General features: G+C 44.6%; 2 protein-coding genes across 5 annotated transcripts in view; one reads left to right on the forward strand and one right to left on the reverse strand.

Annotated features, from left to right (window-relative positions):
* Positions 1-12,143, reverse strand: part of CNDP2 (carnosine dipeptidase 2) — a 13,034-nt gene extending 891 nt beyond the window's left edge. The window contains exons 1-10 of the mRNA XM_063326425.1: positions 12,058-12,143; positions 10,956-11,099; positions 8,267-8,429; positions 6,579-6,667; positions 5,180-5,380; positions 4,554-4,638; positions 3,820-3,980; positions 1,682-1,846; positions 1,024-1,165; positions 237-384 (exon numbers count right to left, since the gene is read on the reverse strand). Of these exons, the coding sequence (XP_063182495.1) occupies positions 237-384; positions 1,024-1,165; positions 1,682-1,846; positions 3,820-3,980; positions 4,554-4,638; positions 5,180-5,380; positions 6,579-6,667; positions 8,267-8,429; positions 10,956-11,099; positions 12,058-12,117 (1,358 nt within the window). The 5' untranslated portion in view covers positions 12,118-12,143. The remainder of the gene's footprint in view (positions 1-236; positions 385-1,023; positions 1,166-1,681; positions 1,847-3,819; positions 3,981-4,553; positions 4,639-5,179; positions 5,381-6,578; positions 6,668-8,266; positions 8,430-10,955; positions 11,100-12,057) is intronic.
* A 20,136-nt stretch (positions 12,144-32,279) lies between these two features.
* On the forward strand, positions 32,280-57,102 carry DIPK1C (divergent protein kinase domain 1C). Of its 4 annotated transcripts, none has more exons than XM_063326426.1 (5): positions 32,280-32,586; positions 37,868-38,596; positions 42,413-42,577; positions 43,284-43,902; positions 44,557-57,102. In XM_063326426.1, exons 1-4 carry the CDS (start codon positions 32,404-32,406, stop codon positions 43,497-43,499), a joined length of 1,293 nt encoding a protein of 430 aa, XP_063182496.1. In that variant the 5' UTR covers positions 32,280-32,403; the 3' UTR covers positions 43,500-43,902; positions 44,557-57,102. The 4 variants fall into 4 exon arrangements, with proteins under 4 accessions (XP_063182496.1, XP_063182498.1, XP_063182499.1 ...); XM_063326428.1 differs by having other exon boundaries at positions 37,919-38,596; XM_063326429.1 differs by having other exon boundaries at positions 32,280-32,499; positions 37,919-38,596.
* Positions 57,103-70,770: the final 13,668 nt, after the last annotated feature.

The raw sequence follows: 70,770 nt of genomic DNA on the forward strand, positions 1-70,770 counted from the left end.
CTTGGCTATAAGAAGTATAAAAACTGCTTCTGGTTTCAAGTGTACAAAACCAGCAGCAGTAATGAGATCAAGATCCAGCTACAGACTAGTTACCCAACCAGTCAATTCTCTGCTAGGGAGAAGTGGCACTTTGCCTTCTAGAGAAAAGAGAGACCTGAATTCTTCTTGGTCCTTTTCATAATACATGCCAAGACCCACAGTATAGCTCAGCCTGGCACAGGGGTAAATATTCTTACCTATTTAGCTTCTCATTTTGAGAGTGGGCGCCATCATCTGCAGCTCCAACAGGAAGCAGCATGACATTCTTGCCTGTTGCTTCTTGAAAAGTAAGGGTAACAGGAATGCTTCCTCCCTCCCTCGTCAGGTCTGGTTCAACTCCAAAAACTAGAACAAGGTGATACTCTGGTCAGTTTGGGACTGCATTTGTTTTCTTTCCAACACAGATCCCTACTGCTGCTTAAGCAATCAAGTACCAACTACTTCTGTACCCTGTGCTGACCAAGCCTTGCTCTGTTTTAATCAGGCTGCCTGCAGAGGTTGTAGAATTGTGGCATTTGCCCCCCAGACAGAGTACCGGAGTACCATCACTTTCAGAGTTCAGTTACACAAATAACACTTCTTCTGAAAGCCTGTACTCCAGCACAGAAGTTCAATTTGCCATAGTTGCCCTGTGCAATCTAGTTGCCCTAGCATAACTGATTAAGTATGCTAGGATGACTAAGCCTTAAGGGCTTTGGCTAAGCAAGTTATTTGAACCAACAGTCTCATCCTTGTGCAAAAGCAACACCATACCAACGAACTTGTTCCAATATAATAGGAATTGAGCTTGACATCAACATTTTCCCTCCTGTACCGCAGACTCAAGTTTAAGGACTACACTCGACATGCTTCATTACTTAGGCAAATTTATTACATCAGTGCAGAACATTAAATACTCTGCACACTTGACCTCCTCATTATTTCTTGAGGTGCTGGAACAAGAGCTCTTTAGTCCTCCCAAAGCCAAGTGGAAAACTCACTGACCTGTCTTCATGGCCCTCCTACCAGCCAGGTAGTGGGGATGGTTGAAGTCTGACACCCAGGGTTTCCCACCATGGCCTAAGTATACTCTGAATTTGTTGGGGCTCTGCAGCTCTGCAAACTTTTTGCTCACATAGTCTTCAACCTATAAGAAAGATTAAAGAGTCTTATCTACTGTTAGCAATTGTATGAACAGTGATAAAGACAGTGTACTAAAAGCATCTTAAGGATTTGCAGGTCACTGCTACTGTGCAGCAACTTTTCTTATTACTATTATTTCATATTATTTCTATGTAACTCTGCTCCAAAGTCAGAATATCTCCTCTAAGCAAGTTACTTGCTTAGAGTTAGAACTGTTAGCCAATATATCAAACACTTATGCTTTTGAATATGCACTTCTAGTAATCCAAGTGCCCTACAACTAAATTAGCATTTAGAGTTAATTAAGAGAAATTGAATAACCAGGACACAACAGTCCAGTGTGGAACCATACAGCAATTCCCTAAGTTATCTGAGTTGAGGTGCAGAACAGGGAAGATGGTAGTAAAGTAAATAAACAGAACTGCTTTAGAAACCAGATATACTCTTCCCCCAGGCACAGAGAAAAGGAGAAGCTTAGAGACACTGGTTGGTTTAAGACTACCAATCCATCTCAACATACATGCTTTGTGACTTCTTCAGGAATCATGTTTGGCACAAGCCTGATTGAGAACTTGCCAATCACTTTCCTAGGAATCACAGTCTTGGCTCCAGAGGCTGAGAAGGCTCCTTCAATTCCATGGAGAGACAGGGAAGGATATCTCCACCTATGCATAAGGATATCTCTCTGGAGAAGCAAAGGGAAAGATGCAAGATTACATAAAGTTTGACAGAGTTCCCTCAAAGTAATAATTTATTCAATTTAATAAAGAGTTTGCAAGAAACAGTGCTTTCTCCCATGGACAAACGCAGCTCATTCAAGACCATTCAGTTACAAACAGAAGCTTTACTCCCATTAAGCACACGTTTTGATAGAAAAGCTAGGTTTTCAGCACCTTAAGAGATTCAGTAGCTCTAGTTTGGGTTTCTCCTAGTCCTAGGGAACTTACAGGACACAAGTCTGCTTCTGACAAGGACACAAATACCACTTATAAGATACTCAAGCACAGTTTGTAGGGAGCGTATTGGAAGCTGTAGTCCCCACTGCCTCAAGTCAGGCAGATGCCTCCATCACTGAGTCACATACTTATGAAGCTCCCAAGTTTTCTAAAAGCCTCACCGCTGTGCAGACCCAGGCACACAGTGTGCTCCTGCCATTTATATCAGTCACATTAAACTGGCTGAACGTTGGGTTCATTAAAGTGAGTCCTATTGCTTACCATTACTAGGGCATTTCAGATACACTTCTACATTTCCTCCTTGCTGCCTTGGACGCAGCTGTTTGCTACACTGGATACTGTGAATTCAACATATTTGTGCCCTGCATAGACAGCTACAGTACCTCAAACCTGAACTTCACCACACAGGTTCAGGAGGCTTAGAAATGTTGTGGGCTTTAGTGTTAAGTTTGTTTTGCTCCAGGTACAACCAATCTTCTCTCAAAGAGTTTAACTGTCCCTGTTCAAAGCTTTCAAGCACATTGTTTCTCACCTGGAGATTACAGCCTTCTTTCCCATATCTCTTTAGTCCTAAGATCCTTCTTGCATACATGCAGCTTAGTTAGAACTCCCTTGGTGAGTTAAGCTAGAATTTCAGTCTATTTCAGTCTATTTCTAGACTGGAAGCTGAGTGAACAGCTTTAGTTCAGTATCATACAAAGAGCATCCTGCCAGCTCCTTCTTGTAAATAAAGTATATTTCATCTATTACTTTACAGGACAAGGCCGAACAAGGAAGCCTGCGTGCCCTCAGTTGATATAAACCTGAGCATGTAAAGACAAGGTTGATGACAAAATTGTTACTTATGCCTATTTTAGTTGAGTCTGACGCCTTCTTCTGACAGTACTAGGACAGAAGACAGACCTACACATGTAGACTTGTCTTTTACAACACTTGTTTCTGCTTTTTATGATAGATGTATTTACATCTAGGGTGTAATGCTTTAAAATTAGTAGTACCTCTACCTTGTAAGACTCATTGCTGTTAAAAAGCATTTATTTGGAGAGCTCCCAGGATTAAGATCTGAGAAGTTCAGACATGAGTTTATTCAACTTGAGCCTGTTCAAAGATCTGGACTGCTGCCTAGTGCATGGCTACAAAACAGTCCTTGCTTGTCAGGTCTAGGAAGATGTTCAGTATGCCAACATTAAGTTCATCACAGCTAGATCTCAAACTGTTTTCACACCTTAGGAGAAGTGACCTCTGAGTAACTACTTTATTTCTGATAACCCACTGAACTTCCCACAGATGTAGGAGATCTGATGCTTTGTGTAGATGTGGTATCTGACCTCTGGAAAAGTCCTAGCAGTTCTTATCTAGCATTAAGAGAACAGCACTAGAGAAAGTTCTGTACAAGTTTAAAATGCTACTTATAGACTTAGGACCAAATCTGAAGTTGCCTAGACTGCTTGCCTTAAACATAGGATAACCTAGATTAAGCATCTAATGCTTTGCAGAGGAACTGCTAGTGTTAAGTATAAAGTCAATGGTACAGTAGGTGAAATTAGCTTCAAGGCCTTCTCCACGTTTTAAAGATGTCAAATGAATGCCTACTAAATTACTTGGTAACTACACAAGTATGCACAGAAGCTTCTTTCTGTCTTCTACTAATATAGACAGCTTTAACACAGCTAAGCAGGGTAGAGAGAGGAGTATAGCATACCTTTGTATCATGCAATAGTTTTGTTGCTCCTACATCTTTTGCATATTCTTGCAGGTCAAAATCGATCTTCTCATACAGTGCCAGCTCCTCATCAGTAACAGGTGCCACTGCTTCATTAACACCTGGTATGAGGATTTTCCCTTTCTTGTCTACAAGAGAACCTGTAAACAAACACCTAATATCAGAATTCAACCAGAACAAACAAGATGTCATTGCTGAGAGCACTTTCCACCAGAAAGAGAAGTCTTTGCCTTCTGAAAACTCTGTAAAGGTAATGAAATTCCAACCTCCCGGAGGCCATTTCACTAGGCATGGAAGGCACTTATGGAATTTGCAGTAATCTAAAATGCACTTCTTTGCAACTGTATTTAATTCTATTGCTACATGTTTAGCTGGCTGTTTGAAGTCAGGATTCCTAAGGAGTTCAATAGGGCATCCATAGAAGAGATTGCAGAAAAAAGCTGATTTAATTAACATACAAGTTTGCAGCAGGATTTTAAGGGAAGCTTAAGTAGATAGAAAACTTCTTGGCAAGACCTTCATCATGTTTCTGTATCTAGTGCATCAGCCTGTTTTATGCATACCTGGCAAGCACCATTTCACTGGTCATTGCTTTGCTCAGTGTAAGCAGCCCTTAGGAACACCACCACCCCACCGCCCCCAGCAAACTCACTCGTGCTTTGATGGCTCTTACTCCCATTTAGATGCATTCAGTGAAACCTGCTTTTTCTTACCCATTAGAGTAATGAGATCTGTCATGGCCTCATGTACTGAACCACCATAAACTCCAGAGTGAAGGTCTTTGTCACTACATTCCACCTGGTTTGAAGTGAATTAAGATTCAGGTTAATTTTTAGCATGACCATACCGTCAAATGCACAGACTTTTACCCTAGCTTTCTGCTGCATGTATGTTAAGAATGCATCATTTTTGAAACCAGGCCCCTCAATTGTAGCACATGAAAGCAGATATGCTTTTTATTGCTCTTTTATTGCTATGGCATACAAGCCCCCCCAGTACTGACTGTCCCAGCCTTGGGGACTTCAGTAGTGACGTCTCTTCCTGCACTCAAGGAAATATCTGGATGAAGGTATCTGTGCCATAACATAATCCTCCACTGAAGGTGCTGGCTTATTTTGCTTCGTACAGCTGAGAGCTATCCCTCCCACCCAAGTACCATACAGCATAGTAAAAGGAAGGTATTTACACAATTAGTAGAGACTGTTCCACTTAAGTAGTCACTTCCACCTTTTCTGAATAGAAGGTACTGGCATGAAAGACTTTGAGCTACCACTCTTCTCCAGCAGAAAATTCATGTTAATACTGGTTTTGCAATGTTACCTCTTAGCATAGCACTTACCTCTATGAAGTAGTAGCAGATACCCCTCAAGCCATAGGTGATACAAGGCTTCTTCTTGCCTAGCCAGTAGTTGTCAGAAATGCAAACATAATCCACATCTTTGAAGAAGGTGTTTTGCTGAGCAAAAATCAGTTCATCAAGGCCTTCAGATCCTGATTCTTCCATACCCTCTAGACAGAACTTAACATTTACTGGAAACTCCTTCGAAAGCAGAGAACAAGAACCGATTAAGTATGTGAAAACATTGGACTCCTTCAGCAATCAGTAATTTTCATCTGTCATATGCAAAGCAGAAAAATGGAGATGGGTAAACTAGTTCCGTGACAGCGGAATTTGTTAATTATACACACAGTATTCGAAAGTTTGGACTGCACTTACATTGAGGGCACTTACACCACCCTTCATTTGATGGAATTCAAATTTTTAACTAAGCTCTAGAACAACTTGTTCCCAATCCTCTTAACTGTGGGAAGGCAGCAGAAATTTGTTGCCAATGGTAAGTCACAGGGCTAGGAAAACTAACATTAACCACAGAAATTGCATGCCACAGTACAAGAGTCAGAGCTACCCTGTCTATCCAGTCTACCATACTCTATGCCTAGACAGCACTTGAGAAGTATTAATTCTTCTCACAAGTAATAGCAACTTGTCTTGCAATGTAAAGTGACAATGTTAGTGATAGGACGAGAGGAAACAGGTTCCAGTTACATCAGGGGAGGTTTAGATTGGATATTAGGAAACATTTTTTCATTGAAAGGGTTATTAAACATTGGAATAGGCTGCCCAGGGAGGTGGTGGATTCACCATCCCTGGAGGTGTTTAAAAAAAGGGTAGATTGGGCACTTAGGGACATGGTTTAAAAGTGGCTTTTGTCAGGGTAGGTTAAAGGTTGGACTTGATGATCTTAAAGGTCCCTTCCAACCTCAGCAATTCCATGATTCTATGATTCTAAAGCAGACATTCTGAGCTATTTCTGATTGGACTTCTTCTTGAAGAAACACTGCAGAGCTCCAAGTTTGGTGTTACTAAGGTAATCTCTTCTTGAGCTCAGTGGCAGTGAGACACTAAGCTTTGTTAAAGGCCAAACCAATTTGACATCCTGACATGAAAGTGATCATACTTGATTATTCCTGCTGCTCGAGATGCCTGTATATGCATTTTCCTTCCTACATATCACATTAAAGCAAAAATGTCTAGGGTGCTATCTAAACATCTACAAGACTAACTTGTCAGCAAGTCAACTCAACCCTACTGGGACAACAGGGAACTTGCAGGACTACTGCATAGTTCCTCCAGTCAGCTGAATAAGCAGGCTTGCCTCAAAGGTTTGTGGCTTGGATAACATTTATTGCTATACTCAGCTGTATGTAAAAAAGAAGGATAGATTTTGGGCACATACCTGGTTAGTTTGTTGATAAGCTTCCAAGGCATTCAGCCAGGCAAGGACTGGACCTTTGTCATCTGTTGATCCTCGCCCATACAGCTTTCCTGTAGAAACAAGATACAAATTAATCACTGTGGAGAAAAATAAGGATGAAGCTTCAGTCATCTCTTGCCTTCAGGAGAAAACATCCTTTTGGATGAGCTTTTTAGCCCTGCTTATATTAACTTTCATATCTGATTCTTCTGAAGTAGCAGTTTTACATCCCACTTCATACACCCATGCAAGTGGGATAGGTACAGGACTGCAATAGTTCTCCCACTTAGAGCTAAGCCACCTCTTCCCTCACCTGCTCCCTGGACAGGAGTTGAACACAAGCCTGGAAAAGACGTAACTGCCTTGGGCTAAGTTGTTCCTATTCTTTCACAATGACATCACTTTCTACAAACACAGCAGAAGAGGTATAGGAACAAGCTACTTCCTTTTAACAGAAACCTATCCAATATTAGCTTCAATTCAATAATTCTTTGTTTGAAGAGTAAGACTTTAGCAGCTAATGAGCAATCACTTCTCTGGATTCTCCAGATAAATGTGAACGTCCCCAGTAAGGCCTTTAGTCAAAGGCAAGTTTTATAGGCTACAAGGAAGTCCCAGGAAAGGTAGCACATGGGATCACAGTAGAGGCAGATATTGCTGCAACTCAGAGCAGTGGCTACCACCCCATAGCATTAGGTGTAACCACAGTGACAGAACAAAACAGACAGCTTGCAAGGTAAGGAGCCATTGATAAATATGCTTTTTACACTGCCAGGCTGCAAAGAGATAAGACAGAGTCTAAGGCAAGTCTAGCTCTTGCTATCAGGTGAGATAATCCAACTTAGTAACATGGACTCTGATGCCTATGACCAAATGTCCAAGTCGAAATACTAGTTACCACAGATACTTCTTTTCTTGGCAATGATTAACAGTTATGCAACAAGAATGGTTAATGTCCTTCTATTTGTATGACCTTTGACACTAAACACTGAGCAAATGAAACAAGGAAGAGGCTGTTGGTAGCACCAGCTTTAAATAGAAAAGAAAGTTTTAGTCTCCCCTTGGCTACCGGGAATGTGTTGTTTCAACAGGAGTTACTGCACAATTTCTTCATCCCCATTTATAGGAGAAGGATATTTGTCTGGGCACTAGCTCTGTAAAACACAATTTCTGCAGTACTCATTGTAGCATTGTATGCAAAACCACAGCAGCAATTCAGGGAGGCTACTGCACCACTCCTGTCTCCAGGCATAAAGAGGCTGTGTTGTGTTTGTCCCTTACAGTGGTTCAGAATCCCTGCAGTCTGACACGACCTTACAGGCTGCAAGTTGTGAACAGCACAAGAAACTAGTTTTAGAAAGCTTTCTGGCAACAAACTGCTACCATGGAAGGCAGCAGTTAAGACTTTGCTGTAGCTACACGGAAGATAACATGCAAATACAGTCTAGACTATCAGACAAGGAAACAAATCCTGACAGCAGCTGAAATTTTGCAGCTCTACTTGTTTACCATTTCCCCTCCTGCATCTTTTATGTCAACAGTATTAAATAAACACCCATGTCCATTCTTACTGTCCTTCCCCTGTTCAATCAAGGGTACAACTGCAGAGCAGTTGAGAAATATGACACTTAAGGAAGTACTCATCAGTTTGCGAAGTCCACAGCTCTTACCTTCTCTTTCTACCAGCGTGAAGGGCTCGCTATCCCAGCCATCCTCTAGTGCTGCTGGCTGAACATCCAGGTGACCATATACACACACCGTCTTTTTCTGTGGATCTGAGCCAAGTGTTCCCAACACAATTGGCGGTAGAGGAATCTCTGATCCATCAGACAGCTAGAAATAGGAGGCAAGAAGTTTTATTCAAATGTAGAACGTCAGAGTGGGCATTCTTATCAGATGAATTAATTACTTTAACATTACAGAGGTTCTGCAGTTAGGGGCATAGACAGCTAACAAAACTAAGCTACTTAAACTGATTACCAGAAGCAATGTGCCAATGAAGGCATGACAGCACCATGCCAATAAGTTCCCTGACAAGTCCCAGTAACAGTCAAAATGTTCCAAGCCACTCAGAACTATTAGCTTTAAACTGGCAATCCTACATCAGATTTTAGCAGAGCAAGCTGTCTGCATGCCAAACTGCCATATCCAATGCTGACCTAAGCAGAAGTGATAAACTCCATTCAATATTGCATTCTGCATTGCTTGTCACTGCACTTTCATCCTGTCCATAGTATAGTGCTCTAGTCAAGAGTTTCCTGACAGTGGTATCACTGAATATAACACGTGCCTACACCCAAATAAGATCAGCATAACAGCTGTATTTCTCTGTACCAGCCTATGCTGTAAAGCAAAGGGCAGGGTAGTGCTGATGAACCTAGTTCAAGAGTTGAACTTTTCTTAGTCCTTTGGAATACCCCATAAGCAATTATCACACAGTATTCTCTGTCAGCATGTATTTCCCTTCCAGTGAATACATACTCCTAGACACTGATCAGCAGATCAAGATCAGCTTTGATTTTTGCTCATATGGGCTCCAAGCTCCAATTTCTTATCAACAGGTTACATGATCCTTGGCCAGCTGCAGCTCTAAGCTATTAAAGCATTATTGCAACAATTTACACTTACAGTAATCAGTACACAGTACAAACTGCTGTGCAGCAGTAAACTAAGATCAGACAAGTTTGCCAGTTGCTTTACATTATCTTTCACTGATATAGCAGCAATGTACATAATACAGACTACTTTTGTCTATACTTAATATAAAACTCAATACTAAAATTAATTTCAATCCAGTGCAAGAGTTTCCTAAATAGAAATGTTACTTGTAATAAACTCTGTAAAATGTGCCCTTGCCCCCCAAATGTTACACTGATGAAAGAAAAATTTTGTCTCTGAATTAACTGAAACACTTCTGATGGAATTTTAGGCTGTAGGTAGTAGCACAACTAGAATTATCCTACAGGTTCCCTCCCAAGAGGGCACACGAAGTCAGCTGCTTCCCTACTGGGACCTCTAGCACTACAAACAAGTGTATTCCAGTTGCCAGAAGCAAGAACAGCTCAGAGGGTCCCAATACACACAGATTTCACTCTGCAATCATTAGCACAAATTACAATGACAATCTTCTAAAGCCAGCAAACAGTCCAGTACAACAGAATTTCAAATCCCACTATCCAAATGCTAGTCTAACAATTTTGGTATGGGTCTTATTCTGTGACATGTGGTGACTAGGCACTTCAAAGGAGAAGCATATCAAGTGGATGCTTCCCTAGGATAGGGTTATTGGCATAAGGACACTCATTTCTCAGGTGAGGAAAAGCAGTCCAGACAGCTGAAAATAAGGAGGGGACTCATCCTATAAAGGATCCTTCTGTATCCGGTAAGGGAGCAGTGCAATCTTGTGACAAATGTAGCACTTCTGGAAGAGCCTAACAGTCTTTTGGAACACTTATTGAAACTTCAGTAAGTATCTTAACAGTCCATGGGGTCTAAGATCCAACACCAACCTGCTGTTAGAAGTGTCTAACATTTTTATTTGCAGGTGCTCTGTTCATGTTCAGTTAGAAGAGTATTTAAAATACATGTAATACACAGTCCAAAGTGTAATGCAACATGCTTAAAAGATCTGGACCCCAAGGTTTGCTATAAACAAAAGTTTTAACAGGAAGTTCAGACTGTGTGACAGGAAAGACATTATCCTACACCCCAACCGGCTACTGCCTTTCTAAACCACTACCCACAAGACCCTTGTGTGGTGATCCTGACCAGAAGACCATCAGACATCAAGGAATTAGTGGTCCACATAGTTAGCCTGAGTACACCCAAGCCCGTGCTGTGCTATGCTGTGCACACAGCTTTGCCTTCCTGCCTGTACTGTGCTGTACAAATCCTTGGGCTGCAGCATAAACTTAGCCAGTTGACTGTAGCTTGCAGGCAGCTCCCACTTGGTACTGATGATTACACCACCTGCACGTCCTTGTCTTTATCTAAAAAAGTGCAGCAAGAAGTTCTCATGTAAATATTCCTTTTGTTTGGCAGCAGAATTGAACAGCTTGAATAAATGAAATGGAATAACATTTCCACGAGTAGGATCTGCACAGCATGCTGCACACTGATTGGATGCCCACTAGATGCCACATAGCTTGGGGTTCCAGCATCTGAAGGGACATAAGATTATCTATACTATCCTCTTCCTTTATAGTGGTAGCTCCAATAAGCAGCATTTTAAAATTATACTTTATGGAATCTAAGTGCCTTTCTTACTAGGATCATAAGAAGCCAACACCTCCTAGTGCAAAACACCTTGTCTTCTAAAGAGACTTTTTCTACTAAGCTGACACAGAGATGCTCACATACCTTTTGTTTCCCAATATCCATAAGTTGGGTTGTGCCTCCCAGTCGCTCAATATCCTTCGCAGCAACCTCCATCATGCGTCTGATTTCAGCCCTCTTCTCTGGCCACGCTGACACACTCTGGATTGCCACCCATTCAGCCAGCCGCTACAGAAAGACAGAAGTGTTGGAGGTTTTTCTACAAATTAATTATGGCATGGGAGGCCCTATACAAATACAATACCTTGCATTTCAACTAATACCATTTTAGTCAAGCTTAAACTCAAGGCAAATCAGCTCTGTCCTCTGTTCAAAGGTGTACTCTAACCATTAATGTTACACTCAAAAGCTCTCTAAAACCTCACTTTCCTACAGGTGCCCCTGCAGTGTAGCACAAAGTCTAGAGATGCATAAGGTAAGCTCAAGAGTACAACAGCTTGTGCATATTGTGCCTTTCTGATTGCTGTTCTTTAAGTATCCAGAACCAGCTAATGTCCTTCAGGCTTCTCAGAAAGGCCGCCTTAGCTTTTTCCCCCGCATGAGAGATCAGTGAGAGCAACTGGCAGAAGTCAAGCTGAACACTTGGCATAGTTCTTCCCTAGGAGTTTACGGTGCTATACCACCGATTCCTTCACAGGTGAAAGGGACTGGAATACAAGGTGCAATTAAATAGCAGGTTAAACAGCAAAGTATAGAGGTAACTCTCCCTCTGTATCCCAACACGAATAGTTTCATATGAGAAAGCTTTATTCCAGTATTGTTCATACCTTTCTTTTCCAATCTCAGAAGGGGAAAGACAGTATAAACCTAGTCTGGCATTCAGGAAACAGTGTCAAACTTCTTGTGCCTCTAAATAAGGCACTGCTTGCACTATACGGTAATAGAGCTTTTGCTAATAAATCTACCATGAAGATTTACCTCTTTGCCTAAACTTAAGAAACAAAGTTTTCTGACTTGACTCAAAGCTGTCATACCTGATGCCTGCTCCCCTCTCTCCCCAGTTACTTGGCATTACTCTGTTACTGGGCCTGTTATATAGGTGTAACAAGCAGCTTGAAGGTGACCACCTAACTTTTCATATCCCATAACTGTCTGTGCTGCAGGACAAAACTCAATGAAAACTTACCTGAATATAGAGCTCCTGGTGTTCATCAATGTACTTAAAGAGGGTTTCGAGAGCCGACATTTTCTGACCAGAATGGTGTTGCTGAAGATTCTGTGACAGAAAAATAATTTAGTCCTCACAGGTTTAAGGAGCAATGGTCAGTTGTAGTGTGCTATAGGCCTGAATGATATTAGCTAGGTCCAAGCAAGCAGCACACTTTTGAGTTCTACAAAGCAGGCAGCTTAGAAACCTGTGTTTTCTTCAGCTTTAAGGTCCTAACCTGCCACTCAGCCTTCCCAAAGAAGGTTGGAGTGAAGCCACAGGAACAGACACCAGCCCCAGCAGGCCATGAGCAAGTGGTCAGTGACTAGTTCAGTGCTAACACTTCCTTTTTTTCAGTTTCAACCAAAATTCACATGAGAAAATCTAAGACCTCTCTTCTCCTCAGTTTTCTGTCTTCCTTACCAGTCCAAAGTCCATATTTAAAAGACATACTGTCCATTCAATCAACAATCCCAACAAGTTTAAACCTAGTTCTCAAGTTAGAACTAAAGAAACAGCACCTCCTCTAAGCCACGAAAATAATGAGCTCTCCAAATATACCTCTGAAATCCAACTGCCTGGACCACGAGGAAAAACTCCAGTGTCTGTGTAATAGACTGAACAAGCATGTTCAGCAGCTGCTGTGATTCAGTATTTTGTTCAGTCAGCGTTATGCCAGATCCTTTAAGCCTTTCTTCCCCTTCTATGCAGAAGTCACAAGACAAGTATGATAGTTGTTAAAACATTTGACTATTTGTCTTGGGATTTCTTGAGCAGCTGGCTACTCCACAGAGCTGAAATTAATACTTCAAAGCTGCAGGTTGTCCCACACAACATACTGCAATATAGGGACATCCTGCCACCCTAAATCTACAAGAGACTTACAGAACGCATTTTCTTTCAAGCACAGTTGTACTTACACAGATCACTGAAGTTTGACTTTCACTCACTGGAGATGGCTTGTATTTAATTTACAGCATCCATCATTTGGATAATGAGTTTTAAGCACCAATTAGAACAACAGGAAATTACCAGACAGTTCAAGTATTCTCCAATAGTCATGAATGGTGAAAAGTTAACATCTTCAAAAGGACTACACAGACATAACCAAGTTAAAGCAATGCTTCTCACTGAAGCCTGGTTTTCCTAGAGAAGCCACCATCCTCACATGCAGTTAGCGCTTAGGCATGATTCATCTGGAGCTTCTCAGAGAAGCCAGCACACAGGGCATCTGACCCTTCCCTTCACTCAACCAGTTCCTACAGCAACATCAGGGCTTTAGCTTCACATCACAGGCACAAAATACAACATATTACATGGAGGATAATATTCTGTCCAACACAAACAAGATCTGAACTACTTGCTAAGTCAGGGACTACTTTAAGTATTGCCTTAAACATAGTTAAATATTCTTAAAAATTAGAGAGGCATTGAATCACTCAAGTCTCACCATGGAGCTGCAAAAAAAGTGTGCTCCAGAGAGCATCAAACTTGGAAAAGCAAGTGTTGCTTACTGCATAGGGCTGGATAATACTGCCCCTTCCCCCTTAAAAACCAGAGCTACAACTCCCTGCAGGTACTTCATACTGGAGAACTGAATCGTTCCTAGCCGTGTGGAAAAGGCTCCACGGTTCTAGCTTTTCCCAGCCCTAGAGCAGCTGCACTATGAAATAAAATAACAACCCAGGGAGCAAAGTACTTTGTGCACTATGACCACTCTGCCCCCCTTACCGGCAGGGAGGACACGCGCCCCCGAGGACAACATTTCAGCAGGCCAGGAGAGGTCTGCAGCCACCACAGAGCGCTCACCGCCCCCCCGCAAGCCCCTACACGCGGCACCACCCAGCCCCCTGCCCGCAGCGCAGGCCCTGCCCTTCGGGCTGAGGCGGACTCAAAGGCCAGATTCGGGACTTTAGAAGGTTTTGCAGCAGAAGGGAACGTTCACCGCGGCTCCCCGGCCCTCAGGCCGGGAGGAGGCTGACAGGCAGAGGCGTGGGTCAGGGGACGGGGGTGGGGAGCAGCGGCAGGTTCCCTCCGAGGAGGGGCCATGGCGGGAAGAGCCGGCCGGGCCGCCACACGAGCCGCTTCCTACGGCGGGACACCGGGCAAGGCCCGGCACCCTCCGGCGCCTTCCCGCAAGGCCGCGCCGCGGAGGCAGCCGCCGGCGGGGGCCAGGGCGGGCCAAGCGCGGCCCTGCGCGACGGGCCACGGCGCCACATCGCGAAGGAGACCCGGCTCGGCGCCCCCCCAACCCCTCCGCGCCGGCGCCGCCACTCACCCACACGCAGCCTACACGTCCCGGGCTCCCAGGCACAGGCAGTGGGGACCGCCGCCGCTGCGCCTTAAATAGCACCGCGCCGGCCCCGCCCCCTCTGCGCCGCGGTGGCCAATCAGCGGGCAAGGAGAGGGCGGGCCGGCGCGTAGGGGCGTGGCTTACCGCGAGGAGGGGCGGGGCCGTCCTGCCCCGGGGCGGGGCGCGGGGGTGAGCGGGGGTCCGTCGTGCGTGGGGCGTCAGCGCGGGGTGGCCGGGGGGGTCACGGCCTTCCCGCTCTGCAGTGAGACGTGGGGAGTGAGGGGCGTTACACCGTGTGAGAGAAATATGATAAATAGCAATGATAATGGGGGGAATGTAATAGGGGAGAATATGATATGAGAGAAATTCGGGAGATCTTGGACAGAGCCTGTCTGGGCAACTGGTTAGAATCATAGAATCGTCTAGGTTGGAAAAGACCTTTAAGGTCATCGAGTCCAGCCATCAACCTGACACTGCCAAAACCACCACTCAACCACGTCCTTCGGCACCACATCTACCTGTCTTTTAAATACCTCCGGGGATGGTGACTCAACCACTTCCCTGGGCAGCCTCTTCCAATGCTTGATAAGCCTTCTGGTGAAGAAATTTTTCATAATATCCAATCTAAACCGCCCCTGGTGCAACTTCAGGCCGTTTCCTCTTGGCCTATCACTTGTTACTTGGGAGAAGAGACCAACACCCACCTCTCTACACCCTCCTTTCAGGTAGCTGTAGAGAGCGACAAGGTCTCCCCTCAGCCCCCTTTTCTCCAGGCTGAACAACCCCAGCTCCCTCAGCCGCTCCTCATAAGACTTGTTCTCCAGACCCCTCACCAGCTTCGTTGCCCTTCTCTGGACCCGCTCCAGCACCTCTATGTCCTTCTTGTAGTGAGGGGCCCAAAACTGGACACAGTACTCGAGGTGGGGCCTCACCAGGGCTGAGTACAGAGGCACAATCACTTCCCTAGTCCTGCTGGCCACACTATTCCTGATACAAGCCAGGATGCTGGGATGCTGTCGGCCTCCTTGGCCACCTGGGCACACTGCTGGCTCGTATTCAGCCAGAATTCAATCAACACCCCCAGGTCCTTTTCTGCCAGGCAGCTCTCCAGCCACTCTTCCCCAATCCTGTAACACTGCATGGGGTTGTTGTGACCCAAGTGCAGGACCCGGCACTTGGCCTTGTTGAACCTCACACCATTGGCCTCAACCCATTGATCCGGCCTGTCCAGGTCCCTCGTTAGAGACAAACCAAATTATTCCAACCAAAGATGGGAGTATCCTTTCAACCTTCCTACATTTGTGGTTTAGATAGATTAAATAGATTTGGGTAGATTTTAGATGTGGTTTAGATAGATTAGAAAAGGAAAGTGTAGTATGAGCAGTAAGATGCAAAAGTGAAGAGTTTTGTCAGCTCCTAATAATGGCAGAAAGGCATCAGGTCATTCCACATGCAGAAACATAAAAGTGCAGTTGAGGCTTGCTATTACCCTGAGCCTGACCTAAGTGAAACAAGGCCTTATAAGATGGAAACTGCTGATGCTGCCCCTGATCATGAGTAACTGAATAGCTACGTATAGCTGTTAGCCATGTATGGATATAATAATTTGGAAATTCACATCGTTTCATAGACATTCTTAAAAGAACTGTAGAAATGATGGTTGGCACCCGGCTGTAGTAAAAGTATTTGTTAGCTGAGTTACTGAGGGAGTAACCACTCAGTCACACCTGTTGGGCAGTGTGGTCCTCACTGCCACAAATATTAGGAAATGTGCCAATAAAATTTGCTGAAGGCATAAAGCCGGGATGTGGAGTCAGGGCAGAGGAGAAAAATGATGACCCTGAGGATTGCAGAAATTTAGTAGCTGGGAACTCCTGATTTGGAAATGAGAGAGAAGGAGCAGGACATACTAACTGGTCACAGGAGGTCCATCAGCTAGCAGGAGTTGCCATGGGAAAGAACAACATAATTTGGGAGTTCAGAGGGTGGTGGCTGGGCGTGAGGTATGTGCTAGGACCTTGAACAGGGCTGTGGTGAGTATTGTCCCACGTGGGCTGCTGGGTACAGCTCCAGCCACCCATGGACGATGAGCTGGAACCACAACAGAAGGTCTCTGGGGGGCTGCTCGGGTGGTCAGAGAAACAAAGAGTCTCTGAGCTTGTGGAACGACGTGGTTGCAAGCGCTCTTTATGCTGGGGTTAATGCACAAGAAGGAGGAAATTAGTTACCGATAGTGGCTGTAAGGGCCTGAGGATGTCTGTTCCCCCTGCAGGTCTGGCTGCCTGGGTCAGGGGCCAGACGGGGATGGGGCAGCGAGGGCTGCCCCGTCCAACTGGTGTTGGTGGGGAGTGGCTCCAAGGGCTGCCCCCAGCTCCCACCCGATCATCACAGCCCTGCCTGGCCTGGCTGTGGGCCATGTTGAGCTGGGGATTCACGGGCTGACCCAGCCTTAGCCCATCCCCAGGGAGGTGTCCCATGCCCAAGGCTGGAGCTGCTCCGGTGCCCCCCAGCTGCCCTGCTCCTGGCTGGGGTGGTGGGATGGGCCTGACAGACCCCCATGGGGACCCACCACCACTCCTGGGCCTGGCACCAGGACACCCGGCACTGCCCTGTATTGGTGGAAGAGCAGATGGCAATATCAACTGCACATGGACAAATGTAGCTTAGAAACACGAATAAAGTTTCTATCCCCACTTACATTAGGGAAAACCCTGTGCAGGAGCAATAGGAAAGAAAAAGATAAAAAAAGAAGAAGAAACTGCTTCTAAAAAGTAGTTTGTTGCACTTATGAAAGGTATTAGCAACATGACAAGCGATTATTCCTGGTGAGCTCTTTCCATTCCCATGTTCCTACATGGAAGTAATTTTTGGTACTTTTTTCCCACACCCAAAATAAACACCACAAACCGAAAATACAAATCAAGGACACAAGCTAAAAACAAAACCAAAAAAACCCCAACAAAACACATTAGGGAAACATACAGTGAAAATATTGTGTACTGTATTATCAGAGTTTTCTACAAGACTGTATTAATCTAAAATCCACAAAGGATCATGTGAAGAACAAACACGAAAACCACACAGCGGCTTACCAAAGTGAAAACAACAAAAACTTTTTTGAAGGATAACAGGCGCAATTGTCAGCTTTGAGGGCCTTGTAAATGGTCTTTAAATTTTGTTTCACAAGGCTGGTAATTTGGAGGTGAAAAGAATATGAGCATACATAAAAGTCGTCTGAGAACTGAGGAGAAAAGAAGGGTAGGAAAAGACATATTTATCAGGAATGATTTAAAGACAGAAGGTGACAAAGCAAGATACTTTATAAAGAAAATATAAGGATTCTTGGCCTTTCCTGGTCTAGGCGAAGCTATCTAAGATGCTCTATTTCTTTTTTTAAATATGTTCTCTATGAAGTAGTTTTGTTTAAAGAAACCATTCGTAGATTGCTTTTGAATGATGGGGGTGTAGCATGTACGAGGCAGCAGAAGCAACAGCAGCTGAGTAGGTGAGGAACCTGAAACCGGAGCAGTGGTCTGAGGAGAGGACAACTGTGTGAATCCTTTTTGTGGGATGGCAGCGGACTGAGAGCCACAGGCTGTGAGAGGCCGACAGAGATACCATTGCCTTAGTACCTATGTCCATCCTTGATGAAAAATTGCATGTGAAATGATGGAACGGACCAGAAAGCTTCTATAGGTGCCACAGTAAACGTGTGAAACGTCACTGTCATTTCTTTTTTCAAGTGGTGGTCGTGTCCCTATATGCAGGTGTATGGCATCTAAAAATCTCACATTGCTCAACTTCTTTGTCCTTTTTTCTAAGTCAGATGAATATGCAACAGTTACTTTACTGCACTTTTGAGGGGAAAAAAATAAAAAACACGAAAAGCTGTAAATTAGTTGTCTTCAGCCTCTTTAATTTATCTTGCTGTTTCCTGCTCTGTCTTCCCCTTTTCCTCTTTATTTGTATGGTTCTGCTTAGGTGAGTCACAAGCCCAACTTTCTAAACATCAGGCGCTCACACTACGTTAGACTGAAAGGAAAGATCATGTATATGGACTTGCAGAGCAATGCAGCTTTGTTGGGTTTATTCGCTTCCCTGCACACAGCAGTTTTTGGACTAGTGGCAGTAAATTTAAATAGGCAGGTCGCAACCGATGTTTAAGGAGTTCCTCACTGATTGCTTTAACCCCTTCTAAACTTAAGCGTGTCCTATTTATATCACCCCCATGTACATCCACCTATACGGACTTTTGACTCCATTAACATTGCTTATCTTAAATACACTGACATGGGTAATGACTTGAAAACTTCAAGATAGCAATTTTTGCAGGGTCTTCCTTCCTTTCATACTTTCAAATGCACAAGAATTCTTCTTGTGGGCCTTCTCTTAGGCCCATGATCCTTGGGAATACCACATTACCGCTGTGTTAAAAAACGTGCTTCCACTCTTCTGGAGTCTGAAAGTCATTAAGATGCCACCAGATGTTCTTACTGAAAGGACATAACTAGCTTGATGTATCTATAAGATTTATGTATGTCAACATCTTATATCAGCCCTTCTTGGGTTTTGTACCCTCTCTGCAGATGTGCCTATTAACATAGAGACTCTCTGGGATGAAGTCCATATCCCTCTGAGACACATCAGATTTTCTTCCAAACCAATTTCTGCTCTCCTCCTGATACAAGAAAGAGATTAGAGATACTGACAAACTGGAACAAATTAGATATGGACAAACTGGATTGACTGGTAGCAGCAGGCCGCCAAGGTCATTAACTGGGCTGGAGAACATGATATATGGAAATGACTAAGAGAGCTGGGGTTGTTCAACCTGAAGATGGGAAGGCCAAGTGGTATCAAATGGCTCTCTACTGCTAACTAAAGGAAGAGCGTAGAGAAGGAGAGAAATCACGCTCAGAGGTACACAGCAAAATGGCAAGAAGCAACAGTCACAAGTTGCAGCAAAAGAAATGCTGAGTAGATATAAGGAAAAAAAAATTGTCAGGGTGGAAGTGGCTGAGCCCTGGAACAAGTTGTCCAAGGGGCTGTGGAGTTTCCAGCCATGGAGACATTTGCCAGGGAGCAGCAAGGCCTGGCCAAGGTGACCCAGCGAGGGTGACCAAGCACAGGGGAGCAGTCCCACAGCATCTGATCACAGCAGGCGGAGCCAGGGGCTGATGACAGGGTCCATCGATAGCCCTGGACATGGCAAGCGATGAGCCAGGTCCAGGGTCCAGCCAGAGAGTCCCATTAGGAGCAAAAGGAGATGGGGCTGGAGATCAGGCTGGAGGCAAGGGTGCAACATGTGTCCCAAGCCCACCCAGGGGACAGGGACAGGACTGGAAACAAACAACAGCTCCCTGAAGCACTGCCAGCCCTGCCTGTCCCTGCCCAGCCCCAGGGGTCCCCTGCCACCCATGGACAGGACCCCATCTCAGACCCCCAGAGCCATCGGCTGCTGCCCCAGCAGGACTGGTCTTCAGATCCCCAAAGCCCTGCCCTTCCCAGCCATGGGTACCCCAAGCCCAGACCACCCCTGGGGCAGAGGGATGGTGGGACAGGCCTTGACTGGAGAGGACATGCCCTGCCAGACCACCTGGGGAGTCGTCACTGCTACTGGCCCCAGGCCCACAGGGAGCCCCTGTCCCACCCTGTGCCCTGGCAGTGGGGTCACCAAGAGACAACCTATCTACAAACAAAAGTCTAGGGTCCGCCCAGGAAGCAGGGCCAGAGCTTTGGGCAGGGTGCTGGACGGGGTGATCTCCAAAAATTCCTTCCAACCAAAACTAATCTGTTATTCCAGGACTCTAGAGTCTGACCAGACTTGAACAGAGTCTTAGAAGTCTTAGAAGAGATATCAGTCAACATTTGTTTCTTCAGCTTGGGTAAAGGTAGAATCCCATGTTAAAGCATGAGACTAAATTAATTTATTTTTTTTTAATTTAAAGGTAATTCATTTGAAATGTTTAAAGAGCTGTTACAGCAAAAAAAAAGAGATCCCCAAACTCCTGGCCCAGTCGTTGATGCATTGAACCTTTCTGCAATTCTGGTAGCCCCTATATCAATAAGGTTGTGATTTTCCTGTTAAAAAAACCACACTTAAAAGCTTGTTGCAACTTCACATCCTCCAGAGTCTTCTCAAAATACCAAAACTTGATTACTCTAAGCCTTCAGTAGTCACTAGCTGCTTAACTAAGCCAATTCAGGACACCATAGACCTTGAAATCTCTCATCTCAGGCACTAGATTTACCTGCAAACCACGAGAGCATAAGTAGAATACAAGGGTCTTGCTGTGCACTCCTGGATAACTCTTCACTCCTGTTTTCCTGGATTTATACGAGGTGGCTTTGCCCATCCCTGTAAGTGCTATTTTGCTGAGTCTGTACACTATATTGCAATCTGTGTTTTCCGTGTACTATTGTCAGGATGCAGCAGTGACCCGTTGGAAATGTCACTGTTAAGAACCCAGATTAAACCTGAAGACTGGCTAACCTGTCTGGAGGGCTGGAGAGAGTGTCTCAAATTAGAGAGAGTGGCAGAGAGCCAGACAAAAAGAAACTCTTCTAAATTTAATGTGCAGATTGCCCAAATATTAATGCGCTTTTGGCAGCATGCTCCACGTTGCACTGCCCCAACGTTGCCCAGGAACAGGCACTCTTTCTGTTTTGGGGAACTTAGGCTCAGAGAGGGCAGGTGCTGCTCCCTCTTCTGATTTTGAGGCACAGATGAAAGAACAGTGGCAGAGGCTGTTAGTAAATTGTTCTTCCGCAGCACCTTGGAGGACTGGCTCTGCATATCTTGGAAAGTCATTGAATAGGCCAGATTCCTTTGCTGAAGTGTCAGGCCAGCTGTGCCACTGCTCTAAAAAGAGTGAGAAAAGCACCTACGTCCCTTTGCACAATGTCTGTTCTGCTGCCTAAGCGTCACCAATGCCCTCTGTGCTTCTGCCTGCTTGTCCTGATACTCTGCATTAATATCACAGAATCACAGAATGGTCGGGGTTGGAGGGGACCTCTGGAGATCATCTAGTCCAACCCCCCTGCCAGAGCAGGGTCACCTAGAGCAGGTTGCACAGGAACACATCCAGGCGGGTTTTGAATGTCTCCAGAGATGGAGACTCCACCACCTCTCTGGGCAGCCTCAAAGTAAAGAAGTTCCTCCTCATGTTGAGATGGAACTTCCTATGTTTAAGTTTGTGCCCATTACCTCTTCTCCTGTCACTGGGCACCACTGAAAGGAGCCTGGCCCCATCCTCCTGACACCCACCCTTTAAGTATTTGTAAGTGTTGATAAGGTACCCCCCTGGTCTTCTTTTTTCTGGACTAAGAAGACCCAAGTCCCTCAGCCTTTCTTCATAAGAGAGACGCTCTAGTCCCCTGATCATCTTGGTAGCTCTCTGCTGCACCCTCTCCAGCAGTTCCCTGTCCCTCCCTGTCCTTCTCGAACCGGGGAGCCCAGAACTGGACACAGTACTCCAGAATATAACAAGTCAGTTGCTCAAATGGGGACGGTGGGACTCATGTCACGCAACAAGCAAGTGTAAGGAACAGGCAAGCAAAGGGTCAATAGCTCGGCTAGGTGCGGCCTGACTGCAAATGAGAACCACAGCCCTTGGAGACTGCTTCAGTCCAGCACTCCTCTTTGGAATGACCACAGAGCCCGAATGCCAAAACATTTACCCTTTTGCAACTTAATCTCCACTACCCTGTATTTCATCCAAACTTTTCATCCCAACACCATGCCCACTGTATCCATGCTGAAAGCGCACGGAATGTGCCATGTGTGAGAGCAGATGTCATTTTCAATTTCTCTTTGAATGTATTTTGGAGTGTTGGGAGCCTTTATTTCAGTCTTTTATAAGTTGTTGATTTGCCAAAGTGAAAGAGAAATATTAGAGAGACTTGGCCAGCACCACGCTCTCCTCAAGGAAATGGAGCTTAAGTGCTTCCCCAGCTGGAATTTTCCTCCCGGGTTGCAGCTTTGCAGGACTGCTCTTCAGTGTCTGCTGCGGTCTCACCGTGGTTCCTTTCCCCATCCTTTGGTGGATCTCCCCTCTTCCCAGGCTGAGGATCACATCCAGAATAATGCAATCCCTCTTCATCGTTTTGAGAGACTTGCAACGCGTTCTTTTGGTAAGAACACGTGTGTGTGCATCTGTGCAGCATGGCTGAGAGCGCAGTTTACTTACAGTTAGGAAACAGGGAGTCGCGAAAACAAGGCATGTTAAATATTGTCGGGTAATGGGCATCTCTGTGTATTCCTCCTTTTATGTACCTTAGCATAAATCCAAAGTAATTCCACTGATACTGGGTCAGAATTAAGGCCTCTTTTTTTTTTTTTTTCAGAAGAAGCCTCTTGCTAAAGATGTGGAAGAGGGGCTTCCTTCTACAACACACAAAGTCCTCTGAGGAGAGAGATGATGGACAAGTGCTGCTGGTGGTAGATAACTAAAGGGCTAAGAAGGATAGAAAGAGTAAGTCATTGAAAAATAAGAAGAACCGAAAGAATGTAAGTAGAGGAGCAAATGGGATTGTGCTGAAGAAAAATGTCAGAAAACAGAAGACAGGAAAAGGACGACAGCACATCACTGCAGAAAAAAATAAGAAAAGTAATGCCAATTTAATTATAAGAAGTTCTGGAGCAAAAGCTTCATTACAGGAGGGCATTTTCCAAGCTTTTATGAAGTTCTGCTTTTAAGAAAAAGGACAAAACTTTGATAATCCATTGCACAAGTGTAGATAGGGGCAACTGGGTGGCTAACTTAAGCAGAGATTTCTGCAATCACACATCCTAAAAGCTGAAAGATACTTGTACTGCCCAAGCCAACTGAAAACCGTGGGATGACGCCTGCTAACTGCCGTGGCCTTTGGCTCCAACCCATAACAAATTAAGTTTGTTCAAAAGGTACCTTATTGCCTTATAAAGTATTTCTCAGTCAATTTAATTTCTCATCAAAAGACAGCTTGTGGCTTGGTAGGAAGAGCTGACTCAATGCCAGATTTTAAAACATCACAGAAAGCGACGGAGAGGAATGTTGCATCTCCTGAAAGACCCATCTAACGAGTAAACCATACACACCAACTTGGCTTTGATGAGAAACAAATTCACCTCTCTTTCTCTGTTCTTTTTTTGTGTGAGGAGGCGCATTGCAAATAGGGTACAAAGATTGTGCCTGCGGAAGAAGCTATGGAAATTCACTTCTGAGGCTTCTCAGGCACAGACAGCTCTGCTCGAAGTAGGAGGCAGCACCGTGGCACTCTGTTAGGGTTTGAAGAACTCACGACAATTTATTGTCGTTTAGACAATTCTTGTATCACCTGATGACCCCTCCCCACCCAGGAAGGGGAATCGGGAAAAAACAAGAAAGCCTGAGGGTTGAAATATAAATAGATTTATTAGAATAATACTAAATAACTAACATTAATAGTATTAAAGAAACAATATTGATCCCGATAGCAATATAAAATATACAGGATTATACTCAGCCAAAGCTATCAGCAGGAAGCTGTGCACTCCCAGCAGGGACGGCAAATGTCGGACACTGAGCACTACGGCTTCGGGAGGAAGGGAAGGGATCAGGGGTCTGTCACTGGAGCAAGGAGTTCTCAGGATGGCTGCCATCACAGAAGAGAGAGACTCCTCAGCAAACTTTCTAATTTATATTGAATGTGATGTTCGTGGTATGAAATAATTCTGCTGGCCAGCTTGCGTCAAGTGCCCGGGTCTCGCTCCTCCTCATCCCTGCACCTGGCAAGGCTGGAAAACAGCGAGACTTTGAAACCCTCATACCACAGCTGGCTATAAAGTAAATATTTTCACAAATTCAGACACTTGAGTCTTCTAAAAATGCAATTTTCACAAGCATTAGAACAGACCTCACTGAAAAGTAAAATTACTGAAAGAGAAATTGATCCTGTGTCGCTCAAACCAGGACACGCTCCTTGTTTATTATACAGGGTATTGATGACTTTGTACCAATGACCCCTCCGCCCCCAGAAATAAGCCTGGCCACCAGAACCACTCAGGTTCCTGGAGGATGCTTCTGTGTAACAGGAGGAACATCATACAGCAGAGGCACCGCCGCGGCTCAGGCAGCTGGACGGGGTCCCGCACGCAGATTTCTTGCTCAGGAGTAACACGGGGGAGTCACTCGCGCTAATGGTATTTAACCTTGGTGTAATTATGAGCGATCTGTTGTAAGCAGTACAGCAACTAAATCGTCTACTCTTCCCTAAACAAATGTCATACCACACTGGATGCGCGCAAACTAACAATACATTACCTAAAGAAAACCTCATTACTTGCAAAGACTGATAGAAAATTGAATTTCCCTAATGGATCATTTTGCAGTTTGCTCCGTGCCCGGCCATCCATCGTTCACAAAGAAACTGCAAAGTACAGCTTCAAGGAAGCAGTTGAAAGCAATTTTTTGCAGAACCGATACTGAAAGTCTCCCATGATCTTGCTAAATCTTCATTATTTTTTTTCTATTTCAGATTTGGATTTTTAGAAGAGAAATCAAGAAATCAAGAATACCCACTTGTAAATGAGCTATGATCTATCATACATGATAGCTACATTTAATTTGACTTTTAAACGTAGAATACTATAGTACACAGCCCTTGAGCCAAAGAAAAAAGCAAAACAATAAGAAAAATGCTATAAATTCTGATTTGCTTACGTGAATGGAGAAAAGCAACAGAGTTTCTCTCTGGAAGATCTGTTTAGAGTTTACAAAACCTTTCATGTGCAATATCGAAAGTATCCACTTGGTGGTCACTTGTGCCTGCAATGAAGATGCTTTTTTCCCATCTCCAGGAATCGGTTATTTGCTTTCCATTTCTCTTCTAGCAACAGGGAGCGTGCAGGCCTCTGGAAACAGCTGGGCTGCATTTTAAAATCCCCGGCGTAACAAGATGCAAGTGTGTGGGCCTTGGCTATCCTAGATCGCTCTTGACAATGAAACAAATTTAAAATCAGCCTGGTGCAAATTCCTAACTTTAACACACTTCAGAGTCTGCAGCCATAAAGCTGGGCTAATCTTATTCTGTATGACAACATGGTAACTTTTCGGACTCTATCAGCTGTAGAAACGTCATCTTAATCAATACACTGCAATGTATAATCTAGTCATTGGACTAAAAAAGATGACACTGAACCCTCTTATTCTTTCGAGCTTCCACATGTCTAAATGATCACAGCCTTGTGAATGCCATACATATATTGTGTAAAATAATCTGCCTGTTTAAATGACTTCAGATCAGTCACGTAAATAACTGCACAATGCAAGAAGCCGCAGGGAATTAGCTTGTTAGATGGTGGGGTTTTTTCCTTTCTACGTAACCCTAGTGCGACTTCAAAATATTTCTGGAATTGCTTCAGGCTTCTCATAAAGGGAAGCTACAAGGAGCCAGATCCAGTATTGGTATAATGAGATCACGTGGCCTGAACTTGGTGCAAAGAATAGGAACTGCGTATAGAAAGACTGGAAAAGGATTGCAGCATTTTGCCGTCTTTGTTTCACACGCTATGGGCAGACATTTCTCCCTTTCACACCCTGTGGACGGGCATACAACGCGCCACACAGTAGCAGATTCCATTGGGGAGCATCCTCTTAGGCTAGAAAAACTGCTCTCAAGGCACTGACTCCAATCCCAGGCAAAGACAATTCCACTTGTAATTCCACTTACAAACTGATTAAGCTTCATCTTACAGCTAATTAAGCTGTTTTTCCTGATGGTGACTGGTAGCACGAACAGACAAAGAACGTAGCAGGGAAGCAATAGGTGATGCTGTGTTTGGCATCATTGTTGATACGTGGACAAAAATTCCTGAATATTTTTACATCTTCATTGTTCCATCTAATCTGAAGAATTACAAGTAAACAAACTGCAGTCTGCCACAGCCACTGCCAAGGCATCTCACTGGCTTCTCCAGATGATGCTGTTTCCAAATGAGAGGGAAAAGTTGACATGCAGTTAATAAAGAGATTAATTGGAAGGGAATATATGAGAAGTGCAGGCCAATTAAAATTTGCGGTGTAGAATCCAGAAAGTGGTAAAAGGGAAGAAGAAAATAAATATCTTTGGCTTTTGTGGGCAACTCTGCCTAAGGAATATCTGATGGAAGTACAAAGCAAACAAAACATAGAACAAAATACATTATTACAAATTCTTTATTCTGTATACACACGGGAAAGCTTTTCCTGTCTAAACACTTCCCCTTGTTTAAGTCGGTGAATTAGTCTAGACTTTTGCCTTGTCCACAAAGCTACGCTCTGTATTTTATATTGTGCCATTTTTCTACTTCTGGTGTGCAATGTGACCCAATAAACTCGCCGCACGCTGATGCAGTAAAACTTCTGCGAGTAGTTTGCAACGTATTCTTTTTGATTAATGGCATAAATGCGAAAATACGTTTGGATTCCTCTGGTAGACTCCGTACTCTGCAGGGGAATTTCGCTGCCTAAAGGACGTGTTCAAACGTATGTCAAACCTTGTGATGTTTTTCAGTAACTCAGCTTCGCCACGGGAAATCAGAAAGAAATATTTATACGTTAAAATATATTTTCAAGGTAGATTTGAGCAGCCCTTGAAAGTTTCCTGAGCTTGCAGTGGGAGAATGGGAGATTCATTTGTGCCCTGAAAAAGATTAACAGAAACACCCTGTTCCCATAGACAGCCTAGTGCTAACGACAGAGGGTGATGAAATCAATCAAACAGAACAATGATTCCTAATGAGCCAGTTTTACATTTCATTAACTTGAGTGCCAAGGTAGTCCTTAAAGTCTGATTTTTTTTTTTCTTTTAAACTCTCATAAAGAATTAAGTAATTGGGAAAACAAGGACTAACAGCCTAATGCAGCTTGAGCCTGCGCAACCCAGTTTGTTTCTGAAGGCCATGAGGAACGTGTGGGCTCCGCAGCTCCGCGGGCTGAGGACACCTCACATCCCAATTTTGGGATGTGCCCAACACAGCGATGAAGAGGAGACCAACTTGATGTCGGCATCGTGCTCTAAGAAGTAATTCAAACGCTTCAGCAATTTAATTAGGTAGGATTATAGTACAGTTAGTCCAGGATTATTTTTACCCCTCTTGACGTCGCTTGCTGTAATTGAACTCCTACTAATTAATTTCCATCAAGCTTAATTCTCAGTTAAAATGAGGACAGGGATATAGCTTCCTTTAGGAATACAGGAATGCGACGTGAAACAGTTGCATTTTAATACATACAGGAAGCAAAGTTTCTCTGAAGCAAAGGGTTTTTTTCAAGGGAAAATTGCTATGGGACAGAGAGACACTTAGATACGTATTTCACAGAGGATGGACTAGAATTAACTTTGTTAGTCTGAAGAACCTTGAAGTTTAGGGAAATCTAAAACTAGCTTTGAATTTTGCAGCTAGCAAAAGATTGTTATTAAAGGCTAAGTCCCCTGATCCTAAAGCATCCAGGCTTTTGTCTTTTACTGAATCCAGGCTTTCTGGGTCAATTCTTGATCTGTTCTGAAGATGTCTATGTATATGTATGTATGTGTACAGGTGTACGTGTACACACAGGGTATGTGTACACACACACATATTTTTACCAGAATTGTCCAACTTTTCACTCTCACTAAAGTCAGTGTGATATTTGAAAGTTCAGAGACTGAATAACTCGATACAAACCCTTTCCCCTGTCTGAATGCTGGATCAAAACCTTTTGGGAAGACCGGGCTTTATTCCCTGCAAATGCCTCCTGTGGGATTTGCCATAAAATGAAACCTGTGAACAGTCTAGTGCGAGGGCCATGGAACTTGCATTTGCTGCACCAGATTCCTTTCACCTTGTACTCTTATTTTTTATTAAAACTATAAAAAACTTCATTAAAGCGATATTAAAAACTTTCTCAGTCTAGTCCTTCTTATTCCGTAATTTCAAAGCAGCACACACCTGTATGTTAAAGATAGAATTGCACTTGGTATGTGTTAACAGCTCTTCCTAACCCAAAGATAAGGATGCGGGCTCCTTACCTGCCCCAAAATCCAGGGAATTTTAGCTGGTATCTTGGCAGGAAATGCAAAGCACACTCAGAAACCTACAGGTGCTGCCCGCTGGGCTAACTACCCTCATCCAGCTGCCAAGGAAGCAGTGGAAGCATATGGCTGTGGTGAAAATGGGGACAGGACTGGCCTGTTCAACAACCATTTCCCTTTAGACCCCCTTATCCGTGATACCACATTGCATCCGTAAGATGCAGCCATGTGATACAGCTGAGCCAGCAGGGCAGTTCTGCATCCAGCATCCCAGAGCGCCTGGCCCTGGGATGCACCTTCCTGCAACAGCTCTACCACTGCGTGCCTGGTGGCATCCTCAGGACTTTCATAATCACAGAATCATTTTGGTTGGAAAAGACCTTTAAGATCATCAAGTGCAACTGTTAACCTAGTACTGCCAAGTTACCACTAAACCATGTCCCTCAGCACTGTATCTACACATCTTTTAAATACCTCCAGGGATGGTGACTCAACCGCTTCCCTGGGCGGCCCCTTCCAATGCTTGATAACCTTTTTGGTGAAGAAATTTTTCCTAATTTCCAACATAAACCTTCGCTGGTGCAACCTGAGGCCATTTCCTCTTGTCCTATCACTTGTTACTTGGGAGAAAAGAACGACCCCCACCTCACTACACCCTCCTTTCAGGTAGCTGTAGAGAGCGACAAGGTCTCCCCTCAGCCTCCTTTTCTCCAGGCTGAACAACCCCAGCTCCCTCAGCCGCTCCTCATAAGACTTGTTCTCCAGACCCCTCACCAGCTTCGTTGCCCTTCTCTGGGCCCGCTCCAGCACCTCCATGTCCTTCTTGTAGTGAGGGGCCCAAAACTGGACACAGTACTCGAGGTGGGGCCTCACCAGTGCCCAGTACAGGGGGATGATCACCTCCCTAGTCCTGCTGGCCACACTATTGCTGATACAGGCCAGGATGCTGTTGGCCTCCTTGGCCACCTGGGCACACTGCTGGCTCATGTTCAGCCAGAATTCAATCAACACCCCCAGGCCCTTTTCTGCCAGGCAGCTCTCCAGCCACTCCTCCCCAAGCCTGTAGTGCTGCATGAGGTTGTTGTGACCCAAGTGTGGGACCCGGCACTTGGCCTTGTTGTTTCTAACCTGTCTGAAAATAATCTCAGCAAAGAACATCTTTTCAGTGTTCTGCTCTGTTAGTGAGTTGAGTAAACTCACCAGGCAGCGAGACATGTCTTTCACTGCAGGAAGGGATGGGACCAGGCAGGCAAGACCAAGAGGAAAACTGGGAGGTGATAGTGGAGGAGGAGGAGAGAACATCCTTGTTTCTTTCAGTAGCAATTAGAGCAGCTCAGTCATGCCACCTAACCAGATCTGAAGTCTCCATACTTTGTTCCTAGCTCAAAGTCAGGAGTAATTAAGATTTTTTTTTCAGAACTATTGTTAAAACACAGATGATACACAGGCAAAATTTCACAGACATGAAATAATAATGCATAATATCCTTTGGGGAATGCTGACACGTAGAGAAGTCAAGATCCACACTTTAAAAAATAAAGTGTAAAGTATATATAGTTTTGGTAGCATCTAAACTATTACACAAGGAGGGAGATATTCTGATGCCTGAGTTTCCCCTACCATCTGTGTCCCTCTTCCATGTGGGACACATCTCCTGCCATCTTGAGATTGTACCAGGCATTGCTATGGCAGATGGGCATTTTTTCCTCCTCGGTGGCCGCGGCAGCTGGTGATGGTTGGCTGTGTTCAAGCCGAGCTGGTTCTCCCTACAGAGGAATGGCTAAGTAGCTCTCCCTCTTGTCCTTCCTCTCTTATTGTCCTTTGAATTTCAAGAAGAACACCCAAAACTGATCAGAGACAACTTGTGAGAGACTGTATCAGACTGAGAAATGGGATTAAAAGTTTTCAGTTCCCAGTTGCCCGGACAGTCTTTGCGGCTCGCTACATTCCCAAGAAACAGACTGTATCACCAGTGCCTCCAAAGGAAGGTTCCTCTCGGTAAAAGGATCAGGGGGAATAAAAGCAAATATAAAAAGGCTGGCCATAGACAGTCTCTGCAGGTGAAGAAATGAGATAGTGGAGAGAGAGAGAGCAGAACACTGTAACGACAGAAGATGTGGCTAGCGATAACGATTCTGCCTCCGAGACTCTTTGGAGATGAAATTGGTTTTGCTCTTCTGTCAACCCCCTCCCCACTGCCGGTCTCTAGAAAGCTGTAGTATTTTCAGCAATGTTTTTATTTTCCCTTTTTCCTTTCTGCCATACTCTGCCATCTACTCAGAAACTGTATTTCAAGCCCTGCTCCGCCACGTAGGGCAGAATTGTCCTGGCCATGCAAAAGGTGTGAATAGCAGCAAGTGTGCTGCACCTGTGCTCACCCCCTCGCTCTTCTGAGAGGTAGAATTCCATCATGTCAATAGGCACATCTTCCTTTTTAACAACTTGGACAGGGAGATATTTTTCATTAAGCTGGACGTGATGGTACAGAACACATATCCCTGCACCCAGCTCTCCAACAGTGAACTCTCCCCTTATCACATTAAATTAATTTACTAACAAAGTGCACGCCAAAACAACTTACACAAGAGGCACATTAAAATATGTCTATTGAATTTTTCATCAGTTCTCCATTCGTGGGCCAGATTCTGCTATTCTTACTCATTTGGGTAAATAATTTACCCTCTGAGTGGTTTCATTAACTGCAATTCATCTTCCTGCTATGAGATTGCAAGTAGCCTGAGGTAACCATCCACATAAGGGAAAGAAAATGAATCTGGTCCTTTTTCATCATATCTGACAGTAAAGTTGAATCAGATACCCTTATTATATTGGGCTGTACTTTAGAATATGAATTTTCCCTTTGAAAACTGTGATGGCGAGATGCTATCCAGTGGGAGCCAAGGGACAAAAAAGTGAATGTGGTGGTCTAAACAGAGACAGGGAACATGTGCACCTGGACTGAGGAAAGGATGCCAGGATCTTGTTTGCCTCATTGGAACAAACATCTGGGTCTTTGACCCTTTGGAAATGTTAACAAAAATATATGAGAGACTCGCATGGAGCTGACCCCTCCTCAAAGAGGGATGTAGCCGCTGATATTCTCCCTGACGGAGGGCAGGGAGACAATTTATTGTCTCCAACACCCTCAGATCCAGTAGACCCTGGTTTGACAGCATGTTCAGTGGGGCTGCTCCGCTGGCTTTCTCCCCCGGCGGCCGAGGGATCCCGGCCATGGGGTGCCGGGCAGGAGCCAGCCCCCATCCCCGCGGCCGGCTGGGGCGAGCAGGGGATGCTGTGGAAGCTGCTGGAGAGTCAAGGGGTGACCCACCATGAGGGGACCTGGGGGGTGTGTTAGTGAATGGGCACCTGAGTTGGTTCTCTCTTCCTCCTTTAGCCCAGGGTGGATAGAACCGGAGAAATTACTCCAGAATAAAAAAAAAATATTTTTTTTTTTAATATTTTTTTCCCCCTCATTTGACAGTAGGTGAAGTTTTCACCAGAAGGAACCGTCCGTCTCCAGGCTGCCTGGATGGGGAAGGGCTGGTTCCCAGGGCAGCCTCCATCACCCTTCAAAACCCCTTTTATTCTCGGGTGAGAAACTCAGAGGGGGAAGGACGCGGCGGGGGCGGGGGGGGGGGGGGGGGGGGGGGGCGCGGGCAGGAGCCGCTTGGCACCGGGGAGAGCAGACAAAAGCCGGCGGAACTACGTGGCTTAAATTCAAAAAGGGGCGCTCCGGGCTCCGTAAGGGCAGAACCGGCCCGGGGAGGCGCGGGGGGAGCCCTCCGCCAGGGGGAGAGTCCCCACGCCCCGGGGCCCGGAGCGGCGGGGAGGGGGATGAGGGGGGCGGGGGGGGACACGACAGGACGGCAGCAGCGGGGCGGGGGAAATTGGGCGATGGGCTCCGGCGGGGAGCGGGACAAGCCTGCGAGGGGGGAAACGCGGCGTCCCCGGCCGCCGCCGCCGCTCGCTCGGGGCCGCAGCGGCTGAAGCGTCCGCCCGAACCCGGGCCGGGCGCCACGATGAGGGGCATCCCGGGCTTGAAGCGGCTGCGGCTCAAAATCTGGCGGCGATGCACCCTGGTGCTCCTCCTCCTCTGGGCTGCCTGCTGGATGCTGGTGAGCGCCTTGCTCTTCCTCCTCCACAGGAGCGTCTTCTCCGAGCGCTGCACGGACGAGAAAAGCCGCCGCATCCTGGCGAGGCTGGTACGTGCCCCGGCGGGACAAGGGGCATCCCCCGGCAGGGGGACAGGGGGGAGTGTGTGGGGGGGTGTGCATCCCCGACAGGGTAAAGCGCCGGGAGTCCGATGCGATGAGCCGAGCACCCGCTTTCGGCCGCCCCGCCGGGGCGCTCCTGCCCGGCTCCGTCCCGCCGGAGGTGCCGCATCACCGGCGGGGACACGGGGCCACCGGGCGGCGGGGGCGGGGGGGCGGCTGCTTCCCTCCTTCCTTCCTCCCTCCCTTCCCGGGGCAGGTGCAGGCAGCGGGCCGGGGTGCGGGTGCGCTTCCCGGGCGCTTTGGGGAGGGCAGCTCGGCATCCCGCACGCTGCGGAGCGGGACGAAACCTCCGTCCGGGTTTTTGTTTTGTTTTGTTCTGGTTTGTTTGTTTGTTTCGTTTTTGTTGTTGTTGGGGGGGGGGGTTTTGTTGGTTTTTTTTTGTTTTTGTTTTTGTTTTTGTTTTTGTTTTTTAAGTAGCCGAAAAGGTGTTTGTGCAAAAGTCGTTTTTCAGAAGCCCCACACAGCTCGTAACGCCTCCTTTACGCCTGGCAGGGGCTGGCATTTAAGATGTAGTTACTCGACATTCAAGAAAGGATTTGCGAGTATTCATTAAAATCTCCCTTAAAAAAAAAAAAAAAAAAAGCTGGTTTAGAATTGTGTAGAAAACACTTAGAAAAGAGGAGCAGCGTGGGTTAATGACTTCAGTTCAATTTTGTTTCTTAATTAAGGTATTTGTAGTGCCAAGGGAGGAATCCTAATGGAAATTAGATAATCTGTTACTGCAGCAAGCAAAACCTGATCATAGTTTTTCTGAATTCTGTGTAATGAAGGAAGAGGAACTATAGGCATTGGTCCTGACAGCGTGTTTTTAGTGGCAGTGGGATTCAGTTTCTTTACCCCAGCAGTCAGCTTGAAGTACAGCTGAGCTCGGGATTGCAGCTGAAGGGATGAATCCTGCCCTCTCCTTACGTGGCTGGGAAGAGCAGGGAGGCGAGGAGCTGCAAGGGGCCGCCGAGCTCAGGGAGGTCCAGGCCTTTGCCATCACACTTGCCCGTGAACTGATGGACACAGACTTGTTGCTGTTCTTCAGTTTGGAGAGCGTTAGGCATGTCTTCAAAAGCCCAGGCAGGGATAAGAATTCAGGTGCAAGCTTGGGAAGTTTTCTCCATCGCCGTGTGATAGCTCAGTTTTGGACCCTCCTTCCAGAGGAAGAGCAGCTGAGATTGCTGTGCTCATCTGTTTCCACAGGTGCGTCTTCAGTAGTATCATTCAGCTGTGTAAGCAACAGTTTTCCCAGATGACGTTAGAAAGGAATTGTCCTTCTAAGTGGAACAATTAGAACATGAGCTCATCTTCCTCAGTCCTGAAACAAGTCTTTATACATCTTCTGAAGATGACATGAGTTTTGCAAGAACAGAAAATGCAACTGATCTATGAAACAAATAATCTGATAGCTTGAGTCTCACGCCTTTTATTAAGCAAAATTCGTCTTCCAAGAAAAACTATTTTACTAGTCACCTGTCGTATTTCCAGTAGGAGATAAGATGAGCTATTTTAAGCAAGTGGGTGAAAATTGCATGGTCATATACCCTTGCAAGTGGTATTTCTGAAGGTTTATTTCCTTCTGTTGAGTAAAATGTACATCTGTGCAGCTGTGCACTGCACTGGGAAGGCTGAAGGAGCATTGGGGATTTTGCAGATACCAACTCTAACTCTCCAAAAACCCACTTACTCTTTCCTAACACGGGTCTCATCTTCATTTACACTGAACGCACTAAATCACAGTGATCAATTTCTGTTTTCTCTGGAGAAATTAAATAGGTTTGATGCCTTCCAAAACCTTGCTCAGTATTGCATTTACACGGGAGAAGTACTTGATATAAAGGCAGGACTCAGTCTCAGGCCAGACCTACACAAAAGTGATGGTGGTACTGTAAGTTATGTAAATTTATATAAATCCTGAGTGGGGTTTACATTAATTTAAACCTTTACATTAATTTAAACACAGCTTTTTTAATTTCTCTTGAGAAGTGTACGAAGGATATTAAAAATTATGTAGCCAATTTTAAGCAGAAACAGATGAGCGAGTCCAAACCATGCTTGTGTTTGCATTTTTGTGTAGTAGAGCTGCTTTTCTATAAGGCTTTTGGCTTAGTATCACTTTCATATTTTAGTTTGAAAAATCTGGCACTTGGTGGCATTCAAAGGGCACTCATTAGGTAAATTTAAAACTGTCTCATCAACAGATCTCAAAATGCAGTCATTAGGACAGGGATGGCAGCGTGGAGGACCACTTCTGGAAGATTTCTTTGGGGAATCAATTATTCTCTTTATCAGCAGTCATCATGATGATATAAAATATTGCATGGTAACGTTTGCAAATAGTGCAAAAGTTCCTGGGTTGGTAAATAAGAAAGAGGCCATCTTTTCGTTGCAGGGTAATCCGAATCGCCTGGTCAAATGTTTCCACTTCCCCAAAATGTGTTTTAATACAGTAAAATGCAAGCTAGTGCACCGGGGAGCACAAGAGTACGAGCTATGCCTATAGGATGGAAGACTGTGTTGTAAAACCATATGACTTTGGAAAGGACACAGGGGTCAAATAATTGCTTCAACTTGAACTACCAGTGCAGTCTGTGCCTAAATGGCTGATATGATCGCCAAATGTCCCCAGAAAAGGAGCACTGGGGAAGGGCTGTTGGCTGTCTTTGTGGCACTGGACAACAGCATTCAGTTCTGTCTGTGCTGCTAAGGTCGGTGGAGGGAAAAACAGAGAGAGGAAACAGGGAGGGAATAAAAAGCACAAAAGTCATCTGAGGGCTGAAAAAATAACCATTGTAGTGCTGGGGAGCTAAGCTTGCTCAGTGTATTGTGTTTATGGAAAAACATAAAACACCAGAAGTTGTAATAACATGAGTTATGGAGGACGTGAAGGGTGCAGCCAGTCTTTGCTGGCCTTTTGGGTTGTAATGACAGGAAACCGAGGAGATTTTTAAAGCCCTTAAGCAACTCACAACTCCCTACATTCTGTGAGTAGAGCTCTCCCTGCTCCAGTCGTCTTTCACAGATCCTAGTTTGCAACACACTGTGCAAGTTCAGCGTAAGAACAATCCAACTCAGAGAGTGTCAGATACCACGTTAATAGACAAAGATTTATGGCTTCAAATGGAACAGCGGACAAGTCCTAAACAGCAGCCAGGTTCAAAAATGACTCATCTCCTATGTCTGGGAAATGTAAGTGAGACTATTTTTTCCACAACTACTTTTTCTCATTAATGCCATTAAGAATGACGTGATGGCAACACGAGAAAATAAGCTGCACGTTCACATGTTTGACTGCAGGTCTTCTGGGCATGTGTTCTTCTAGAAGCAAGGGCTCCACGTGTATGGACAGGACCCTCTAAGAGTGAACTTGAGGGACCACAGTAAAATTGTCCACAGGGGCAAGTATTCACCCATGTGGACCCAATTACAGGACTAGGTCCTGTATTCTCTCACTGTAGCAGAAGAAGAGTTAGGTTGTGGTCTTCTCAATAGGAGGGCAGTGATTTTAAATGTGATTATACTTATGCTCCAAACAAAACCCCCCAAATTCCTTCTGTTTGTAATCTTTCTAAAATTGCTCAGAGTTCCAGATGGAAAGAACTGCTAAACCACTTCCGTTGAGAAAAATTACATTTCCTACTTAAAAGGAGAAAATAAATTCGTCTTACATTCATAGGAGCGGATTTGCAAAAGCAAGGAGGTTGGCCTGCGTGCTCTGAAGGCTGTGGACAGCCCAGGGAGTCTGCCTGACCATCCCCTGCTGTGGCTGTGGAGGCAGATGTGTGTGTTTCACACGTGCACACCACCCTGGACTCGGGGGCAGGACATTCATGCCAGAGGTTGCCTACCTGGCTCTCCTTGCTGGCACTGCATGTTCTCATTTGGAGTGTGAGAACATCAGGGTATACATAAATTTTATGCCTGTCTGAACTGCCCTCGGTGAGCTGTTTAGTCAATTTATCACCATCCCTGGATTTTGGACTTAATCCTCCACCCATTCCCCAGTGTGTTGTTTAAGGTTGGACTCTGAACGTTGCCTGGCATCCAGAACGTATTCCTCTGGTGCACACCTCAGAGACTGTCCGAAGAGAATACATCACTTGAATTTTATGATCGTATTTTCTGTGTGTGTAACAGCAAGTCATAAATGAGGTGGGGGTCAGGCTGCCGTTGCAAGTACTCCACATGCAGGGGGAGCTGCCAACTGGTTTGAATGAAGGTTCAAATGCCAGAAAGCAATGAAGAAGGCTGACGCTGTCAAGCCGCCTCCCAGGTGTTTGGCTTTCTACACCACCACAGTCTATTCCCCTTTCACCAGGGACCTCTGATCATCCCCTCTACTGATTCACCCAAAGCAGTCCCTGCAGCTGCACTTTTGAATGCCCGTAGGAATATATCGACTGCCTACACTTTTGGAAACGATGGTATGGAAACAATTATGGGTTGAAGGAAGGGCTGGTGAGGGAATCCTTGCAGTTCTTGTACGAATTTGCAGTGACCACGTGACTATCAAACAGCAGTTCCCATGTTTCCATGGGCTGATTTTTTTCCAGTTAAGAAAAAACAAAGTATTTAAGCAATTCATATTAAGTATGTCACTTCTGATAATTACATATGAAAACTGGAAAAGTAATCTTGTCCTACAGCATTTACATATTTAAAAATTCCAAAAAGTTCTTGTCCCACGAGGGATTGGGTGCAACCTCTGTGTTTCCTGGTAGTGCAGAAGGAGGTTCTTGCAGCTTCATTCAGGGCATGTTGAGTGCAAGTTTGAAACACTGTGGGCTGTGGAAGGTCCCAGCAATCCAGCTACCTATGGATTTTCCTGTAAGTTAAGTGGCGATGTCTCAGTTACGCTGCGCTGAACCTTCCAGAGAAGTCCTGAATTACACTGGAAGTTATCTCTTGTGCCTTAAAAGTGTTGCAGCCCAGAATGTCACATAGCACAGCCAAGTGTGTTCAAAGCTAGTCTCACTGAATTCATATGTGGCAAGAACTTTAGAGTAACAGGTCATCTAGTCCATTTCCTTGCCCCAAAAAAGCCTGTCCTTTACCACCTCAAGAATCCCTGTTTTGAAGCAAGATTCCCCCTGGTAAAAGGTCTCCAGAGACTTCTGAAAAACCATTGAATCACGTGATGGCTGTAGGAGGTGTGTACTTGCGGTACAACCACTGCTGCAAGACTCTTGAGCTTAGGACTATTGCTGATTCTTTTTCTTCTAAGTGGTCCACAGGTGTATGGTCCTGCTATGAATATTCTGCTCTTTCACTCCAGTGTCTTGACTACAGCAGCGGAGCCCTGACTGGTGACCTCTGTGAAGACCTGTGTGTGGCACAGAAGCTGGTATACAAACACTGCCTTTACTATGACAGAGGTAAGAAGGTTATCCAGGCTGACTGGAGAGGCCAGCCCATCATCCTGAAATCCAAAAAGGAAATCTTCTCCAGCTACCAGCATCTCAGTATGCTAGAGGAGGTGGAAACACAGGATATTCCTGAAACGGAGCTTCTGCTGATGGTAGCCTTGGAGGTCAAAAATGTCCTGGGGCTAGAACTGTCTAACAATACCATGGGGCCCCTGTGGACAAGGAAAAAGGGACCACGTTGGAAAGCACAGGTGGCCAGCATGTGGTCCTTGCTCCAGCAGGAAGAATATATCTACTTCAGTTTGCTGCAGGACTTCAGCAAACACGTACTACGAATTATTGGCTCTTGTGGACACTTTTATGCTGTGGAGTATCTCACAGCTGGACATGCCTGGCACAAAACTCTTTTTCCCTTGGAAAACGTGGTCGGTCCCTCCCTTGCTGGCCACAGCAGCAGGGTGAGAGCCATCATTGACATTGCACTCAGCTTTCTGGACATGGTGCAGCATTTTGATAATGATTTCTCTCACCGACTTCACCTGTGTGACATCAAACCAGAAAACTTCGCTATCAGGCACGATCTCACGGTAAGCTGGGTCTTAGGGGTGGGGTGGCGTTGCGGCAATTTGAGGTCAAATTCTAGTGTGAAGGTCGCTGTGTAAAATTGACGCTTCCCTCCTTGTACAACTTTTGGCCACGTTTTTGCAAAACAAATGCATTTACGAGTGACAGGGGAGCTTCTCTACTGCTTTTCCTCTTTGTAATATGTGCAGCCACTTTTCACAGCACTAAGTCCATCTACTTGTTTTGAGAATTGCTTTCTCAGTTCTGGTTTGTTTCACCTCCAAAAAGGCACCACCACCGAGAGAGTCCCTCGGATGTTCTGAGGGATGCCTCATGAAAGCAAGGAGATCTCAAAAGATGTAAATGAAGCTGTAATTTGAGTCACTGTAACTATTTCTGGTAGCGATGCTGAAAGGAAAAACTGAATTTGAAAGCTAAGGCTGAATTCTGTAGCCTGACACAAGGGGAACTCCCCCCATCCAAACACATCTTTGTGCTTTAGTCTTCAGCTTATCTGGTCTGGAAGTGATCCAAGGACAGTGACACGAAACTCCCCGGTACTTTTACTGTTTGACTTTTCTTTGTACAGCTGTAACTCAGACCTGAATAGCTGTGTGTGTTTCCTAAGTAGTGATGTAGCTCAGCACCAACTTGCCCAATGTATCTCCCATTCATTCTGCCAGCAGAAATCCCGCTGGATTCGGTGGGAATTGTGTGTAGGGACTGGAGGCACTGCGCCGTAAGTAAGTGTTTGAAGCAGGCTCACAATTTGCAGAGGCATCGGTGGAGTTTCTGCACTGAGTGAACATAAAGCATTTTCAGAGGCTTGAATCAGTGCTCGCTGAGTGCTAATGTAACCCTCACATCTTCAGAGTGCTAGACAAACATTGCCTAAACATATAGCCATTAAGAGCAATTAGTGTGCTTCCCCTTCACCCTTCCTTTCCCTCCCACTGTTTATTCAGGTGCAATAGAGCAGCTGAACTGGGAACGGGTGAGGAGCTACAGCGAGATGCTGGAAAGCATACCAGTATTTAGGCGGTGAGGTAGGGCAGGGATTCCTCAAGGCAGGCTTTGCCTGCCTTTTTCAGTCACACTGGCTGTGACTGCCGGTGGCTGGGCACACACCAGAGCATCTGTTTTACAGCCTACTTACAGGAAAAGAGATTTTATTTAGGAAAAGAGAAAGAATATTTCTTGACTCTTTCCTTACGAGTCCTTTTGATGAGGCTTGCTTGTCTAGGACCCTCTCATGACTTCTGGGGTCCAAAGAGACAGCAATCACCTTCAGGTATAGGAAAGTACTCTAATTTAGTCTTTTCTAGGATAATTAATTTTAAAAAAAAGTGAGTTGCTGCTCACGCATGGCTTTCCCAGTTGTACAATACTGATACAACAGCCTGTTGGTACCATCTGTTACCGCCCCACTGGGCTGGGGGACGAGAGATACACACAGTCAGAAAGCTGCAGCGGGGGAACAGACAGAGCTTCTGATCAGTGAAGAAGGAAGGAGAGTGAGAAGTAGAAACTCTAGGTGCTTTTATCAACCAGTTCTAGAACAGGGACACAGCAAGGCGGCCTCTTTTTTGTCCCTCATGTTTGCTTTAAGCAATTTTTTCACTTGCTTGTTTCTTGTCCTCTGCCTAGGATAATAACTAACACCCATAATAGTAGCGCTATTCCTCGTCTCAGACTGCTAATGCCCAAAGAAATGTGCCTGGAGTGCAATAGTTTCACTTTGAGGATTATTTTCAAATGGTGGGGATAAGCTTCCAGCCCTCACTCTGGCCTTGGCAGGCTGTTCCTGCAGCACAGAGAGGAGAGATCCCTGCCTGGTAGATCATCCAGGGGAATTTTAAGCTGCCATGGAGCTGCATAAGGGGCAGAGTTGGAAGGAGGTCTGGCTGAATATACAGTGCTCTGGGAGAGCTTCCTCTTTTACCAGCTCCTCAGAGACAACTAGAAAGATTACAGCACCTTAAACATGACTTTAAATCAGGTCAGGAGCCAAGCTGGGTCCTTGCTACATTTCCTTCAGCACCTTCATCATCAATTACAATCATAACAACCCCCACCAAAATGTAGCTGTTTATAGGTGGAGCGTCACCCAGCTCTATCTTCACAGGGTCTGGCTGGATGCCCACACATTTTTGTAACAGATGAACTTCAGTGAAACTACCGAACCTTTTGGCAGCCGCATGTTTGGGATCCAGGGCTGTTTTTTCTTAGCGAGCAATTGATCAGATGATTGTCAAAGGTGCTTGGTGCTGGCAGAGACCCCACCAGGGAGCTGATGCAGCGGCCCTAGGACAGGGGGGAAGCCCTGCACCGCTTCTGCTGTCTCTTCTCCAAAGAAATGAGCAGCAAAACTGCAGAAAGCTTAAGGAAGTAAAGAAGAAAAGGAAAAAAAAAAAAGTTGCCTGTCCAAACGTGTGAAATTCCTTAGGCTACGTCATCATTATCAAGCTCTCCAAGAAGCTTAAAAATACTTGAGTTTTTAAGCTATGCCTCATCTCTTTAAGACTTCTTCCCTGGGGAAAAAGGAGTAGAATAAAATGAAGATTAGACCATGTTCTTTCTTTTGCCTGTGGAAGGTTTATTTGGCCTTCTACCAGACCAGACATCTTTAGATCCTGGGGTTGATCCAGCTGCTGCTCCAGCCACGCAGCTCAGCTTCCCCTCTTATTTGGGAGGTCAGATCTTAAAAACAGGACCATCCTTTGAGCCCAAGTAACTCTGCTTTGTCCAGTTCCCAGGCATTTCCCTCCATGAAAACGTGTGTCAGCTGCTGCAAGGGAGCGTCCCTGACCCCGACTGTCCAGTGTTAAGCGCAGCTTGGAACGTCCACTGGGTGCTGCATCCATGGCGCTGACGGCAGGCTGCCTTCACTGTGGTCACCCACAGCTTGTCGCACGTCAGCCAGCTGCCAGCCCACTAGTGGCATCCTTTCTTTCCCTCTTTATTGCTGTGATTTTTTAGAGTGAGTATTCACGGGTGGAGTGGCGCTGGCAGAAACTGAGACTACAGCCCTCCGGTCCCAGAATGGTCTCAAACCTAGCACGGGCAGCAGCTCCGCAGACATCTTTGTGCTGCTTATTCACTTGTGTCAGGGTGAGAAAATGGATTGATCCCTTCAGTCCTTGCTTTTTCTGCTGAGACCACCGGCTGGCTGGACTCTGTTATGGAGCATATGTCTGGACAAGTGGAACAAGAACCATGCACAGTAAATGAGTCGAACCACGGCGAACAGGACCGGGCAAAGCCAGTCCTGGCTTTTCAGCAACCTCAGGGATCTCTTTCTACAGCTGAACAGACGCAAACCCACTGAATGCAACGGCAGGTTTGCAGGGGCTGTAGCAGGTGCGGGTACTTCTGCCCATCCCACTGCTCCTCTCCACAATGATAAAGTCAGGGGTTCCGTCTGAATGGTGAATTTGAAATTACACTGTCTGGGCTGTGGATAATTTGGCACCATAATATAATTAAAAGGTGGAGGTGCTATCTGCATAAGCTGCAATAACAAGTAGATCAATCTTCAAGTTGGATTGTCGCGGTGTAAGGCAAATGAATCCAGTTGACCCCAGGGACACATATTGTCCACAGATAATTTTCCCTTTCCTGGTGTTGTAAGCATTAGCTGGTTTTGTTTAAGAAGCGGTATTCATAAAACTAGCGCAGCTCAGTTAAGCGAAATAAAGCCCTTTCATTGTGATCCCAGTTCCCCACTGGCAGATGCTCTCAGCACAGCATTTCCACAAGCAAGCAGCACAGGAATGCTTCCTCAGCCCTGTCCCACAGGCTGTGCCGTGCCAGATCTGATGGCTTGTTTTGATCCACAGGTGGTGGCCATTGATGTGGATATGGCCTTTTTTGAACCCAAAATGAGGGACATCCTTGAACAGAACTGCACACGAGATGAAGATTGTAATTTTTTTGATTGCTTTTCAAAATGCAACCTGAAAATCAGAAAATGTGGAGCACAGAGAGCCAATAACAACTTGCAAGTGAGTAGACACAGCTGCTTTATGCATCCATTTCTTTTAAAATCCCATCGACTATAAAATGCATGGTATGTACTAGCAGACTGTGAGATGAAGACAGTCGGGTTTTTAAACGTGGCCACGTAAGTGCCAGTTCCATTCGGAAATCCCACCTTAGAGCATGCAAACAGACCGTTGTATTCAGTAGTGTTTATCTGCCACGTTTTCATGTAGCTGTTAGCCCAGTGCCTCAGACAGGAGAGTGGAGGAACCAGGAGCAGGGGACTGTCATTACTGTCTCCACTGATGGCAAAGTTGTGGCTGTCCACCAGTAAGCAGTGGGGGGTTATGGCTGCGATTCTCCACTCTGCAGGTGTAGGATCTGGATGTAGTGGAGAGAGGAGTCTGGGCCCTGGGATGGGTGTCTTATGGCTCACCCTACTTGTGCTGGTGGGTGGTATTAATGCAGCGGAGAGGTGGCCTTTTGGCTGCTTCTCCCTCCCCCTCCCCCTCCCCATTTGTTATGCAGAAGTGCAAGAGCAGTCTGAGAAGAAGCGGGGTTCTGCAGCTGGAGTATAGCCTTTGTGGATGCTCCTGTTCCATACCTTCCTCTTGGAATGGCTGGTGGCATTTTGGATTCAGGCGACATTTTGCTACAGCCCCAGAGGAGCAGCAGGGCATTAGTTGTAGCTCCTGAAAGACGACAATCTGCTCTTTTCCCCTTCCTCAGGTAATTTGTGACAAAATATTCCGTCGCTGGTTTTCCCCACATCTCAGAGGACCGTTGGTTTCCTTCCCCCTGCAGCTGCAGCTGCAGAAGGCAGTGCAGGAGTGTGCCGAGCCGCGGCACGTGGACGCTGCCGGGCACCAGAGGACTCTGAAATCTCTCTCTGAGTTATACCACCTGCTTCGGGTCACTCGGCGAGAACTGCAAAGGGCAGAGTAGACACAAAAGGCAGAACTGCAAAGGCCACGTCCCAGACACTGCTAAGGGAGGCTGTATGTGAGGCAGCCTGTGCTCGGCTTTCTCTCTCCCTCTCTCTCCTCCCTCCCACCCATTGTATTACATTCACAGCCCAGAGATTGTTTTTCCCCCATGCAAATGAAATTCATGGCTGCAGGTGCAGCACGTCCTGGTAATATCCTTTCAAGTGTAAAAATTGTTTCACATTTTACCTGGATTCTCTCCTTGCTTATTTTCCTGAGCGGGCGCCAGCCCTCTCCATCAGCATTCAGCACATCGTTTGCTCACCAAGAGCTGTAGTCACTGCTCGGATAGCATCTGTCGGAGTGCTGTGGTCAGGGTGAGGATGCATTTACGTACGGATGGTGCTCTGAAGAAGAAAAGGGTAAATGCAGTAAAATTAATATCAGTAGTTAAAATAACGGGGGGGTGGGTGCGGCTAAGTATGTGCATGGTGTTTGTTTTCGTTTCTCCATAGAATGAGTTTTTTTTAAAAGTAGGGACAGAGTGTTCTGTGTGAAAAAAAACCCAACCTCAAATAGGGAAATGTATTGCCACATGAGCGAAGAGTTGTTTTTGTAGAAAGCAGTCCTTTCTGGTGTCCCCAAATGCATTTTCTTTGGTGTGTTGCATTACCTGTGCCATAGCTAACTTTCTGCAGAGAAATTATATGAAGGTACTTAGGACTTTTCTAGAGCAAAATAATTACACCCTTGTTGAGTTCCCATGTGGGTACTCATATTCTGCAGCTGAGAGGTATGAATAATGCCACTGAATTTTCCCATGTGAACAAGCCCTCAGGCACTTGAACATCAGAGCCCTTGATAAGAAGCACTCCTTTGCCAGAGAGCAGATTTACCCAGGAATGCCAACAATCTGTCCTTTGCACTGAAGAGAACAATATCCAGACACAGAGTTTTCCTACACGGTATTTTTTAATGAACAAAACGAAAATTTTCATAAGAATTCATTATCTTGTAATCAGTTACATGAATAAAGATGCCTAGATTAACTTAAAATCATTAACTTTGCTTTTCAGACGTGTGTAGCTGTGGCTGGAGAATCTTAAACACGTGGGTTCAGAAGACATTGCATATATTTAGGCCGAATACTGGGCAATATACCCATCAGCTGGTTTTGAAATGAAGACATTAAAAACTCCACAAACAAAAAATAAACCAACACCCTGTGACAGCCCTCAGCTCAGAAGGACTCTTCAATATTAAGACTAACAATACTGGTTTGTGGAAGTGAGACACATAACAGCACTTAATCTTTTTCGTCTTTATATCCCTCAGCCTTATGACAGCCCTGAAGGCTGTGCGCACTAATTATACTTAAACTTCCAATTTCTGGAGTGATTCTTTAAAGTGATGTTAAAGACTGCCTGTGACTAGAAAAATGTGAGTTGCTTAGGAGACCTTGACAGTTATCCAAAACTAGCTCAAATTTTCAAACTAGTGCTAGTTTTTTTCTGTTTCTTGCCATAAACCACTGTAATTTTAAAAATCACCCAAGCCCTCAAGAAGCTCAAAGGGAGGGAAAGGTCGGCTGCCGTGCCTGAGGCTGTGCCGAAGACAAGCTGCTGCTAAACTAGAGCTACAGCTTAGGAGCTCCTGACTGGTAAAGTTGTGCTCAGTCCCCTCTTCTCCTCTAACCAGGGAGACAGACAATGTTTCAATGCTTTAAGATCATCCTTTGCAAAAGCAGGACGGAAAAGCAGAATAAGAAACCCAAATTCCAGAACAAGACCTGTTACAAAGTCGTGAAATTGATAGAGGAGAAAATAATTAAGGATAGAATCAGATTACGGTAAAGAGTTGGAGGCAGGTAAAGTATCAGAGTGAAGATGAGGAAAAAAGTGATGAAGGAGAAATAGCAAAAATGAAGTAAAAAATATGGCCCACTTTTTGAAAACTTGATTTATGATTGGATAAACTGTCATTTAGTCTGAGGAAGAAGAGACTGAAGAGAGGCACAGTAACATTCTTTAGAAACAGAAAGTGGCTGGTACCAAGAGAGTAGGAGCGAACTGCCCTGTCCAGATTTCCTTGGTGGATGTGACAAGCAATGAGCTTAAATTGTAGCAAGGAAAATTCAGGTTAGACATTTGTTACAGGCTTTCTAATAGTAAGGAACAGTGGAGCTATAGAATAGATCATTTGGGAAAACTTCAGACTTCATAAGTTGTGATTTTTGACTACAGGCAAGAGTGAGTGCCTGTCAGGAATGATATACATGCAGTTATGTCGATGATCCTGCCTTGAGGTAGCCTTTTATCCCCAAGTCCTGTGATTTTGTTCTTACCAGCTTATGTCTGTGCTCTTGCCGCTCCCTCACAACAAAATCCACCCTTCCGAGATACAGAGATTGGTAACTCTCCTTTACTTTATATGTGCAAATCTGTGGGGTCCCTGGGGAGGGGAAGGCACAGAGATCTCCAATTGCGCAAATGATGCGGCAGACGCTGGTGGTGTGATCAGGGTTTGCGTGTTCCCCACACGGCCTCCCTACTGAAGGCACTCATCTTTGCTAGGTCAGGAGCAACTCAGTATATACCCCAAATGCTCCTGGGGATCCTGGAGATCTTATATATTATCGCTCTCCTGTTTCCCTGCTGCCTTTCATTCTTTCCTCCTTCCCAAGCCCAGAGGGTACCATCAGGGAAAGGCCAGCATCACGTAGACACTCAGTGCTTTGCCACAGTGTCCACCATGTCCATGCTCCGCCACGGCAGGATCCCCCCGCCCAGTTTCAGATTTGCATTTCAAAGAGTCAGGTGAAATTTCTGTTGGAAGCGATGTTTCAGTTTTAAAACAGGTGGGAAAAAAGATAGCAAAATGAAGCCTGGTGGCAGTTTAAACGTGGGTGGAATGTCACTCTGCTCAGAATGTCCTTCTCCTTGGCAGGATTTAGGAAGGGAAGCTGCCTTTGACAGATTTCTCCAAACCCCGAGGGCCTGGCTGCAGCCACCTCCACCTGGCAGGGAGCTCCATCCCCCACGCCACACAGTTTCCCAGGTCATTAAGTTTCACTTCTCCTTTTCAGAATAGACAATAATCCTCAGAAACCTCTCAAGAGCGGCACAAATGGGTTATTTGTACTTGGCTGGGCTGTGAGATTGCGTATCAGTTCCGTACCAGTTCCGTCTGGCTTTGGTACACCTTCACCGTGGGTGGAAAGACAAGGAGAATCTGACAGGCTGTGTGAACACAGGGCTTGATTCTTCACTGCCCCCTGTGCACCTGGTAAAGACACTAAAACCTGGGAAATGGGAGAAAAAATACCACCAGTGAAGCAAGTGAAATATTTCAACTTACTTAGCACAGGTACCAATGATCAAACCAGGAACAAAACAGTAGTCGTGCCTTTATCTCCCTGGGACAGAAAGAAAAGAAAATGAAGACACTGGTTTAGTCGTCACCTTAAGGAGGCAAGTACACACCGCAGTCATTTAAGACTGTTATTATTTTACACCCATGTTTCATGGTGGAAATGTCTATACAGGTGTTTGAGGAGAAGAACTGGGCTCACAGGGCCCGGTGCCCCCTTCCGACAGAGCCCTTTTCATACCGCCTTGGCAGCGCTGCCCACCAAAAATAGCCCTGGCATGAAGAGACACCCAGCTGGCTCCTGCTTCGGAGGCCACGGCCAGGTCAGGATGGTGTTGAATGAGAGTCCTGTGTGCTGCCGAACCCGGGCTGCTGGCACCGTGTGTCGCAATACCACTGCCAGCAGCGGTCGCTGGGAAATTCTGCAGTGAGGCATTCCTGGGCTATGGTCAGAAAATAAAAAGTTGTCCAAGATGATATCATGCACTATAAGAGTCTAATTAAAAGAAACAAGACACTGAAACCTTCAGTTTAAAATGCTTTTGAAGTTAGTTTTGAAAATGTCTAACATATTCAGTTTTGGCAGTTTCTATATTGAAGAGTCTGCAAGTTATTTCCCTAATTTTAGTTAATTCAAACTGAAAAGGTTTGCAAAGTAAAAAGATGAGGATTGAAATTAAAATTTAAAAAACAATGTTTTGTCTGACCTACGCAGTAAGGCTTGTTAGCGCGCTCATCACTTTCTGGTGTTTACTTTTCATCCCAATTAAGACAAGAAATTTTATGAAAGCTCAAAATCTTCTGCAGAGACTTTTTCACCTAGCCCCATTGGTCAGATCCAGAAAAGAGGAGGTCCACATATAGTTTTTGAAGTCACCTTTGCTTCCCGCTTCATTCCTGTGTACTGCTTGTGCTGTGAACTTTGGCTGCAATGGTTTCTGCTTCATTTCTCTCACTATCAGGTATCTTCAAAGCTCCTGCCTACTGGCATCCCTGATTGGTATCTAGTTCATCACAGCTTTGTGAAATCATAGACTACATAAGATTCTTCACGCTGTTCATCCCCTCCATATAAAAAGATGATGCCTCTCATACAGGTTCATTAACAGCATTTGCCTGCACTGGGAATGGCCACTTAGTCCTAGAAGTCTGTTCCCGTTCAATTGATCTCAGCCCCATTTCTTTGCTCGGTCGGTCTGTTCCTGAATCCTTTTCACCCTATAAAAGTGACACTACCTCTTGATTCATTTCTACCACTTGCTGCATTAGTGCCTTACTCAGCAACTTGCTCCCCGTATTTATGGCTCTCTGTGAAACAGGAATGGCATTAAGTCATTGTTTATTCCTTCTTTGCATCTCGGTTAGCAGCACGTGCTTCAGCTCTGCAATAATCTAAATACACTGTCTGTTCCCACATTTTACAAGAGGTGACTCCAGTCGGAGGTCTACTTCATCATCTTTAGGAGAAAGAAATTCAGCCCTTTGCTCAAGATTTTCACAGAACATCTACTTCTTAAATGCAGATTTTTCTCCAATTGGCATTGCGTGCTCTGCAAAAACACCTGCAAGCAATAGTCCTGCACTAGGGCAATGATGTGAGACAGAGCAAAACTCCTTGCCCCACAGGATTTACGTGGTCTCCCTTGTGTTTTGAGGTTGACTTCATGGTGACTAACCCAGAACAGCAGGTCATTGCTATAGACACAGCTTTTCATATAGAGACTACTGCTCCCTAGTGTCGATTCACGGACCACCCCACCACCGAGGGCATTCAGATTCATTGCTGGAGGCAGCACTACAGATAACAACAGATATTTGGGACTGGGGGAGAGGAGAGGGAAGGGTTTGGTGTAGCTTGATTAGAAACATTGTCTGAATGAAATGCTTCCTACAGAGGGAAAATGGGATCATGAACTTGAAGGAGTTAGGGACTCCTCACTGATTTTTTTTCCTTCGTTAAAAAGAGGCCCAAGCTGCCCTATTTATTTTTCATGTAGTTTAAAAAAAAAAAAAAGAAAAAAAAGCAATGAAGAAGCCACATACCATGTTGCCTATCTTTCAGCAGATCATACTGTTGTATGTAATGGGCAGGAAGGTGATAAATTGCAGCTTTTAATGAGTATCAGGCTGTAACATCGGAGCCTTGTGGTTGTAATATCAGTTTACACATCTGGCCAACCAACTGTAAAAAAAGCCTCATAACCAGTATCGGTGGAAGCATACAATCAGATTAGCCATTTTGGCAGATGCTGTCGGAAGCCTAGTAGGACTGAACAGTGAAAACCCTCTGTGGGGGCTGACCTGCAGTGTGTCCAAGCAATAAGCAGAGTCACTCTGCAGGAGCCTCAGTCGCTGCCGCTTTCCTGGATCCTCCTCAGTGAAATCAGGAGAAAGGCTGCTAGGCTTTCAGTAGCAGAAAAAGGCAGCAACATGGAGCAAGGCAAAGAATGAGTTGCTTGGAAGAATGAAAATCCAGGACAACTGAACTCAGAACTGAAGCTAATAAGAGACCCCATACTGAAAAATCAGAGAACCTCAATAAATTGATTGGGAAAAAAATCCCAAACACTTCTACTGTAGTTCTTTAAAATAATAATAATAAAAAGAACAGCAGCACAGGGGAATATAGTGCAGGCATCTCCAAAGCCATTTGTTGTATGTGTCTAAGGATCTGTCAAGTAGACAGTGGAGCTGTATAATGACGCCTGCAGCCTAAAGGCTAGACAGAATAAAATAACTTAGCAAGAGCTTTCAGAACTACTATTTACATAAATGCAGAAAACTGCCCTAATTAGTAACAGCCTATGTCAGCCAAAAAAGGGAGAAAGCAGGGCTTTCCTCAATAAAAGTGCTATTATGTGTATAAACTGAAGTATGGCAAGATGTTGAAACCCCTGAAAGGCTATGATCTATAATCCTGTGGTTTGTTTAAAGTTTTGATCCTGCCGGCTTGGGCCCATAAGCAGCAGAGCGATTGCTTGAGCTCCTCTAAACTCCATGATTATTAGTGCCTTCTGCAATATACTTTGGAGATCCTTTTTTTTTTTCTTCCATAAACTTGAGGGGCTTTTTCCTGCACTACAAATGTGCCTAAGTGGTGATGGCAGCCAGAAGGACGTGCATACGATCCAGTGCATAATCACTTCCACAAGCATCAGCTGCTCGTGCTTTCAAGATACATGTAATCCAAGCTGGAGACTGTTGTGAATACCTCTCATTTTCCCTTGCTGGTTCCTTAGCGGTTTGCTTGTAGCTAGTTAGAAACAGAATCCCCCCGCCCGTCCTGCTTAAATTGGTTATAATCTCTCCAAGATTCGTGCTACAGCAGGAAAAGACCCAACTATTGAGTTCAGGATGGGTTCATTCTCTTAAAGGTACGACGTTCAAAGCTGCAGGAAAGAGCAGAGGTTCATTTTTGTTTCTAAAGAAGAGGTTCTCTGGCTAAATGTAAGTAGCTGAAAAAACCAGACATTTCAACCGATATCCCATGTACATTTATGAGTTGACATTTGCCTGTATTTGCATAATTTATAGCCCTCTGCTTCTTTCCCATTCAAAAGAAAATTAAAAAAGACGAACGTGTTTACTACTCCAAATTTCACACGTACGCCAATTACTTCTTTTCCATTTCTGTGTCGGACATTTCAGGTTGTATCACCATCCTTAGGAAATAGATTTTTTTCCATTATCTCAAGTTAGTGAATATCTGGAAAAATACAGTTCTCCATTTTTCTCTCGTTCAAGGGTTATTAAGCAGCATTCTAATCTCACAGAGAGTTATCAGTGGCTAAATATTTATTACAGGAACCAGGGCCTGATTAATGGACTCAATGTCTAACAATGACTAAATAAATATCCATGTAGTTACTCCAGTGAATTTCGCTTTTAATGTAATGGTACCAGTATTATAGAATCATAGAATGTGTTGGGTTGGAAGGGATCTTTAAAGGTCATCTAGTCCAACCCCCCTGCAGTAAGCAGGGACATCTTCAACTAGATCAGGCTGCTCAGAGCCTCATCAAGCCTGGCCTTGAATGTCTCCAGGGATGGGGCATCTACCACCTCTCTGGGCAACCTGTGCCAGTGTCTCACCACCCTTGTTGTAAAGAATTCTTTCTAATGTCTCATCTAAACCTACCCTGCTCGAGTTTAAAACCATTGTCCCTCGTCCTATCGCTACACGCCCTTGCAAACAGCCCCTCCCCAGCTTTCCTGTAGGCCCCCTTCAGGTACTGGAAGGCCGCTATAAGGTCTCCCCGGAGCCTTCTCCTCTCCAGGCTGAACAACCCCAACTCTCTCAGCCTGTCTTCATAGCAGAGGTGCCCCAGCCCTCTGATCATCTTCGTGGCCCTCCTCTGGACCTGCTCCAACAGGTCCGTGTCCTTCTTGTGCTGACGGTTCCAGAGCTGGACACAGTACTCCAGGTGGGGGCTCACAAGAGCAGAGTAGATGGGGGGAATCATCTCTCTCAAACTGATTCTGGATTACATATGTACAAGTAAGTGCTTTGCCAATGTTTTGTTCAGATATGTTTTCCTGTGGATTGAGACTACAGCTGACTCTTGGCAAAACTGCATATCCAGACTGGAACACAGAGGAACAAAAAATAACCTTTATAAACTTATATCCATGGCCTTTTTTCTAGTCGTCATATTCAATTCTTTGTGGAGTAAAGGCAGGGTGTGTGCACACAGATACTCATGCAGCTATTTGTTGAACTGTAACTTCATGTAACAAATGCTGAGTGAATGGTCTACAAAGGCCCAGTATTTTTATTTTTCCTATTATATTCTGTATAAATTGGGAAAATGCAGAGTAATTAGCAATATGAATGAACACCACGCAGCATACAGAAATAATGAAAAGTTAATGGAATGCTTAATGAAATTCTGCATTTTTACCCGTTGATTTCACTGAGCTTTCTTAAGTGATTAAAGAGTTAAATTTGTTGGATCAGATTCTAGTCTCCAACTCTTAGAAAATATCGGATGAACAGCATTACATTAGCCAAAGCAATATCACCGAAGAGGCATTAGATAATGCAAGTATACTGCATGAATTTCCATTGCCATTTCATTAGATATCTCTCAAAAGCTAAGAAATGAAGCCAAGAACTGGACAGGACAGTGGTAACACCACCGAAATGCCTGCAAATGGACTCTACATTAAATAGCAGGGACACATCTTCGGTCCTACCTCATTCTTTTTGCATTTGTTTTCCCTTGCATATGTTCTCAGATGAATTCACATGTGATACTAGTGTGTTTTAAGGCTCAAGTTGGATTTACACCAGCATAACTCACTGGCATATTGGTGTGTGCTCTTGATTCATGTCAGTGGGAGACCAGGAGCTCCTTGCATTTTAAATGGGCAGAGGTAGGAGTATATGAGCAATAAACTCATTTAATTAATGTAAGAATACAGAATTCTCACTATAGTCCAGTGCTTTTTCTTCTTTCCCCAGCTGAAATCTCTGTGGAAAGGGTGATGCATGGCTATGCCATCTCAGAAGCGACTCCGGGATGTCCTCAAGGACCATGGCAGAGTCTATCACGATCGTGCCACAGATGCTGGCTCAGCAATGGTGCCTGGCACACTGGCGATGGGGACATGGCTTCGCTCACACTTCAGCCGCCTCCTCTCGGCTCTAGGGCAGGGCAGGGAGCTCAGGGGCACGGGGTCTTCTGTCCTCCACCTGGATGATGAGCAGATAGATCAAGACAACCTGCTGGTTGAAGGCTGTAGCTCAGCCCCTCTCCTCTGACAGTGCTGATCATTAGGGCAATGAGTTACCAGCATTCGTTCTCCCAGTCCTGGAGTGTGAGCTCACTGGGAAGTAAAAGCCACTTCTCTAATGGGGTGCTGGAGGGCGAGTCTCTAGCACTGTTCCCAGTGCTGTGGTGTCTCCTCTGGGAAAGTCACTCTCATAACTGGGGCCCTTCCTAGTCCCAGGGGCACAACGTGGGGAGCTGACCCCACTGCTCGCCGTCCTGCTCCTCCGGCACGGGCTGCAAGAGCCTTTCCCATGCCGAGACTGATGCCTCAGAGAAATGCCGCATTCATGTCAAGAAGGGCGGTGAAAGAAAACAAAACAAATGCGGCACCATGGAAGTTCCTCGTCTATTGATTTCACCCCGTTCCCACAGCTCCAGGGCTTTGACAGCCTCACGCAAACTTTGCTGAGAAAGACCTACTCTCATAATGTAGCCTGCTGCAAAAAGATTGCAGGGCTGAATTTAACACTATCTGCTTTTCCATGTGGGAAACAGATAAGAAGTGTTTGAATAACTGCTGCAAAATAAGGCAGCTTTTCTGGAAAGCGTAAAGGAAGAGAACGAATTTGTTAGGCTCCCTCCTTTCCTATTATTGACAGCAAAGCACAGCAAGGCTGTGTCTAATTTGTAGTCCAGGAGTTCACAAAGCTGTCAGCCAGGTCAGATGCCGCCTCTGGAAGCAACAGGGATTTCAGTGCAGGCACACACACCTGCTAGGGCATTTGAATAAAAGTCTGGTAGCCCGAGTGTGCAACTACACAGCTATAAATATTTAAACTATCTGCTCTGAGTGTGTGTTCTCAAGCTGTGACGATGCTGCAGTGTGCAGAGCAGAGCTGGAGCAACGCCAAAGCAATAGCTAGGGGTTTTTAAAGGGTGTTTGCATGTATCTCTGTGGACACTTCTGCTAATATGAAGGGCTATTAAAAGCAGAAGATAACGGTGTCTTTTTGTTCACAGAAGAAAGCCATACCAAATGAATACAGCGTCTCTCTTGCATAAGAATAGGGAATATTATTATGAGAAGAGGCTGAGAGAACTGGGCTTCTTTGCTTTAAGAAGTGACTGCTGTCTACAGCTAATGGGAGCATGTAAAGATGATGGAGCCAAACTCTTCTCAGGGTGGCAGGATCAGATGCAACAGACACAAGCTGGAACATAGGAAAATCCAACTCAACATTTAAAAAAACCCTTTTATACTGTGAAGAGGGTCGAACGCTAAAACAGGGTCCCAGAGAGGTTGTGGTGTCTCCATCCTTGGAGATACTGAAGCTTGACACGACAAGGTCCTGAGAAATCTGGTGTAACTGGGCCTGTTTTGAGCAGGAGGTTGGACTAGGTGACCTCCATGTCTCAATGCCAGCATGCAGCCTTTCAAAAATGTCAACCACAGTTTAAAAATCAGAGAAACATAATGGTCTTTCTTAACTACTATTACTCAAAATACCCAAATGTTTCTTGTAACTGTGGCTATTCTTTTTGTGAAGGAGCCAAAAGCATATATTTGGTCTCTGTCTAACAAGTGCCCAATGCAGTTGTTTGCAGGCATCTTCTACTCTAAGCTGAAGCACAGATTTCTCACTCTGGCCTAGCCAAAGCCAACTCAGGCTCTGAGGAAGCTGAGGAATGGGGAAAACAAGAGTTTCACGAATGACAAGGAACCACAGAGTTGCATTACCAACAGGATGAATCTTCTGCAAAATTCTTGAATCCCAAGACTTAATCTTCATCTGAACTTCTAGTACAATATGATCATGGTTTAAATATTTTGTTGTCTCTATTAGGCTAAGTGGACAAGGGTCTTATTGTGCCAGGTACTGGACAGGACCAGAGTAACAAACAACACCTCAGTTTGTATTCACATTTGGACCCCTCTGTCCTGGCCTAGAAAAGACCTTCAGGGGCAAGACTGGATGCCAGTAAAATCTATGTCCACTGCAAGACCTCCATATGAAAAAAAAATCGGAATCAAGCCCAATATTTGGGTGCCCTTTGGTGGGACTCAGATTCTCCCTCCCAAACAGAACCTCAGAGCTGAGAAAATCCCACTGTTCCTCCTTTCCCTTAGACACAATTGCAAGATTACGGACAAAAAGAGACCAGCCAAACCCCGGAGCTACAGAGATTTTAAAAGGTAGCTGTCGTGTAACTAGCAGAGAATTATAAAATAAATTCTGCAGAAATATGAAAATAAATGCCTTTTAGTTCCTCAGATGAATAAGAAAATAGCAAGATTCTAAATAATGTGTCACTATTGGTAGAAGCTTGAATATTATTGCTTTTTCTCCCCAAAGAAGTAGTATATGTGGCAGATACAAAGGCGCTGTTGTTTTGCGTTTTGTTGGGAGGTTTTTTTGTGTATTTTTTTTTTCCTAAAGCATTATGCCAAGTTGCTGTTTTCAAACACATGTTGATGCTGGGAAGAAATGGGCACGTATCCATCTTGCCTTCAGGCAAAGCCATTTAACCAGAACTGGGAATACTGACAAACTTTCTCAACCTCATTCTCTCCAATGGAATTGTACAAAGCAGCCCTTTGCAGATCTCTCTATGAAAATGACCAGTAAAAGCATCATGCTGCGTGCTTCCATTTGTCAAGCAGAAAATTATTTTTAATGTACTTCTGAACAAAGGTAACAGGTAAGCAGCAAACATTCTCACGGTCATTATAAAGGGGCATGTGTCCGTCTATAAATCAATAGCTGGCTCGATGCCATTCGCTTCGGAATGGAAACCGACTATTTCTGCAGAGTTGTGCTTCCAGCAGCTGAGCATCAATGCTAAGCAGTGTGCAGCTATTAGGGAAAAACCGAGCATGACAACACAAATCATGGAGCCCCCGATGAACATCTCTGCACATGGCTGCTTCTTCTAATCACCAGCAAAATTTAATGAGACACCTGCAGTTTATAGACACTCTTGTTCCAACATAAATTCCCCAGAGAGCACAAAGTCTTCTTTTAAAAAATATTCTTCAGTAAGCCATAAACCACAAAGAGTTCATTGTTACTAATAACATACTCCTCATTAATTTATAATTGTATGAAACCATATTCCCCCCATACATGACCTACAACAGATCTGAAGATTAAGTCAAAGGCTGTTAAGATCTCCTAATTAGCACAGCTTTCAACCATTTTAGTTTTCAGTAATAAAACAGTGCTGGAGATCTTGAAATTGGCCCCTTGCAATGATGCAAAAATAGTAATTCTTCATAAATCTGACCCATATCAGGTGAAGGAGAGAACTGAATGCATCCTGTGAGTCTCTAGGTGGGAAGAAGCTCAGGCAGGTTGGGATTCCTCCTCTGCTTGAAGCTGCAATGGCATCCAGCTGATTGCAGCCACGGATGCTCCTGCCTCACCTTCCCCTTCCACTGCAGTGAGATGGCAGCTTGAACTGCCAAAGAACATAGAGGCCGTTCATTAGAATGCCAGAAAGGATAAAGTTAACATATAACTTGTCATATCTTACTGCATTTGCAGACAGGAGGCAATAAAAGCCTTTATGTTCTAATCAGCAACGTGTTCTTTGCTGTATGGCAGAAGAAACAGAGAATGGCATCTGCTAAAAAGAAAACAAAACTGGCTCCTCAGAATCAGTGAGCTTAGGGAGAGAGAAAAGGCTTGGTGCTGAGAATTAGGGATATTGTCACCCACCAAGCAAGCAGCTGGAAATCACTGTCATCAATTGCTGCATCTATGGGGTGCCCCGGAGCTTTGTTGTCTTGGACCAGAGCACGGTGTGGCCACAGCAAAGAAGCCTATCAAACTCTCTTCAGTAGGCATCCAGACTTCCCAGGAATTTGGCTACGAGCTGTTTTTTTACCACTGACAACAACATTTTGACTTTTTAACATCTGGGATGAATACTTGAGGATCTTGGGTCTAATTTTGTGGCAACCTGCAAATATCTGGAGAGTTACGTTAAGGCTTTCCTTAGAAGGGTCCTCAAGAAATTGTTAGCGTGTTACAAATTGTGATCTGTGCTAACACAAGCCTGCTGCTCGTAGGAGGAAAAAGACGGTTTGTGGCATTAGTTAGTGGAAGAGCATTGAAAAAAAAAGTAATGGAGATTTCATTCCGCTCCTCTTTTGTTGTCAAATATAATCTATTTGCCAGTGCCTGCCTCTCCGACATTTCATATCCTCTTCCCTCCACAGACAATAGCTGCGTTTCACACTATGCCAGCTGGTGTAAATAGACACATCTCCAGTGGAGTTAATGGAGCCGGTGCTTTTTACACAGTCTGAGGACCTGGCGCTGAACATTTTAAGCTGGCTGTGCAGTCTCATCAGTTATCAAATGGGACATGTCAGAGAGCCACTCCGAGTCAGACAAAATAGTTGTCTAACAAACAGCCCTGCTATCAGGAAAGCCACAAATGCTCTCAGAAAAGCAGTTCTGGTGGAGCTGGCAAGTATCTTTTACAATATATTCCTTATGGAAAGAAGAAAAAAAGAGCAGCACATTTTTATTCCTCTCACATTGTTTAGAGATTTTGTCATCATCAGAACAAGAAAATGTCAGAATAAGTTTATTTGAAAAATGATTTTTTAATAAAGAAAATTCTCAGCTAACGGTAGTGAAAGAGAATGACATTAATGGAATTTTCATTAAAGAAAACTTCTTTTCAAAACAGCACAGACCATTGGAAGAGAAAAATTAGCAGTCAGATCCTCACTGGCTGCAATCTGGCGTCCTTCTAGTGACAGACTAACATCTCGCCTAGCGTCGCCAGTGAAATTACAGAGTCAAGTTGTGCTCTGACATATGCATTTGTTAGGCACTACCTGATATTTGTTACTTGTTACCTCAGGGCAGACAAGTAAATTTGTTTTTAATAACGAGGAATAAGCAGGTGACATCTAACAGCAAACTTCTCGAGCTTTTGGCCTTCCTTAAAAAAACAAAACCAAAATAGCTTACAAAAAAACACAGTTCAGGCTTTAATCAAGCTTCAGTGGCTGATAACCTCATTCCTATGGCCTAGGGGAGTTTTTACGTGCTCAGTTCTTACTAAGCACAGGGTCATTTCTGTATCACCTACACCCCAGGGGCCAACCCACGGGATCCTCTTTACCACCACAACTGAGCTGACAGCTGTACAAAGGGTTAGTTGTGTTACAAGCCGGGCTATCTTGATAAACAAGTTCACACTCAACTTCTAAAAGATGCAACAAACATCCTACCTCCAAATTACATAAAGGTAACCTATTGATTTGGATTTTTTCAACATTTTAGTATTTTCCCTTGCTTGAATTGCCTGTCACTGTTGCAGCCCCCAGGACACAGAGGCTGAGAACCCCACAAACATTAACGCATTTATCCTTGAGCAGTACCTCTACAAATCAGAGCTTTGCTACTGGTTTTTTTCCATGTATTTCAAACAGCTCTAATTTATAGTGATTTTTAGAGACAAAAAGGAGTAGTTAGTTAGTTCCTAGTAGTTAGTTTCTCTTATGAGGAAAGGCTGAGAGACCTGGGTCTGTTTAGCCTGGAGAAGAGAAGACTGAGAGGGGATCTCATCAATGCTTATCAATATCTAAGGGGTGGGTGTCAAGAGGATGGGGCCAGGCTCTTCTCAGTGGTGCCTGGTGACAGGAGAAGGGGCAATGGGCACAAGCTGGAGCACAGGAAATTCTGTCTCAACGTGAGGAAAAAACTTCTTTCCTTTGAGTGTGGCAGAGCACTGGAACAGGCTGCCCAGAGAGGCTGTGGAGTCTTCTGCTCTGGAGACATTCAAAACCTGCCTGGACGTGTTCCTGTGCAACCTGCTCTAGGTGACCCTGCTCTGGCAGGAGGGTTGGACTAGATGATCTCCAGAGGTCCCTTCCAACCCCTGCCCTTCTGTGATTCTGTTACACTGTTATTTGTCATGGGGAGTCACAGCGAGGAAGGTACATTGCAGGTGGATACTACAGCTAAGTACTTACATGCCTCTCCCGGCACAAGCATCTTTTAAACCTAGCCTGAACTGACATGCTGAAGAACACAAGATGCTTTGGAGGAAAGGGAAGAGTGAAACCCTGACCTCTGGGCTGGTATTTTCATCCCAAAGCCTCCAGCCTCTCTGCATGCCTTGCATTACCACCCTGGGCTGGCATCCTGCCTGCCCGGCAAAGCACCCTGAAGCCCAACATAGTGCTGGGGTTGGTGGCTCTAAAGCACCAACCATCTCCCTAGTCTGCAGCGCTGTAAAAAAAAAATAAATCAGGTGTTGGGATCTCCGTGGAGATCTCTGTGCCTCTCTCCTTCTAGTCCTTTCAGAAGGGAGGAGTTGCAGCAGTGCCTGCGCTGCAGCTGCAGAGGCTGGAGGTAAGGTAAACGTGGGAGCTCAGGCACTGAAGTCAGCCTCCCTGGGGTCAGGAGCAAGATTGGTGCAAGTTCATCGACTTTACGGTGCAGGCTATAAAGGTGAGGTGGCATTTGGCAGTGTTTCAGAGGAAAGCAGGTGGTTAAATGTGTTGAAAAGTATATGCAGAGGGCACGAACGGAGAATCAGGTGAATAAACATCAAACGGAGTCCAGGGAACAGAAACCCTTTTTCCTACCAGTTGAATCCCAGCCATGGGGCCCAAGCTAATTCTGTTAGGAAACCCGGAATACCTGTGGGGCACAGGAAAAATCTGAAACTTTGCAGGAAATCTGTTCACGGTTGAAGCCACGGAGTGAGCTGGTGAGATAAATTACTCAAAGGCATGGAGCAGAGCCAGGGAAAACAGACAACAATCGACCACACATTATAGAAGATTCTGAGGATTAATTGCTCTAGATAAGTGCAGAGCTTCTTAGGACTGGATTCAAGGGTCCTGAAGTATTTTTTCTTGTGTAAAGCCACCACAGACAGCTGCTTTTGATTTTTTTTTTAAGCAACTTTTTAAAGACTGAGAAATACCAATTAATCAAAGCAAATCTTTTTTGGGGAAAAAAAAAAGTATCTGCTTTGAGAAATACCCACAGGAACACTAAAATGACACTGAACTAGCATAATTTTTTGCCAAGTTACCTACTAGGCTTAATGCCTGTTGTTCTGTGGCTGCTCAGCAAAAGGGGTGGTCCTGCAGATGCCAAAATTTTCAAACCTAGGAGTAGCCCTAATTTGTGTGCTGCCTCAAAGCATACGACCCCACAGTTTGCAGAACCCTTTTGCAACACCAGCATTGTAGAAGCCCCAGCTCAAATGCTGATTTTCAGAGAACACTCACCATTTGGGAACCAGGGTCTTTGAGCAAAAGGCGACTTTGAGATGCAGAACTCCCTGTAACAGTCGTGATAGCTCCATTGCTGTGAGTGATGCTCACTATGCTGCATAAAACAAAATTCCAATGTTAGTGTCACTCTTTGTAGTATTTATAAATATGGTTATGCCCTCCATTAACAGAGAGTTTAATAGCTTTGAACTATTTTTTAATAAACAAAATCTTCGCATTTTTCAGTACTGAGATCAAAGCATAAGCAATTCTTATAAACATTTTATTTGAACCAGCATTAGAAATCGGTTTCACATTTGTTGTATCATTTGGTCCATTCTTATGTAAAAGCTTCCTATTCTGTTTTGTATATAATTTTATTTCAATTACTGTAATTTCGGTTTCTAAACACACACATTAAAAATCAGCTAGCCTGGAATATGTCTCTATAAAAAGCTCGCCGCTCTGTGCTGCTCGTTCTTGTTAATTGATGCATTAATGCACACCTGATTTAAAATGCATAGTACAAACACGAAGTGCAAATTACAGCGAACCAAGCTGCAATCAAGCTTTTCATGGCTCTGCAGTGCGTGGCGTGGTATTCACCAGCTGTAGCCTAGGGACCAGCAGGCTACGTTTAAGCCCTCATGCCTTAATGTATTCCCAATGACCAGCTTCCCTGGGAGCAGTGCAGAAGGCTTAGCATGTTCACTGGAAGCAAGCAGTGCTACAAGACCATGTGAACTCAAAAAGACCCAAATCTTCAGGTCTAATTTCTTACTAGCCTGATTCACAAACAGCTCCTCGAGGCAAGTACATCCAAAAACTCATCAGGCCATTTTATTGTTAAATGATGTGGGTTTTTTTTCTAAAATTGAGGCAGCAACAATTTTATTTTTTTTTTTTAGCAGTTGCAATTAGATATGGGCCGCATTTGCAGATTCAGAGCCTTTTTATTTCTCTGAGATTCTTGATCCCCAGCATACTAGGGAAGCGCTCTGCAGGCTTCGAATCAAGCCCGCGTGGCTCTGTAAGACTACGTTCAAAAGCAATTGCTAGATCAGATCCTTAATTTGTACTTGACAACGTTCACCTCATACACACAGTAGGTGGGCGGGGGAATTTGATGGCTTTCAGATTGTGTGGCGGAAAGGAAAAAACAGACTTTGTTCTGTACTTGGCGTGAAAATGATTAATCTGTTTTATATTCTTCTAAGTTACAACATGGATGTGGAGCGAGAGAGACTTAGATTTTTAATCTTTTCACTGAAGTAAAATAATTAAAAGGGTTTCACAACCTCATTTATTTCCACATGAAATATTATATTTCAGGCATGTTTGAAAAAGTGTTTCAGAAGCTAGTGATTTAAAGCAAGCAGCTGCATACTGATAGCAGGGGAAATATCTCACTGCGGCTTTAGATCACAGGAATCCACTCAGCAAAGGAACCAATTTTCCTTTCTAATTTAAAAAAAAAAAACCCCACTGGTTAGAGTGCTAGCCTGAAACTAAAACACGTGTCTGGTTATTTTGCAAGAGAAACATTATAAAAATGGGTTGAAAAAGCTGCAGCTCTTTTAATATCTCACAAACAATAATTTACCATGAAGAGAAAAGCTACTAAATTCTTCTTCCTCCAATTACTATTCATTTGTTATGTACGGACAGGAGATGTGCCACTGTTCATGTCGCTATTTTAAATACTAACTGATTATGAACTCTGTGCTTGCTGTTGAAGTTATTGTCACATAGGGGTGATGGCAGTGGGTTACATGTGCTCCCAGTGCTCGCTGCAGCGTGTCTCGAGTGGTGTCTGTCTGCTGGTCTCAGAGCAGAGGCTCTGTCACCACAAACATCTAATGCACTAAGTGCTTGTAATGATTTCTTTCCCATGTAATAGCCTGCTCTTGCACCTTAACCCCTAACAGCTCAGTTTTATCAAATGATAAAATGCTTTATCACACGAGTCAATGCTGAGATAGAAAATGTGTTTTGGGAGAACTGGTGATGACCTGCAACCTGCTCTAGGTGACCCTGCTCTGTCAGGGGGGTTGGACTAGATGATCTCCAGAGGTCCCTTCCAACCCCTACCATTTTGTGATTCTGTGCTTCTGTGATTCTGCGACTTACAAGTTGGTTTGCTCAGTCCGTTTTTCTGTCCTTGGACTTGTCAAGCGTGGAGACAATCACATCCCGGCAGCGTTTACATTTGATGTCCACCTAGAATAATTTACTGGGTCAAAGAATTATCTCAGTCTGACACTTGGGGTCCCCAAGGGTGACCAAAGAGTGGGCCAAAGAGTGCCAGTGGTGCAGGAGACCATCTCTCAGTTGGGCTCCTTGATGGCCCATCAGGATAAAAACAGCTTCTCTCCGCTGGGAGAAGTTTTCACCTACAGATGTCTACAGTAACATGTGGGCCCATGATTTTCTTGGCAACTTTTCAAAACTGGGCTTTTTCAAAATTATTTCCATACTCACTCAATAGTTGGACATTTGGAGCTTGGCAGACTTGGAGAAAAAGATCTGCAAGGGAATTCAGGGTTCAGAAAGTCATATTCATGTTATCAGTATTTTAATTTGCCCTGAACTCAGACTTAAGCCCAGAAGGAATCATTAAATATTGTAATGTTCTGTAGATCACAGGCTTTCAGACAGTTACCCTTTGTTGAGGCCCCAAAAATGTTTGTTTGATTACTCATTTCTTCCATGTGAGATTTGATTGTTGATTTGAAGACATCCAGACATGGGAAGCCCTCCACTTCTTTTCATGGTTTGTTCCAATGGCTAATCGCTCTCACTTGTTTCTCAATTAACTCTGCCTGATGCTGGCTTCCAGCCGTCTATTCTTACAATGTCTTTCTCATGAAGTAAGGCAGCTTTGGGTAAGTCAGGGTCCGGCACTGGCAAGCTACATCCACTCAAGCAAAATGCTCTGCAACAATAGTTGTTAGCATTTTTAATTATAAACTCTTTATATATTTATCTAAATGAGATGAGGTAAAAAACCCACAGTGAATTAGTGTTTTATACAGCATTTTAAAAGACTTTGAGCACTATATGAGCATGTGTTTTTATGTGAATATTTCTCTAGGTGGGTATTATTGAGAATTGTCAAAATAAAAAACCCTACGTATTTGTTCTTCTGCTTTGTGTAACAAACATCTGTATTCTTGTCTACCTCAAATGTCTGTTTATGAAGTTAGAGAAATCCACTGTCTAAGGAGTACGCCAGAACAGCACTGGAAACTGAAAAGAAATACCAGCTGATGGTCTGGCTGACTAAAGAGAATGAAATAAAACTCAAAGCTTCACCTGTCTCTAATGGAACCCATAGGGAAAACCCTTAAAAGACCCAACTATGGCATTCAGTAGCTGTATTTTCATTAGAAAGCTGTTTCTTCTCTGCCAACTCTGTCATGAAATCAGGATGGACAGAGAAACTGAGGCCTTAGATGCTCAGAAGAAACAGGAACTACTCAAAAACACAGAAAACACAGCAGAGAGAAGACAAAAAAAATCTGTGCCTGCATTCATTGAAACCTATGGAAGTTTTGCTCTCAATGCTAACACATGCTTTACTGCTTTGACTGAAATATTTCTGCTACACAGTCCCCTCAGATTCAAGAACTGTTAATATCATCCCCCCATGTTAATGCCACTGCACTGGGGTGGGTCCATCTGCCATCTGTTTACAGGCTGGGTTCGGAAGGATGGCACCATGAGGACATACTGAAAACCTGAGACAAGCACAAGAATGGTTTGGAAATCCACCGACCTCAAAGCCCACAGAGATGTAAAATCAGGCAGAGAGCCCAGGGGCAAGGGCAAGTAATATAAAAATATTTTTTAAAAACCCCAAACAGCCTGCAAAGTACTACTCTAGAAAGTTACTGTCATCTTTCTAATACAAGTTTCAAAGACCCCTACAAAACAAACTAGCCAAACTTGAGATAATGGTCTAACTTCTTGTTGTTCTCCACCATGGAAGAATGACACTGCACTTAACTAATCGTTGTGAATGAATCGATTACACAATTACCATTAGTGCAGTTATCTGATTATGCCCTTTCACACAGCTAAAGGAAATCAAAGGCAATCCACGTACATTAATGTGCTGCACCTTTTCTGCAGGGTATTCTGGCATTGCATTAAGTGCTATTTCTAGAAACTGCCTGCAGCGGATTTAAATTCTGCTCGGGTTGAATAAAGGAAAGATAATGTTACTTCAGTCTCTTCGAGTCATCTGGGTTTTGTTTTGATCATATTTCAGGAATATTCACATGCTTCCCATACATACTGTAAGAGTATTTTTGTAACTTAAAGTTCTCCTTTCCAAGGTCATTTATTTTAGTTTCAACGCATCTCTGCTGATAAACGGGAGATGAAGGGGCATGAGAACTTACTTCCCCATTTAATCACAAACTCTAAGCAATAAAGCGTACTCCCTAAGTACTAAGAATAGTTTTGGGCCAAATCTTACATATGGGAAACTCCCATGGCTTTTAATTAGAGGAGTCAAGAACTACAGGACTCTACACCCCTTTGCTAGGTTAATCTTGAGGGTAGCTGAGGCTGAAGCACTGCTGTGGTATGGGTATGGTACCTATCCTATGGACACCCATACTGCAGCCCTTTGGGGCACCTGAGCATGGGGTCTGCCCCCAAGTCCTTGCAGGTCTCTTCCAGCTTTCTTATACTACACACATCCAGGGCCCAAACTATCTGGCGCCACATAAATAGCTCTGCTTGGCTTATGTTACTATTTACCACTGCCACTTAACACAAAAAGGGGAAACCCAGTCCTGAGCTCCTTGCACTGGCCACCCGCGGCCAGAAGCTGGCATTGAATGGAGCCATCAGCATTGGCACCCTCAGGTTTCCCCGAGCACCTGCACACATGTAGACTTTATTCCATTGCAAAGGTCAAAGTCCATTGGTATTGCCTCAGTCAAAAGCACCTTTGCTTTCCTCATTCTCATGCTTTGTTCAGACCTAGGCAAGAGGGCTACAAAGAAGTGCACTCTCATGGCCTCAATGCCCTGTGAAATCTTAGTCCAGTGTGGGATGTCCTGGAAGCCACTATGGACACAGGCCCTCCATGAAGGCTGTGATAAGCCATGAAGGCTGCTTCTCCATGGCAGGAGAAGCACCAACAAGGCTATCTGCTTTTCTAAAAAAGCGAAAGAAACCATGCTGAGCCCAAGGAAACCCATTTTGTGATTGCGTGTATCACTAAGAGTAAGTTTGAAGGATGGGCCCTTTCAGAAGGCAAGGAAGAAAGGAGTAAAAACTTGAAAACAGAGAAACTAGCTGCACAGGGCTACTGATTAGTGTCAGTCATGGATCCACCTCCTCTGTGTTTTCTTAGTCTTCATATTCTCCATACACCTACTCATTGGGTAGTTCTGATAGTGCCTAATGGGAACCAAGCTGTGCAGTAGGCACAGCCATCACAAACTTTCTTTTTAATGGCTTCTGTGTCAACACTAGCTCTGGCAGAGATGGGGCACTTTTGCTGGTATATCCATCACCCCAACTTGTGATGCTACAGGATCACTTTCCAGATATCTATATACACACCTGGAGGAATATACTTCTTGGCAATGATCACTGTTCATTTGGCATGAAAGGATGTAGAAGCTAGAAGCAAGATGGTGGTGCAGTCAGGGGAAGAGCATCATCCATCCAAAATCAGCGACATGTTCCCTCACCCTGGCACCCTGGAAAAGCCGCTGCTCTAAAAGATCAGTATCAAGGTCTCTTTCTCAAAGGTCCCTTCAAAGCAAATCTTGGAAGAGTAGACAACTGGCAAACTTCTTGGTCCTCCCTGGAGCTTTGCTTGGGCTGATACAAGTGTGGAAGCCAAGGCAGGGGTAAGAAAACACTGACTAGTGACAGAGATGTCTGGCTGGGAAACAAAGACAACATGGGACTGTGGGAGGGTAAGACTGTGGGAGAGAGCGAGCCTTGTGGGAGAGGCTGGCACTGCCTGGTTTTGTGGGGCATGCCAGGCTGCTCAGAAATAGGTTTCTGGCATGTACTCACAGACAGAATTAGTTTGTGCCTAGCCCAGGAGGGAATCAGCTCCATGAGCCTCACGTATCTCCATCAACCAACCTGGATAAACACTGCAAGCCTGGGATGGGAAAATGGAGAGGTGGACGTTGGGGTGTCAAGGGAGGCAGCCAGCTGGCCAGGGCCTCGGTACTAAGCGGGATCAGAACCTTAGAGCAAACAGTTTGCATTCAAAGATCTGTTAAGATCTTTTCTGACATTGTATAGGGTGGCTGTGGGAAGCACCAGCTTGCTCAGAAATGACATAGAGGCTGAGAGGATGGGACCATGGCAGGAGCCTTCTGCAGCTGCAGGCGCAGGAGCACTGGGCACAGACAAGCCACATCACCCTGCCACCCACTTCTCCTGCTGCTGCTGACGGGGGAGATCCAGGTTCAGTGGCCATCTCACCACCAGTGCAGGAATGGAGAATCATGAGGGGGTAGGCCGAGGGATAGGCGACAGTGTCCTGCTGTCTGAGCACGGCACCCTGACCAGGGCCACAGCCATATTGTCCTGCCTGGGAGCCTTGCCACTACAAGGACACCTGGCCAGGAAGATGACAGGGACAGAGACACCCTGGGGCATAGATAACCCAAGGGTGTGTCCGTGGGTGACCCACTTGGGAAGACAGCAGGAGGAAAAGCAGTAAGTGGCAAAGAGCAGGAAAACATCGTCACAAACGGGAGCGTGTAGCTTTGTGACAACACACTGTAAGCACAAGCAATGGGAGCAATGGAAGCTGATGCAGAAAGGACAAAGGTAAAAAAGACACAAGCGAGTACACGACTAGAATAACTATGCTCACAGTTTTATTCTAAGTCAAAATATTTTTTTCCCCAAGAATAAAAGTTGGAAGGAAGAGGTAAGAGAAACCTAATGTGTACGGCTATGAATGAAATAACTCAATCTCAAAAGAACAAAATGGGAAAAATAAAGCTTATTTCAATTCTAGTTAGATTCCCTTTTCAAAAGACACCTGGCTCTGACACTCTGGTTGCATTTAATCACATCTGTCCTATTAAGCAAGAGTGAATGACCTAAACTGTATGAAAATTGTTGCTGGCCCAAACATGACTCACCAGGAATGAAAGCCAGCCCCATTAATTACTTTCTGTGAAGGATTCCCAAAAGTGCATTATTCACCCTGAAGTTCTAAGCACTTTGTAGTTCATGAGGCAAAGGTGGGAAGACTCTCGTTCGGATGCAGGCAGAGAGCTACGCCTTTGGACTCAGCATGCACAAACTTGTGGGAAAGGGGAGTGACAAAAATGACACAGGATTCAAGATGATTAATTAACTATCTGTAACAGAAGTGCTGCCATAATCATAAAGGGAGACATGATTAAATGTACAAAGAACTTGATGGGAATCAGGTGACCTATAATCAGTTATAAATTTTGATACTTACCAGCTCTCTGTTCCTATCCATAGTCTGTGCCCCCAACCAGGTGTCTCTCCTGTCTGGTTGAGTACAAGCTCATCAGAACAGCAAGTGTCATACCCGGTGGTGCTTTGCGACTTCCAAGTTTTTACAGACCTTCTGAGCTTACGTGACTCTCATATCTAAAAGTGATAATAAAACATATTATGTCTTAATGAAATAGTGAGTTACTGCATAAATATCCTATCTTCACAAAAATATAAAAAAACTCCACTCTGCATTATATGCTAAACTTTTTTTTTTTTTGTAATGAACGTGTTAAAAGGCTGCTGTGTTATTATTCTGAATTATTCTGAAAATACTTGCCCTGATAATGCAGCAATAGGCATGTGCAGTTGATTTGAAGGAGCTAAACTTTGCATCAAATTTCCCCTGGGTACTGTGTGAAACTGCACAATAAATGAGTATTGCTGTAACTTAAACAGATACCGACTCTTCAGAGACATGAAAATAAAAATGTTGTGGTGTTAAAATGTAGCCCTGACAGGTCTATTACACTCTTCACAAAGCATGTTAGTTTTCTTCTAACAGTAGCTGTCTTAAAAATTAATGACGCATACTTTCAATGTTATCTCATTACTGATGTACAAGTCAGTAGGTTCAGATGAGATTCCATCTAGATGGGTACGTCCTCCATGTATCGGGGAATGGGCTCAGTTCACCAGAAAGCTTTCCTTCTGTGTATCTTCATTTTTCTACTTAATCTACAGCAACTTCCTGTGAGATCTTCCTCTCTCTGCTCTCCTTTCCAGTTACCAGTAAGACTGTTTTAGATCTCCATCTTGGGTTACAATTTCCATATGATAGCATAAAAATTGAGGGGTTTTTGACTGAAGTTTGTGAAAAAAACCCAAATATTTTAAGCTGTGAAGCAGAAAAAAATCTTCTTCTATAGCACCTGTTAAACTTTCCAGTAATATTTGAAAAGATCCAAGCAGATGAGAACTTTCCTCCATAAAGATGTATACAGCATTCAGAGTATTGAAACTCCCAGCGTAATTGTTATGATAAATTTCCCACTGGCTTATTATCACCAACTAATAATGCAGAAAGTAAGTAGCTTTTAGCCTTTTAATTTGGACTCATTTAAAATTAATTAATCTCTGTAGTCATATGTCAAACATGCAAACCAGCTTTCTAAAGGAGTGTCTCTGTGATTTAACAGAACGTCTTATAGAATCATGGAATCATGGAATTGTCTGGGTTGGAAGGGACCTTTCAGATCATTGAGTCCAACCATCAACCTAACTCTGACAAAAACCACCACTAAACCACGTTGCAAAGCACCACATCTCCCCGTCTTTTAAATACCTCCAGGGATGATGATTCCACCACTTCCCTGGGCAGCCTCTTCCAATGCTTGATAACCCTTTCGGTGATGACATTTTTCCTAATATCTAATCTAAACCTCCGCCGGCACAACTTGAGGCCGTTTCCTCTTGTCCTATCGCCTGTTGCTTGGGAGAAGAAACTGCCCCCCACCACTCTACACCCTCCTTTCAGGTAGTTGTAGAGAGCAATAAGGCCTCCCCTCAGCCTCCTTTTCTCCAGGCTGAACAACCCAGCTCCCTCAGCCGCTCCTCTTAAGACTTGTGCCCAATCCCACCCAGTTGGCTCCCTCCAGCCCAGAAAAAGCCTGGGAAAGTAGGTAAAATCAGCATTCTGACCCAAAGGCCAGCAGATGTGGCTCTGCCAGGGGTGCACAGGACACGAGGGAGTGCAGTCCAGCATCCCTCACCCAGCTGGGGCCTTAGATTTCAGTGGACACGTACATGCTGATAGCCAACAGATATACGCACATCCAATATTCCCAGTACGGGCGAAATCCCGAAACTGATGTTGTTTTTTTCTTTTACATCTGAATGGTGGTTTACACTGCTTGAGCTTATGCTGCTAACATCAATCAATTAATCTCTAAAAGAGAATTAATGAAGATGTATGCTTAATACCAAGCTGGTCTGGCCGGGTGCCCAGGTACTGGGAGCGATGTGTTTTCCATTACTGGAATGCATTTACTCTCACTGCTGTGCAGAACTCTGATTTTATTGTTATTCTTTCCAAATTTAAGACAAAACAAAACAAAAACCAAACTGCAGAGGCAGAATATCTAATTAGTACTATAAGACTGAAAAATAATAACCCAAGTGCGGTCAGTAGAACAAAGTGCTCACTTCAGGTCGCATTTTAGTGAGGACATTCTGAAAGGAGCTGTGAGTTTTGGTATGCAATGAAATGCTTTCCTCAGCCTTCAAAGCATCTGATCTCCCAGGAAATAAAAACTTAGGGAATTGAGTCTTACTTAAGTCCTTCTTTCAATAGAAAGAGCACTACGGAAATTTCCTGGTTAATAAATGTTTGAATTTATGTAAATTCCAGTTCCGTAAAATGCTGGTCACATATGTTAAAAAATGCACAGAACGTTGCAGAATGATATTCGCTTTACAGAGGGTTTTTCTATTTTCCATATTATTTTCCACTATGTGAATGGTACAAAAAGGAATGAAGTTAATTTTCTGATAATTTTTTCTTCTGAAGACCGAAAACCACACATTATCATTTGGAATTAGGACTTATCGTCCTTCTTCCCCCATTTCAGCAGAGGTTGAATTTTGTTTCATCTACCCCATCTGCTTTGAAATAACCCAGAGTCACGCAGCTCCGGTCGCAATAAAAATATTTCTGCTGCATAATATAATGAAAAATGTAACATAAAAAGGTAAATAGGTATCTGCAACTATTTTAGATGTGTAGGCATAGGTAGCTTTTGCTAGCACCTCCCAGTGGAATAAACCTCTTCATTTTTATTCTGGAAAGCTCTTCAGCACTGAGCAGTCTTAACTGCTTTCCCCGGTGCTCTTCTCTGGCTGAACCGAGAGTGGTGGCCAGCTGCTTTGTAAGATGAATGTTTATTCTTGCTAAAATCTGTGCTGCGACAGCATGCATAATTAAGGGAAATGCATTTTACAGGACTGTGGAAGCTGAAAAGCACATAATCACTTGCTTTATCTTTATGCTAAGGTTCAACTTTGCATCATCTGCCCAGGTGACCACTTTGACTCCCAGGCAGCCTGCAGTGGGCACACCAACGCACTGCAACAGGTAGGTCCTGGCACATAGAAGATCTGCTTGAGGGTAGGAAGGCTCTACAGAGGGATCTGGACCAGCTGGATTGATGGGCCGAGGCCAATGGTATGAGATTCAACAAGGCCAAGTGCTGGGTCCTGCACCTGGGTCACAATAATCCCACACAGCGTTACAAGCCTGAGGAGGAATGGCTGGAGAGCTGCCTGGCAGAAAAAGACCTGGGGGTGTTGGTCGACTGCTGGCTGAATATGAGCCAGCAGTGTGCCCAGGTGGCCAAGAAGGCCAACAGCATCCTGGCCTGTATCAGCAATAGTGTGGCCAGCAGGACTAGGGAAGTGATCGTCCCCCTGTACTGGGCACTGGTGAGGCC

Source organism: Chroicocephalus ridibundus, chromosome 2 (assembly GCF_963924245.1).
Source record: "Chroicocephalus ridibundus chromosome 2, bChrRid1.1, whole genome shotgun sequence".
In the NCBI taxonomy this organism is placed as follows: domain Eukaryota; kingdom Metazoa; phylum Chordata; class Aves; order Charadriiformes; family Laridae; genus Chroicocephalus; species Chroicocephalus ridibundus.

Coding starts and splice junctions, on each gene's coding strand:
- DIPK1C (XM_063326426.1), top strand. CDS start 32,404: ATGAGGGGCATCCCGGGCTTGAAGCGGCTGCGGCTCAAAATCTGGCGG. Junction 32,587..37,867: donor GCCGCATCCTGGCGAGGCTG/GTACGTGCCCCG, acceptor TTTTCTTCTAAG/TGGTCCACAGGTGTATGGTC. Junction 42,578..43,283: donor GAGCCAATAACAACTTGCAA/GTGAGTAGACAC, acceptor CCCCTTCCTCAG/GTAATTTGTGACAAAATATT.